This window comes from Oncorhynchus masou, chromosome 26, assembly GCF_036934945.1.
Source record: "Oncorhynchus masou masou isolate Uvic2021 chromosome 26, UVic_Omas_1.1, whole genome shotgun sequence".
Classification (NCBI taxonomy): domain Eukaryota; kingdom Metazoa; phylum Chordata; class Actinopteri; order Salmoniformes; family Salmonidae; genus Oncorhynchus; species Oncorhynchus masou.
Window position 1 is genome coordinate 3,017,636 of NC_088237.1, and position 72,089 is coordinate 3,089,724.

The 72,089-nt window shown below is 43.6% G+C and overlaps 2 protein-coding genes across 2 annotated transcripts; both read right to left on the reverse strand.

Annotated features, from left to right (window-relative positions):
• Positions 1 to 8,164: 8,164 nt before the first annotated feature.
• Positions 8,165 to 9,608, reverse strand: LOC135514652 (interleukin-1 receptor accessory protein-like 1). Its single transcript, XM_064938124.1, has one exon. The coding sequence runs from the start codon at positions 9,368 to 9,370 to the stop codon at positions 8,591 to 8,593; it is 780 nt and encodes a 259-aa protein (XP_064794196.1). The 5' UTR covers positions 9,371 to 9,608; the 3' UTR covers positions 8,165 to 8,590.
• A 4,736-nt stretch (positions 9,609 to 14,344) lies between these two features.
• Positions 14,345 to 59,766, reverse strand: LOC135514648 (interleukin-1 receptor accessory protein-like). The gene is given in 12 exon segments (XM_064938118.1): positions 14,345 to 14,614; positions 14,616 to 14,988; positions 15,475 to 15,618; positions 15,837 to 15,980; positions 22,060 to 22,208; positions 22,390 to 22,516; positions 29,526 to 29,597; positions 29,809 to 29,977; positions 31,242 to 31,437; positions 31,711 to 31,999; positions 56,839 to 56,933; positions 59,061 to 59,766. Coding segments are annotated over 12 exon segments (1,896 nt in total). The 5' UTR covers positions 59,063 to 59,766; the 3' UTR covers positions 14,345 to 14,478.
• Between the last annotated feature and the right edge of the window lie 12,323 nt (positions 59,767 to 72,089).

Here is a 72,089-nt window from a genome sequence, read left to right on the forward strand (position 1 = left end):
CTGTTCAGGCTCCATGGATTGATGAGGAATTTAAAAATTGTATGATTGAATTTGGGGCAAAATGAGTGGCTAATAAGTCTGGCTGCACATCTGACTGGCTTACTTACTGCAAAGTGAGAAATTATGTGAATAACTCAACAAAAAGAAGAAGGAACTGTATTATTAAGCCAAGAACAATGATTTAAAGAATGATGGAAGAACAACTTGAGCACTTTAAATTAAATTATGGGCAGAAAGACAAATTCAACTCTGTCTTTCATCGAATCAGATGGCTTATTCATCACAAAACCATTTGATTTTGCCAATTATTTTACTGAATACTTCATTGGCAAACGGGGCAAACTTAGGCAGGACATGCCAACAACGAACACTGACAATTGTATTCATGCATAAAGAAAAATGAAATAAAAGCATTGCAGTCTGAATTTTGTAAAGTTTTCTATTTATTTATTTAATCAGGCAAGTCAGTTAAGAACAAATTCTTATTTACAATGACGGCCTACAAAAAGCCAAAAGGCCTCCTGCAGGGACGGGGTTTTGGGATTAAAAAATAAAAATAAATACAATATAAATATAGGACAAAACACAAATCACAACAAGCGAGACAACTCTGCATAAAGAGAGACATAAGACAACATAACAAGCAGCAACACATGACAACACAACATGGTAGCAGCACAAAACATGGTACAAACATTATTGGGCACAGACAACAGCACAAAGGGCAAGAAGGTAGAGACAACAATACATCACACAAATCAGCCACAACGGGGTCAGTAAGAGTGTCCATGATTGAGTTTTTGAATGAAGAGATTGAGATAAAACTGTCCAGTTTGAGTGTTTGTTGCAGCTCATTCCAGTCGCTAGCTGCAGCAAACTGAAAAGAGGAGCGACCCAGGGATGTGTGTACTTTGGGAGCCTTTAACAGAATGTTACTGGCAGAATGGGTGTTTTATGTGGAGGATGAGGGCTGCAGTAGATTTCTCAGATAGGGGAGAGTGAGGCCTAAGATGGTTTTATGAATAAGCATCAAATCAAATCGAATCAAATTTGATTTGTCACATACACATGGTTAGCAGATGTTAATGCGCGTGAAGCGAAATGCTTGTGCTTCTAGTTCCGACAATGCAGTAATAACCAACAAGTAATCTAACTAACATTTCCAAAACTACTGTCTTATACACACAAGTGTAAGGGGATAAAGAATATGTACATAAAGATATATGAATGAGTGATGGTACAGAGCAGCATAGGCAAGATACAGTAGATGGTATCGAGTACAGTATATACATATGAGATGAGTATGTAAACAAAGTGGCATAGTTAAAGTGGCTAGTGATACATGTATTACATAAAGATGCAGTAGATGATATAGAGTACAGTATATACGTATACATATGAGATGAATAATGTAGGGTATGTAAACATTATATTAGGTAGCATTGTTTAAAGTGGCTAGTGATGTATTTTACATCATTTCCTATCAATTCCCATTAATAAAGTGGCTGGAGTTGAGTCAGTGTGTTGGCAGCAGCCACTCAATTGTAGTAGTGGCTGTTTAACAGTCTGATGGCCTTGAGATAGAAGCTGTTTTTCAGTCTCTCGGTCCCAGCTTTGATGCACCTGTACTGACCTCGCCTTCTGGATGATAGCGGGGTGAACAGGCAGTGGCTCGGGTGGTTGTTGTCCTTGATGATCTTTATTGCCTTCCTGTAACATCGGGTGGTGTAGGTGTCCTGGAGGGCAGGTAGTTTGCCCCCGGTGATGCGTTGTGCAGACCTCACTACCCTCTGGAGAGCCTTACGGTTGTGGGTGGAGCAGTTGCCGTACCAGGCGGTGATACAGCCCGCCAGGATGCTCTCGATTGTGCATCTTTAGAAGTTTGTGAGTGCTTTTGGTGACAAGCCGTATTTCTTCAGCCTCCTGAGGTTGAAGAGGCAATGCTGCGCCTTCTTCATGATGTTGTCTGTGTGGGTGGACCAATTCAGTTTGTCTGTGATGTGTATGCCGAGGAACTTAAAGCTTACTACCCTCTCCACTACTGTTCCATCGATGTGGATAGGGGGGTGTTCCCTCTGCTGTTTCCTGAAGTCCACAATCATCCCCTTAGTTTTGTTGACGTTGAGTGTGAGGTTATTTTCCTGACACCACACTCCGAGGGCCCTCACCTCCTCCCTGTAGGCCGTCTCGTCGTTGTTGGTAATCAAGCCTACCACTGTTGTGTCATCCGCAAACTTGATGATTGAGTTGGAGGCGTGTGTGGCCACGCAGTCGTGGGTGAACAGGGAGTACAGGAGAGGGCTCAGAACGCACCCTTGTGGGGCCCCAGTGTTGAGGATCAGCGGGGTGGAGATGTTGTTGCCTACACTCACCAACTGGGGGCGGCCTGTCAGGAAGTCCAGTACCCAGTTGCACAGGGCGGGGTCGAGACCCAGGGTCTCGAGCTTGATGACGAGCTTGGAGGGTACTATGGTGTTAAATGCCGAGCTGTAGTCGATTAACAACATTCTCACATAGGTATTCCTCTTGTCCAGATGGGTTAGGGCAGTGTGCAGTGTGGTTGAGATTGCATCGTCTGTGGACCTATTTGGGCGGTAAGCAAATTGGAGTGGGTCTAGGGTGTCAGGTAGGGTGGAGGTGATATGGTCCTTGACTAGTCTCTCAAAGCACTTCATGATGACGGAAGTGAGTGCTACGGGGCGGTAGTCGTTTAGCTCAGTTACCTTAGCTTTCTTGGGAACAGGAACAATGGTGGCCCAGCCAGCTGGTCTGCGCATGCTCTGAGGGCGCGGCTGGGGATGCCGTCTGGGCCTGCAGCCTTGCGAGGGTTAACACGTTTAAATGTTTTACTCACCTCGGCTGCAGTGAAGGAGAGTCCGCATGTTTTCCTTGCAGGCCTTGTCAGTGGCACTGTATTGTCCTCAAAGCGGGCAAAAAAGTTATTTAGTCTGCCTGGGAGCAAGACATCCTGGTCCGTGACTGGGCTGGTTTTCTTATTGTAATCCGTGATTGACTGTAGACCCTGCCACATACCTCTTGTGTCTGAGCCGTTGAATTGAGATTCTACTTTGTCTCTATACTGACGCTTAGCTTGTTTGATTGCCTTGTGGAGGGAATAGCAACACTGTTTATATTCGGTCACGTTTCCGGTCACCTTGCCCTGATTAAAAGCAGTGGTGCCATCAATCCACAGTTTCTGGTTTGGGAATGTTTTAATCGTTGCTATGGGAACGACATCATCAATGCACGTTCTAATGAACTCGCACACCGAATCAGCGTATTCGTCAATGTTGGTGTCTGACGCAATACGAAACATATCCCAGTCCACGTGATGGAAGCAGTCTTGGAGTGTGGAATCAGATTGGTCGGACTAGCGTTGGACAGACCTCAGCGTGGGAGCTTTTTGTTTTAGTTTCTGTCTGTAGGCAGAGATCAACAAAATGGAGTCGTGGTCAGCTTTTCCGAAAGGAGGGTGGGGCAGGGCCTTATATGCGTTGCGGAAGTTAGAATAGCAATGATCCAATGTTTTGCCAGCCCTGGTTGCGCAATCGATATGCTGATACAATTTAAGGAGTCTTGTTTTCAGATTAGCCTTGTTAAAATCCCCAGCTACAATGAATGCAGCCTCAGGATGTATGGATTCCAGTTTGCAAAGAGTCAAATAAAGTTCGTTCAGAGCCATCGATGTGTCTGCTTGGGGGGGAATATATACGGCTGTGATTATAATCGAAGAGATTTCTCTTGGTAGATAATGCGGTCGACATTTGATTGTGAGGAATTCTAAATCAGGTGAACAGAAGGATTTGAGTTCCTGTATGTTTTTGTGATCACACCACGTCTCGTTAGCCATAAGGCATACGCCCCCGCCACTCTTCTTACCAGAAATATCTTTGTTTCTGTCGGCGCGATGCGTGGAGAAACCAGCTGGCTGCACCGACTCCGATAGCGTCTCTCCGGTGAGCCATGTTTCCGTGAAGCAAAGAACGTTACAGTCTCTGATGTCCCTCTGGAATGCTACCCTTGCTCGGATTTCATCAACCTTGTTGTCAAGAGACTGGACATTGGCGAGAAGTATACAAGGGAGTGGTGCACGATGTGCCCGTCTCCGGAGTCTGACCAGAAGACCGCTTTGTTTCCCTCTTTTACGAAGTCGTTTTTTTGGGGCGCCGGCTAGGATCCATTCCATTGTCCTAGGTGAAAGTCAGAACACAGGATCCGCTTCGCGAAAGTCATATTCTTGGTCGTACTGATGGTGAGTTGACGCTGCTCTTATATTCAGTAGTTCTTCTCAACTGTATGTAATGAAACCTAAGATGACCTGGGGTATTTTACCTTTATTTTACCTTTATTTTACCTTTATTTTACTAGGCAAGTCAGTTAAGAACAGATTCTTATTTTCAATGACAGCCTAGGAACAGTGGGTTAACTGCCTGTTCAGAGGCAGAACGACAGATTTTGTACCTTGTCAGCTCGGGGATTTGAACTTGCAACCTTTCGGTTACTAGTCCAATGCTCTAACCACTAGGCTACACTGCCGCCCTATTAATGTAAGAAATAACACGTAAAAAAAAAAAAACAGCATAGTTTCCTAGGAACGCGAAGCGAGGCGGCCATCTCTGTCGGCGCCGGAAGTAGATTATGCCAGTGGGTCTTGCGACAGGTATACAGAGATGACCCGTTTACAGAGGAGGATAGAGTGCAGTGATGTGTCATATAAAGAGCATTGGTGACAAATCTGATGGCCAAATGGTAAAGAACATCTAGCCGTTCGAGAGCACCTTTACCTGCCGATCTATGAATTATGTCTCCATAATCTAGCATGGGTAGGATGGTCATCTGAATCAGGGTTAAGTTTGGCAGCTGGGGAGAAAAAGGAGCAATTACGATAGAGGAAACCAAGTCTAGATTTAACTTTAGCCTGCAGACGAGTGTCAGAGCCAGTGTAATACGATTCGATCATTGTCCTGTATTGACACTTTGCCTGTTTGATGATTCATCAGAGGGCATAGCGGGATTTAGTAATTTGAGATGTTTTGGCAAAGTTTGCAGGTAACGTTTGAGATATTTTGTAGTCACGTTGCGCAAGTTGGAACCTATGTTTTTCTGGATCAAACGCACCAAATAAATGGACATTTTAGATATATATTGACCGAATTAATCGAACAAAAGGACCATTTGTGATGTTTATGGGACATGTTGGAGTGCCAACAAAAGAAGCTCGTAAAGATAAGGCATGAATTATATTTTTATTTCTGAGTTTTGTGTCGCGCCTGCAGGGTTGAAATATGCTTTCTCTCTTTGTTTACGGAGGTGCTATCCTAAGATAATAGCATTTTTTGCTTTCGCCGAAAAGCCTTTTTGAAATCTGACATGTTGGCTGGATTCACAACAAGTGTAGCTTTAATTTGGGTGGGGGTTTATTCGATTGCCTATGAATTCTAAGAATGCAGCCCACCTTCCGGACCCTTTTTCTCTGCCTTTTCTTCACGCAAATGAGCCTGTCCCCGGGAAAGCAGTATGTCATTGACGTCGGGATCGTCGGACTCCTTGAAGGAAAAAAAGGACTCTGCCAGTTTGTGGTGAGTAATCACAGTTCTGATGTCCAGAAGTTATTTTCAGTCAGACAGTAGCAGCAAAATTATGTACAAAATAAGTTAAAAAATAAGTTACAAACAACACAAAGAAAAAAAAAATTGGTTAGGGACACGTAAAACGTGAGCCTTCTTCTCCGGCGCCATCTTTACTCAGTGATTTGTTTGTGTCAATGTACAGTCATGGCCAAACGTTTTGAGAATGACACAAATATTCATTTCCACAAGGTTTGCTGCTCCAGTGTCTTTAGATATTTTTGTCAGATGTTACTATGGAATAATGAAGTATAATTACAAGCATTTCATAAGTGTCTAAGGATTTTATTGACAATTACATGACGTTGATGCAAAGACTCAATATTTGCAGTGCTGACCCTTCTTTTTCAAGACCTCTGCATGCCCTGGCATGCTGTCAATTAACTTCTGGGCCACATCCTGACTGATGGCAGCCCATTCTTGCATAATCAATGCTTGGAGTATGTCAGAATTTATTTTGTTTTTTGTCCACCTGCCTCTTGAGGATTGACCACAAATTCTCAATGGGATTAAGGTCTGGGAGGTTTCCTGGCTATTGACCCAAAATATCAATTTTTGTTCCCCGAGCCACTTAGTTATGACTTTTGCCTTATGGCAAGGTGCTCCATCATGCTGGAAAAGGCATTGTTCGTCACCAAACTGTTCCTGGATGGTGAGGAGAAGTTGCTCTTGGAGGATGTGTTACCATTCTTTATTCATGGCTGTGTTCTTAGGCAAAATTGTGAGTGAGCCCACTCCCTTGGCTGAGAAGCCACCCCAAACATGAATGGTCTCAGGATGCTTTACTGTTGGCATGACACAGGACTGGTAGAGCTCACCTTGTCTTCTCCGGACAAGCTTTTTTCCAGATGCCCCAAACAATCGGAAAGGGAATTAATCAGAGAAAATGATGAGCAGTTCAAATCCCTGTACCTTTTGCAGAATATCAGTCTGTCCTTGATGTTTTTCCTGGAGAGAAGTGGCTTTTTTGCTGCCCTTCTTGACACCAGGTTATCCTCCAAAAGTCTTTGCCTCACTGTGCGTGCAGATGCACTCACACCTGCCTGCTGCCATTCCTGAGCATGCTCTGTACTGGTGGTGTCCCGATCCCACAACTGAATCACCTTTAGGAGACGGTCCTGGCGCTTGCTGGACTTTCTTGGCCACATGAAGCCTTCTTCACAACAATTGAACCGCTTCTTGATGAGTTCTTGATGATCCGATAAATGGTTGATTTAGGTGCAATCTTACTGGCAGCAATATCCTTGCCTGTGAAGCCATTTGTGCGCAAAGCAATGCTGTTTCCTTGCAGGTAACCATAGTTGACAGGAGAAGAACAATGATTCCAAGCAACACCCTCCTTTTGAAGCTTCCAGTCTGTTATTCAAACTCAAACAGCATGACAGAGGGATCTCCAGCCTTGTCATCACCAACACTCACACCTGTGTTAACGAGAGAATCACTAACATGATATCAGCTGGTCCTTTTTGTGGCAGGGCTGAAATGCAGGGGAAATGTTTTTGGGGGATTCAGTTCATTTGCATGGCAAAGAGGGACTTTGCAATTAATTGCAATTCATCTGATCACTCTTCATAACATTCTGGAGTATATGCAAATTGCCATCATACAAACTGAGGCAGCAGACTGTGAAAAAGTATATTTGTGTCATTCTCAAAACTTTTGGTCAGGACTGTATACTTCTAAACCAATTTACTCCCACTCAATCTGAGCAGTGATTATGTAAATGTCTGCCTTGCTCATGCTCTAATTGGATCTAAGGTTGATCAAATCAATTTCCAGGTTTCTTAAAAAATGAATATTTTTCCCAGCGAGACCTGTTGAAATAATATGTGTAGTGGCTAAAGAGGTACTGTCTCCTGCACTATTCAGGTGCAAGCTTAAACAATTCCCTTCAATGTGTGTGTAATTTGCCTCAATGGAAGGAAATTAGCACCTTCACTGAAAGCAGCCATTGAGAAAACAGCACGATATTCTCTCTCTCCCTCCCGTTTTCTACTCTCTTTTTCTGCACTTCAGCATTATGAATGTGCAGTACAGTATGTCATCATTGAACTTGCCTCACTCTGTGATCCATATGTAAAAAGGGTACAGCTTTTGATAATAGAACCCTCATTCAATACAACACATTAATATCATAAGGAAATACACTGTAATAACATTGCAACAAGGTTATATTTCCTGTAGAAATAATTCTATCGAGTTTTATTGAATTGCATATTCACTGAGACGGAAAATTGTTGAGTGGCACATCAGAACACAGTCTTAAAAAACTTGCATTGATAAAGTTGTATGGATTTCTGAACCAAATTTGAGTACCATTTGTCATGGGCTTAAAGGACCACCAAAGAAGGAAAATGGACACTAGATAGAGTATATTATGATAATCCAGAAACACTCAGCACCGGTAGTTAGACAGGTAGTTAGTATCTGTCAGTCAGTTCCAACAATCTCCAATCTTTTATGGTCCTCATTGTCCCAGAAGCCTGTCTGACTGGTTGCTAATCACCCACCCCCTCCCCCCAACAAAGTCACACACAGATAAACAGATGGGTCGACAAACCAACCCAGGCCAGTGTATGGTGAACGGGTGACGTCTTCAATAGGTCAGTGAAGAACCAAATGAGATACAGAACAGACAATCAGTCACTAACACTGGAGTTTTATATTTAATGTCAAATGTTTGTCATTACATACCCATAAAATGTACTTTCCACATTTCTCCACTTAAGAAACAAAGTTGTCTCTGCTATTCTAATCCGATATGTCCTTAGCCTTTTGCAATTTGTAAGCCAAGTTTATTGCAGTTGCCCCTGTCTTCAGACAGTGTTCTACAGTGCACAGCCATGCCTGATATTTCTGCTTTTATTGTTATCTACTGTAGGTCACACACACAGTTGTCAAAGTTCTGTGGTTGGCTAGGCGAAGGATGTGATTGTTCTGCTGGAGGTTCAGTACTCTTCGGGTCAAATCCTGCTTGGGTTTTTGTGCTGCTTGGATGAAGTTCTGGTTTCGGTCTCTGTACTGATTTGATGAAGTCCTGGTTGGGCTTTTGTGCTGCTTGAATGAAGTCCTAGTTGGGTCTCTGTGCTGCTTGGATGAAGTCTTGGTTGGGTCTCAGGTCTGTTACTGTTTGCTGTGGCTTGATGTGTATGCTGGGTCTTCACAGCCGCCCTACCCAAGACGCCGTGGGGTTCTCTCACACACACTCCACAGTTCTTACCGTGGCCCGCCTTCTGCATCTCCCTGCTGCGTGCCTCCTGTATCCTCTGTATCCTCCACTTGCGCCCCCTGCCTCTGACACTATTGCCTACAGTACTCTTGCCATCCCTCTGTCTCTGTGGCTCGGCGGCATTCTGCGGCTGGCACTGCTGGCCCAAAGAAGTGGCCAGGTCGGAGTGGGACGAGGTGCTGTCGATGAGCCTCCTCCCCAGGGCCAGCGGTCTCACAGGCAGGGCCAGGCGCAGGCGCTTCCAGAAGCGAGAGGTGGACGACTCCGACTGGCGTCCCCTCCAGGTGATGGTGGCAGTACTGTGGCGTAGCTGCTTGGCCTCAGTGCAAGAGGCCAGTAGTCTCGGGAGGGGGCTGTAAAGGACGGTGATGATGTGGGCATGGCAGGTGAGCTGGCTGTAGAGGCCCAGGCGACACTCCAGCAGGCCGACACTCTTCTCTGTCAGGTAGGTGGGGCTCAGGACCACCAGGAGTCGGCGGCTTGACTGCATACACCTGAGGACAGCCTCCGACATATCTAGGGGAGAGAAACTCACCTTAGGAACCTACCAGGATGGCACAATGACACTATGAGCAACATTCAATAAAACCGCATTGCGGTATTTAAAGATACACTATGTTGGATTGAATACGCAAATGTAAACATGTCTTATCTCATTAAATCACACAAATACTTAATTTTAGGGAAACAAACATACAGTGGGTAGAACAAGTATTTGATACACTGCCGATTTTGCAGGTTTTCCTACTTACAAAGCATGTAGAGGTCTGTACATTTTTATCATAAGTACACTTCAACTGTGAGAGACGGAATCTAAAAAAAATCCAGAAAATCACATTGTATGATTTAAGTAATTCATTTGCATTGTATTGCATGACATAAGTATTTGATCACCTACCAACCAGTAAGAATTCCGGCTCTCACAGACCTGTTAGCTTTTCTTTAAGAAGCTCTCCTGTTCTTCACTCATTGCCTGTATTAACTGCACCTGTTTGAACTCATTACCTGTATAAAATACACCTGTCCACACGCTCAATCAAACAGACTCCAACCTCTCCACAATGGCCAAGAACAGAGAACTGTGTAAGGACATCAGGGATAAAATTGTAGACCTGCACACGGCTGGGATGGGCTACAGGACAATAGGCAAGCAGCTTGGTGAGAAGGCAACAACTGTTGGCGCAATTATTAGAAAATGGAAGAAGTTCAAGATGACGGTCAATCACCCTCGGTTTGGGGCTCCATGCAAGATCTCACCTTGTGGGGCATCAATGATCATGAGGAAGGTGAGGTATCAGCCCAGAACTACACGGCAGGACCTGATCAATGACCTGAAGAGAGCTGGGACCCAGTCTCAAAGAAAACCATTAGTCACACACTACGCTGTCATGGATTAAAATCCTGCAGAGCACGCAAGGTCCCCCTGCTCAAGCCAGCGCATGTCCAGGCCCATCTGAAGTTTGCGAATGACCATCTGGATGATCCAGAGGAGGAATGGGAGAAGGTCATGTGGTCTGATGAGACAAAAATAGAGCTTTTTGGTCTAAACTCCACTCGCCGTGTTTGGAGGAAGAAGAAGGATGAGTACAAGCCCAAGAACATCATCCCAACTGTGAAGCATGGAGGTGGAAACATCATTCTTTGGGGATGCTTTTCTGCAAAGGGGACAGGATATCTGCACCGTATTGAGGGGAGAATGGTTGGGGCCATGTATCGCGAGATCTTGGCCAATAACTTCCTTCCCTCAGTAAGAGCATTGAAGATGGGTCATGGGCTGGGTCTTCCAGCATGACAACGACCCAAAACACACAGCAAGGGTAACTAAGGAGTGGCTCCGTAAGAAGCATCTCAAGGTCCTGGAGTGGCCTCGCCAGTCTCCAGACCTTAACCCAATAGAAAATCTTTGGAGGGAGCTGAAAGTCCGTATTGCCCAGCGACAGCCCCGAAACCTGAAGGATCTGGAGAAGGTTTGTATGGAGGAGTGGGCCAAAATCCCTGCTGCAGTGTGTGCAAACCTGGTCAAGAACTACAGGATCTCTGTAATTGCAAACAAAGGTTTCTGTACCAAATATTAAGTTCTGCTTTTCTGATGTATCAAATACTTATATCATGCAATAAAATGCAAATGAATTACTTAAAAATCATACAATGTGATTTTCTGGATTTTTGTTTTTTCCGTCTCTCACAGTTAAAGTGTACCTATGATAAAAATTACAGACCTCTACATGCTTTGTAAGTTCGGAAAACCTGCAAAATTGGTAGTGTATCAAATACTTGTTCTCCCCACTGTATATGATTTTGCTTGTGGATATGGGGAGGAGAGGTAGAGGTAGGCTCCTGACTCTCCTCCTCTCCTCCCCACTGCTACTATTTCTGTCTATTTAGGGGATACATTTTGGCTGAAGAGCACCCCTACAGGCACAAATTCTGTTTTGCAAAAGCTGTTTTGCTATCAGACTGTAATATGTTCCGGGATTCTTCCTATGGCATTGAGGTGTACACCACATCACATCAGGCTTCATCAATAAATGCATCGATGATGTCGTCCCCACAGTAACCATACGTACATACCCCAACCAAAAGCCATGGATTACAGGCAACACCTGCACTGAGCTAAAGGCTAGAGCTGCCGCTTTCAAGGAGCGGAACTCTAACCCGGAAGCTTATAAGTAATTCCATTATGCCCTCCGACGAACCATCAAACAGGCAAAGTGTCAATACAGAACTAAGAATCATATTACACCGTCTCTGACGCTCGTCTGATGTGGCAGGGCTTGCAAATCATTACAGACTACAAAGGGAAGCACAGTTGAGAGCTGCCCAGGGACATGAGCCAACCTTATGCCTTGAATCTATTCTTAACTACATTATGCCTTGAATCTATTCTACCGTGCCCAGAAACCTGCTCCTTTTAGTTCTTATGGCCTTTAGCCGTACTCTTATCCTACTCCTCCTCTGTTCCTCTGGTGATGTAGAGGTTAATCCAGGCCCTGCAGTGCCTAGTTCCACTCCCATTCCCCAGGCTCTCTCATTTGTTGACTTCTGTAACTGTAAAAGCCTTACATGCATGTTAACATTAGAAGTCCCCCCCTAAGTTTGTTTTATTCACTGCCTTCGCACACTTTGCCAACCCGGATGTCCTAGCCGTGTCTGAATCCTGGCTTAGGAAGACCAACAAAAACCCTGAAATTTCCATTCCTAACTATAACATTGTCCGAGAAGATAGAACTGCCAAAGGTGGTGGAGTTGCAATCTACTGCAGAGACAGCCTGCGGTGTTCTGTCTTACTATCCAGGTCTGTGCCCAAAGAATTTGAGCTTCTACTATTAAAAATGCACCTTTCCAGAAACAAGTCTCTCACCGTTGCCGCTTGCTATAGACCACCTTCTTCCCCCAGCTGTGCCCTGGACACCATACGTGAATTGATTGACCCTCATCTATCTTCAGAGCTCATGCTGCTAGGTGACCAAAACTGGGACATGCTTAACACCTCGGCCATCCTACAATCTAAGCTTGATGCCCTCAATCTCACACAAATTATCAATGAACATATCAGGAACAACCCCAAATCCGTAAACACAGGCACCCTCATAGATATCATCCTAACCAACCTGCACTCCAAATTCACTTCTGCTGTCTTCAACCAGGATCTCAGCGATCTCTGCCTCATTGCCTGCTTCCGTAATGGGTCTGCGGTCAAACGACCACCCCTCATCACTGTAAAATGCTCCCTAAAACACTTCAGCCAGCAGGCCTTTCTAATCGACCTGGCCCGGGTATCCTGGAAGGATAATGACCTCATTCTGTCAGCAGAGGATGCCTGGTTATTCTTTAAAAGTGCTTTCCTCACCATCTTAAAACTAGTTATGCATTAGGGGGCGCTATTAAAACATTTTCTACATATTTCTATCTATCACTCCAGTGTTTAATTGCTATACTGTAATTATTTCGCCACTATGGCCTATTTATTGCCTTACCTCCCTTATCCTACCTCATTTGCACACACTGTATATAGACTTTTTCTATTGTATTTACTGCGTTTGTTGTTTGTTTATTTCATGTGTAACTTCCTGTTGTTGTTTGTGTCACACTGCTTTACTTTATCTTGGCCAGTTCTCAGTTGTAAATGAGAAAGAATAAAAGTTTTGCGATGATACAACATTGGTAGGCCTGATCACCGACAACGACGAGACAGCTTGTAGGGAGGAGGTCAGAGACCTGGCCATGTGGTGCCAGGACAACAACCTCTCCCTCAACGTGATCAAGACAAAGGAGATGATTGTAGACTACAGGAAAAGGAGGACTGAACACACCCCCATCCTCAGCAACAGGGTTGTAGTGGAGTAGGTTCAGAGCTTCAAGTTCCTTGGTGTCCACATCACCAACAAACTGACATGGTCCAAGCACACCAAGATAGTCGTGAAGAGGGTGTGACAAAACCTATTCCCCCTCAGGAGACTGAAAAGATTTGGCATGGGTCCTCAGATCCTCAAAAGGTTCTACAGCTGCACCATCGAGAGCATCCTGACTGGTTGCATCACTGCCTAGTATGGCTCGGCCTCCAACTGCAAGGCACTACAGAGGATACTGCGTACGGCCCAGTACATCACTTCCTGTCATACAGGACCTCTATACCAGGCAGTTTCAGAGGAAGGCCCTAAAAATTGTCAAAGACTCCAGCCACCCTTGTCATAGACCGTTCTCTCGGCTACCGCAAGGCAAGTCGAGGTCCAAGAGGATTCTAACAACTTCTACCCCCAAGCAATAAGACTCCTGAACATCTAATCAAATGGCTACCCAGACTATTTGCATTGCCCCTCCCCCCTCCTTTTACACCACTGCTACTCTCTGTTATTTTCTATGCATAGTCACTTTTATAACGCTACCTACATATACTTATTACCTCAATTACTTCAACGAACTGGTGCCCCTGCACATTGACTCTGTACCGGTACCCACTGTATATAGTCTCACTATTATTATTTTACTGCTGCTCTTTAACTACTTGTTACTTTTATTTCTTATACTTATTTTTTAAACTGCATTGTTGGTTAAGGGCTTGTAAGTAAGCATTTCCACTGTAAGGTCTACACCAGTTGTGTTCGGCGCATGTGACTAATCAAATTTGATTTGATATTCTGCGGTCAAATAAAATTACAGAATAGTTTTGATGTACTTTAAAGGAATGTAGTGTGAAAACTTACTAATCACCAACAAGTGGACTCCCCTCAAAACTGTGCACATTAATCACACTGATTAAAGACACTAATTAAACATTGCTATGGCATGTTCGACTGAATTTCAGCCTGTATATTTTCCATTATCAAAAACAATGACGTATTCACATACTCATAGCTATCAGATATTACCTTCCAGAAATATATTTCAACCAGCAACTCCAAACACACAGTCATGTGAAAGATAATGCATAATATGACAAACATTAATGAAAATGTGATTAAATTAAATTACATGGATGAAATGGATATTGAGATATGAAAAAAAATGCATTTATTCGGATAACAAACATTTACATAATATGGAAGTATACAAAATGAGACAATGTGAGACTCTTTCAAATAAGCATTTAACAAAATGCAAAACACATTGATGAATGGTTTCTCACTCACAAAAAGGAAACAAAATGACAGTGTAATAATGGTGTGTGGGCGTGCGTATGTCACATATAATGCTATATGCTATGTCATTCTGTATTCTAAGTGTGAGTTGCGTCTCCACAATGTTATTATGCTCGCTGTGTGTCTATAGCTATATTCTGCAGTGGTATAGCGTTACTATCTTGGCTCTGTAGCTTGTCTTTAATCCTTCTGACAGGTAGCTCCACTCGGAGTCGCTTCCAGAACGTAGAGGACAGATCGCTGGATTTGTCCCCTTGCCATCGGACCAACACCAGGGCTACTCTCGCTCGCCTCAGCTCGCGCACCCAGCCGCCCCGCCTCATTGGCTTATACTGGACCAGAATGACCCGCAGATGTCCACCCCACGCCATGCTGTCAAGCCCTGCCTTGAGCTCCAGTAGGGCCTGGGTCCCCTGGAGGCCGTATCCTGGGCTGAGCACCACCAGGACGCGGCGACTGCGGCCCACAAAGGTCAGCGTCTCGTCAGTGATGGCTGGGAAGGGGATCACACCATTCTCACTCAGTAACACAGCGCTTCCGAGGGGGTCAGACTGAGCAAGGCTCTATGCAGATTCACTAATCTTGATCACGTAATGAGGAGTCATTTGGGATGCAAGATTATTTGTAGATCAGTGATTCAGCACAGCGCCTTCATTCAGGCCAATCCTCTGAATCCTCTAATGGTAATATCATGTGTCATTGTTAGGGCCAGGGGAGGTTTGCTGACCATGTGACATGACCAGGGAAAATACCAGGCCCTGGTTGTAGGCTTTTAGAGAGTTTTTCCTGGTCAGGTTGTAGTCAGGAAACTCTCCGGTCTGTAATCATCTCCCTCACAATTCCTACACATTTCTACCCACTGGTTCATTCTTACACACGGTTCCCGTTTCTCTCATACACTCCTCATCCCGCTGTTCCATACTGATATCAGGGCCTGAAGATAGACCATACTATTCTGTCTAAGCTAGACCATACTCACTCCCTCCAGGAAGGCTGTCCCTGTCGAAGATGCAGACGGAATAGCCCAGCTCATTCTCCAGGACCCTGCGGAGTGTCAAGAGGACAAATTGCTCTTCCTCGCTATTCCTCGCGTACGAGATGTAGATGTCATACTCCTTGTCGTCTGAATGATGGAGGAAGCAGAAACACAGTAAGAAGTAAAAAAATGTATTTCAGAGATGTCATTATTAGGGTCAGGAGTTTCCTGACCACATTAGTTTTTCCAGGGCAGGTTTAATATGTTGGAGCTACACTTTCTTGGCCAGGTCAAGTGGTCAGGAAAAACGAATGGCCCTAGCTGGTTATTCTTAGTAAGGTCTGTCTGTACAGTAGGTGTCCCACCTGTACAGCGTTCGTCGGTTCCAAACCAGGAGCGATAGAGCAGCAGCAGCTCCAGCCAGAAGATGTGGTAGACCACGAACAGCACCAGCATCAAGAACAGAGTCACGCCCAGGCCACAGCCCAGCTCCACGGATGGCAGGTATACTGAAAATTAAATTAGAGAATTGGGTGCCTCGGGCTGGCCTAGTTGGTAACACCATCACCTACAGCATATACTTTACCACTATTCAAGGCAACATTTTCGCAGTGCAAAAGAATTGTGCAAAGTGCAAAAAATAGCATAAACCAAATGTTTTATTTAACTTGCTGTATACTTAGGCAGGTGATTCCCATTGAGGCCAAAGTTGCAGTATGATTTAACACGAATTTTGTAAACTGAGCAATACATCTATAGTTTCCTCTTTATAAAGCACATTGTTGAAGAAAAAGTTTAAAATGCAATCACACTGATTACAATGAGGTTTATTGTAATTTTAGCACTTTGCACAATTATTTTGCATTACGAAAATGTTGCCCTCAGTCTGTGGTAGCCTTAAATCAAATTCAAACCCTCCTACCTGTATGTCTCATCCTGCTCTCCCTCACTGTTACGCCTGCTTATCCCCCCAAAAAATAATAAAATAGGAAAGGCCTGTGTGATGTAGCCAACTCTTCTAGCCTACAGAATTGGTGTGACCTACACTCACTGGAAATACTATTGATAATGATAATATACTGTACTTTGTTTTTTCATTCTTTAGAGCCTAAGAGGTTGGGGGAAAGGGGGGGTGCTATGCTGACATATGGAATTGTTTTAAGATGGTCATACTATGGATTATTTAGCTTGTTTGTCTTTATTTTAAAAAATAAATTTAAAAAATCTACACAAAACTACCTTCATAATTCCATATTACAGGTACGGGTTACCTTCAGACTGTCACGTTCTGACCTTAGTTCCTTTGTTTTTGTCTTTGTTTTAGTTGGTCAGGGCATGAGTTGGGGTGGGCAGTCTGTTTGTTTTTTCGACCTAGTATGGTTCTCAATCAGAGGCAGCTGTCAATTGTTGTCCCTGATTGAGAATCATAGTTAGGTAGCCTGGGTTTCACTTTTGTTTAGGCGACACCGTACTGTTTCGGTTTTGTATATTTCACGTTTATTATTTTGTTCCAGTGTTCAGTTGTGTTTTTGAATAAATCTATATGGACACTTACCACGCTGCGTTTTGGTCCGATCCTTACTCCTCCTCAGACGAAGAGGAGGAAATCCGTTACACAGACGAGTCCCATGACACAATCTCAGCTTTCCACAGTGCAGTCCCATTCATTTGTAGCCCAAATGGTTGGGACGCAACTAAACAGAAGTTGGAAAATAGATGGTGCCGACTACCAACTTCAGATATCTGTAGCTTTAACTGTTGGATTTTAATGGGATTTTTTAAATTATGTAACTTAGATTGATGCACCGGTGCTAGGGGGTTAAGCACCTTTCACAGGAGTCATTGCAGCCCAATGTGCTTCACAAGTTATTGCTTGAAATAATAAAACATAGTCGTACACTAAAGAATGTAGCATGTAAAAATAAAACAAGATAAGCAAGATATAAAACAATGGTAGAAAAATAATACTAATAAAGGAAAAAAGAGAATGTATCAATGTAAAAGCGTTAAAACAGAATAAAAAGGCAAACTTGTTAAAAAAAAATCTAAATAATAAGAATATAGTTTTTTTAAAGAATGTACACTAAACAGTCCAAACCTCTGCTACTTATCCTCTGCAGAGATCAATTTTTTATTCTATCATGGAAATGATCGGTGGTGGAAATTCAAATAATGAGGAGAGGCAAAGCCAGTAATCAATCAACGTATTACTTTTATTAAAAACGTATTATAATAAGGAGGCTGGTCGCACCACCCATGCAGGTGAAATGGAGTGAGAGCCCCCTGTACAAAAAGTACAGGAGCATTTATATAGTCAAACTACCCCATGCAAGTGTGAGGGGAGACAACTGGGTGAAAAGTTTGCCTCAGTCTGTCGCAACTGAGTGAGAACAATAGGGGCCAGAATGACAGGAAGTCACTCCATACATAATTCCTCTAAAAACCTCTCAAAGGTTCCCCCAAGTTGGGTAAGCAAGTGCCTTTGACTATCGGCCCAGATGATGTATGGTCGTACTGGTCACACACACACAAAACATGAAACTTTCGTCCAGAAACAGGCTCCAAACAGAACAATAGCTTTATCATTGCTGTGCAGGATATAACCTTAACTCAGTCTCCAGTTAACTTAAGAGGAAACAGTTAGTTTATTGGCTGAGTGCCCAGACATCATGGGGTCATTCTACACACACAGAACAGTTAGAACAGGCCTCTATTAACTTCTTGGTGACAGGGGGCAGTATTTTCAGGTCCGGATTAAATGCATGCCAAATGTCAACTGCCTGCTACTCATCCCCAGAAGATAAGATATGCATATTATTAATAGATTTGGATAGAAAACACTCTGAAGTTTCTAACACTGTTTGAATCATGTCTGTGAGTATAACATAACTTATTTAGCAGGCGAAACCCTGAGGACAAACGGGCACATCAGAGACTGTAACGTTCTTTGCTTCACGGAAACATGGCTCACTGGAGAGATGCTATCGGAGTCGGTGCAGCCAGCTGGTTTCTCCACGCATCGCGCCGACAGAAACAAACATCTTTCTGGTAAGAAGAGGGGCGGGGGCGTATGCCATATGGCTAACGAGACGTGGTGTGATCACAGAAACATACAGGAACTCAAATCCTTCTGTTCACCTGATTTAGAATTCCTCACAATCAAATGTCGACCCCATTATCTACCAAGAGAAATCTCTTCGATTATAATCACAGCCGTATATATTCCCCCCCAAGCAGACACATCGATGGCTCTGAACAAACTTTATTTGACTCTTTGCAAACTGGAATCCATACATCCTGAGGCTGCATTCATTGTGGCTGGGGATTTTAACAAGGCTAATCTGAAAACAAGACTCCCTAAAATGTATCAGCATATCGATTGCGCCACCAGGGCTGGCAAAACCTTGGATCATTGTTATTCTAACTTCCGCGATGCATATAAGGCCCTGGCCCGCCCTCCTTTCGGAAAAGCTGACCACGACTCCATTTTGTTGATCCCTGACAACAGACAGAAACTAAAGCAAGACGCTCCAATGCTGAGGTCTGTCCAACGCTGGTCCGACCAATCTGATTCCACACTCCAAGACTGCTTCCAACACATGGACTGGGATATGTATCGTATTGCGTCAGACAACAACATTGACGAATACGCTGATTCAGTGTGCGAGTTCATTAGAACGTGCGTTGAAGATGTCGTTCCCATAGCAACGATTAAAACATTCCCAAACCAGAAACCGTGGATTGATAGCAGCATTCGCGTGACACTGAAAGCGCGAACCACTGCTTTTAATCAGGGCAAGGTGACTGGAAACATGACCGAATACAAACAGTGCAGCTATTCCCTCCGCAAGGCAATCAAACAAGCTAAGCGTAAGTATAGAGACAAAGTAGAATCTCAATTCAACGGCTCAGACACAAGAGGTATGTGGCAGGGTCTACAGTCAATCACGGATTACAAAAAGAAAACCAGCCCAGTCACGGACCAGGATGTCTTGCTCCCAGGCAGACTAAATAACTTTTTTGCCCGCTTTGAGGACAATACAGTGCCATTGACAAGGCCTGCAAGGAAAACATGCGGACTCTCCTTCACTGCAGCCGAGGTGAGTAAAACATTTAAATGTGTTAACCCTTGCAAGGCTGCAGGCCCAGATGGCATCCCCAGCCGCGCCCTCAGAGCATGCGCAGACCAGCTGGCTGGTGTGTTTACGGACATATTCAATCAATCCCTATTCCAGTCTGCTGTTCCCACATGCTTCAAGAGGGCCACCATTGTTCCTGTTCCCAAGAAAGCTAAGGTAACTGAGCTAAACGACTACCGCCCCGTAGCACTCACTTCCGTCATCATGAAGTGCTTTGAGAGACTAGTCAAGGACCATATCACCTCCACCCTACCTGACACCCTAGACCCACTCCAATTTGCTTACCGCCCAAATAGGTCCACAGACGATGCAATCTCAACCACACTGCACACTGCCCTAACCCATCTGGACAAGAGGAATACCTATGTGAGAATGTTGTTCATCGACTACAGCTTGGCATTTAGTTTTAAGTTCCTCGGCATACACATCACAGACAAACTGAATTGGTCCACCCACACAGACAGCATCGTGAAGAAGGCGCAGCAGTGCCTCTTCAACCTCAGGAGGCTGAAGAAATTCGGCTTGTCACCAAAAGCACTCACAAACTTCTAAAGATGCACAATCGAGAGCATCCTAGCGGGCTGTATTACCGCCTGGTACGGCAACTGCTCCACCTACAACCGTAAGGCTCTCCAGAGGGTAGTGAGATCTGCACAACGCATCACCGGGGGCAAACTACCTGCCCTCCAGGACACCTACACCACCCAATGTTACAGGAAGGCCATAAAGATCATCAAGGACAACAACCACCCGAGCCACTGCCTGTTCACCCCGCTACCATCCAGAAGGCGAGGTCAGTACAGGTGCATCAAAGCTTGGACCGAGAGACTGAAAAACAGCTTCTATCTCAAGGCCATCAGACTGTTAAACAGCAACCACTAACATTGAGTGGCTGCTGCCAACACACTGACTCAACTCCAACCACTTTATGAATGGGAATTGATGGGAAATGATGTCAAATATATCACTAGCCACTATCACTAATGTTTACATACCCTACATTATTCATCTCATATGTATACGTATATACTGTACTCTATATCACCTACTGCATCTTTATGTAATACATGTATCACTAGCCACTTTAACTATGCCACTTTGTTTACATACTCATCTCATATGTATATACTGTACTCGATATCATCTACTGTATCTTGCCTATGCTGCTCTGTACCATCACTCATTCATATATCTTTATGTACATATTCTTTATCCCCTTACACTTGTGTGTATAAGACAGTAGTTTTGGAATTGTTAGTTAGATAACTTGTTGGTTATTACTGCATTGTTGGAACTAGAAGCACAAGCATTTCGCTACACTCGCATTAACATCTGTGACAAATAAAATTAGATTTAATTTGATTTGACAAACCATTCCGAATCATTGGGAATCCAGATTTCTAAGGGACCTTCGTGCAGTTCCTACTGCTTCCTGGATGTCACCAGTCTTTAGAAATTGTTTGAGATTTTTCCTTTGTGTAATGATGAAGTACGGCCATATTGAACGAGGGTAACTTGAAATGTACTGTTAGATAGAGGCGCATGACCAGAAAGCTAGCTACAGTTTGTTTTCCTCCTGTATTGAACACAGATCATCACGTCTTCAATTTTATCGATTATTTCTGTTAAAAAATACCTAAAGTTGTATTACAAAAGTAGTTTGAAATGTTTTGGCAAAGTTTACAGGTAACTTTTGAGATATTTTGTAGTCACGTTGCGCAAGTTGGAACCGGTGTTTTTCTGGATCAAACGTGCCAAATAAATGGACATTTTGGATATATATCGACGGAATTAATCGAACAAAAGGACCATTTGTGATGTTTATGGGACATATTGGAGTGCCAACAAAAGAAGCTTGTCAAAGGTAAGACATGAATTATATTTTTATTTCTGCGTTTTGTCTCGCGCCTGCAGGGTTGAAATATGCTTCTCTCTCTTTGTTTACGGAGGTGCTATCCTCAGATAATAGCATAGTTTGCTTTTGCCGAAAAGCCTTTTTGAAATCTGACATGCTGGCTGGATTCACAACAAGTGTAGCTTTAATTTGCATGTGTGATTTAATGAAAGTTTGATTTTTATAGTAATTTTTTTGAATTTGGCGCTCTGCATTTTCCCTGGGTTTTGGCCAGGGATTCTAGCGTCCCACATATCCCAGAGAGGTTAAGGCGAGCGCACACACTTTTCTATCTATATGAGTTTGTTAAAGAAACTAACTTAAGCCCAAAGCCTAGGCTTAAAGATGTATATTTTAGTACAAAAGCATTAGTAAGGTTTAACAGAAAATGTCCTCACAGATCACACAACAGTCCACAAGATCAACCACAGAGCATTAGCTACACACCACTTTCCCATAGTGACTAATACAAATTCAGCACATTTCCACACAAATTATCAACAAATGTCATATTGTGTCATGCTATGCTCTGTCGTGTTTTAAATCATTCCTCACCCTCCTCTTCTAGCACTGCCCTGCGGGTGGCTACATCTTGGCCGTTGCGTCCGGAGCAGTTGTATTCTCTGGTCAGGTCCTCTGAGCTGAAGTCCTGGATGCGGAGCACATTCTCAACTGTCCAGTCCCCAAAATAATCAAACACCACCCTGTAGGATAGAGAGATGTGGGGAGGAGAGAGGAGATGAAGGGAAGGAAAAAATTGGACAGACGTAACAGAAGAATGAGAGGAGAGGATAGAAACCAACAAAAATAACAGTATAAAAGAATAGAGATGAAAAGATAAAGTAACAGAAGAGACAAGAAAAGACAGAAGAGGATGAGACTTACCTAGAAGTGAATGAGATGCGGGGATCAGCTAGCTGATCTACAGTCTTCCCATCGATGGTCCACCAGGTCTCCCTGGGTCCTTCCAGGTAGGGCAATGACACCCTGCATGTGAGATTCACCTCTGACCCTGCAACAGTCACCACGGCGATCAATACTGCTGCATTACCATGGGAACAATGTCTACAGTGCTACTGTGTCACCATGACAATATCACCCAATCTCATCAACTCACAAAAAAATGCAAGTAACATTCTGTGAAATGATATTGATTGTACCCGATTGCCAGGAATCAAATTAATGTGGAACTGTCACTTTGGTCTGCACCCTATGATGGGAAATATTATTATTGGCACAACCAAAAAACAGCTAAACTGGTACAACACTCTACACTAACTGGTGCAACAAATATAACCTACAACAAAACACACTGGGAAATATGTTAAATGAGGCCCAGAAGTCACAATACCATGCACCTACAATTGGTCAATAGGTTGGAAATGTACTGTATTCTATGTGGTGATATTATTCTAACATTTGAAATACAGATATTCTTTCCTCACATCTGACAATTTTCACACAATGCAGTGTAATATTTTGTCAAACGTTTACATTGCATGTTGAGTTGTTAAGTCGAGCCTTTCTGTTAGAAAACAAATCAAAGTATGCGGCTTTCTGTTATCACATATGCTGCATCTCCCCAAACGCACTCGATGATCATTGCCCATCTCAACTTTCAAGTTTGTGACAGCCAACACATAAGATAAGTTTATAAAACTTAGTTACAGTAACCACTAAGTTCTAAAACTGATCTCAAGTCAGTTATTAAAATGTTGGATATTGTCACCGTGACAATATCACAGCTACAGCCATGACTACAACGTTGTCACATTAAACATTTGAATAAAATTAAAAAGGAATAGCCAAAACTCTGTCAATGTTGAGTATGATTATTTTTTCTATATATTGAGAAAACTCTGTCACAACCATTTGCTTAGTATTAATTCTAATTCGATGATCACAACAGCAAAAAGTGGGAAGTGATGGTCTGATCTTCAACTGAATTGTATGACTTGTTATGGGGAAAGGATTGAATCTGAGTTGAATAAGTTTAACTTGATTTATCGTAATATGCACTGAGTGTACAAATCATTAGGAACACCTTTTGCCCTCAGAACAGCCCAAATTTGTCAGGGCATTGACTCTACAAGGTGTTGAAAGCGTTCCACAGGGATGCTGGCCCATGTTGACTCCAATGCTTCCTACAGTTGTGTCAAGTGGGCTGGATGTCCTTTGGACTGTTGAGCGTGAAAAACTGCACAGCATTACAGTTCTTGACGCAAACCGGTGCACCTGGCACCTGGATTCACCTGGTCAGTCTGTCGTGTGTGTGTGTGTGTGTGTGTGTGTGTGTGTGTGTGTGTGTGTGTGTGTGTGTGTGTGTGTGTGTGTGTGTGTGTGTACATACACTCACACACACACACACACACACATACACTCACACACACACACACATACACTCACACACACACACACACACACACACACACACACACACACACACACACACACACACACACACACACACACACACGCACGCACGCACGCACGCTACCGTTCAAAAGTTTGGAGTCACTTAGAAATGTCCTTGTTTTTGAAAGAAAAGCACATTTGTAAATGTGTATATATACACTGCTCAAAAAAATAAAGGGAACACTTAAACAACACAATGTAACTCCAAGTCAATCACACGTCTGTCAAATCAAACTGTCCACTTAGGAAGCAACACGGATTGACAATATATTTCACATGCTGTTGTGCAAATGGAATAGACAACAGGTGGAAATTATAGGCAATTAGCAAGACACCCCCAATAAAGGAGTGGTTCTGCAGGTAGTGACCACAGACCACTTCTCAGTTCCTATGCTTCCTGGATAATGTTTTGGTCACTTTTGAATGCTTGCGGTGCTTTCACTCTAGTGGTAGCATGAGACGGAGTCTACAACCCACACAAGTGGCTCAGGTAGTGCAGCTCATCCAGGATGGCACATCAATGCGAGCTGTGGCAAGAAGGTTTGCTGTGTCTGTCAGTGTAGTGTCCAGAGCATGGATGCGCTACCAGGAGACAGGCCAGTACATCAGGAGATGTGGAGGAGGCTGTAGGAGGGCAACAACCCAGCAGCAGGACCGCTACCTCCTCCTTTGTGCAAGGAGGAGCAGGAGGAGCACTGCCAGAGCCCTGCAAAAATAACCTCCAGCAGGCCACAAATGTGCATGTGTCTGCTCAAACGGTCAGAAACAGACTCCATGAGGGTGATATGAGGGCCCGACGTCCACAGGTGGAGGTTGGCTTTACAGCCCAACACCGTGCAGGCCGTTTGGCATTTGCCAGAGAACACCAAGATTGGCAAATTCGCCACTGGCGCCCTGTGCTCTTGACAGATGTGACAGAGTCTGGAGACGCCATGGAGAACGTTCTGCTGCCTGCAACATCCTCCAGCATTACCGGTTTGGTGGTGGGTCAGTCATGGTGTGGGGTGGCATTTCTTTGGGGGGCCGCACAGCCCCCCATGTGCTCGCCAGAGGTAGTCTGACTGCCATTAGGTACCGAGATGAGATCCTCAGACCCCTTGTGAGACCATATGCTGGTGCGGTTGGCCCTGGGTTCCTCCTAATGCAAGACAATGCTAGACCTCATGTGGCTGGAGTGTGTCAGCAGTTCCTTCAAGAGGAAGGCATTAATGCTATGGACTGGCCCGCCCGTTCCCCAGACCTGAATCCAATTGAGCACATCTGGGACATCATGTCTCGCTCCATCCACCAACGCCACGTTGCACTACAGACTGTCCAGGAGTTGGCGGATGCTTTAGTCCAAGTCTGGGAGGAGATCCCTCAGGAGACCATCCGCCACCTCATCAGGAGAATGTCCAGGCGTTGTAGGGAGATCATACAGGCATGTGGAGGCTACACACATTACTGAGCCTCATTTTGACTTGTTTTAAGGACATTACAGTAGTGTGGTTTTCCACTTTAATTTTCAGTGTGACTCCAAATCCAGACCTCCATGGGTTGATAAATTTGATTTCCATTGATAATTTTTGTCAGCACATTCAACTATGTAAAGAAAAAAGTATTTAGTAAGAATATTTCATTCATTCAGATCTAGGATGTGTTATTTTAGTGTTCCCTTTTTTTGAGCAGTGTATATATTGTGTTTGTTTTTTAACTTTATTTAACTAGGCAAGTCAGTTAAGAACAAATTATTATTTTCAGTGACGGCCTAGGAACAGTGGGTTAACTGCCTGTTCAGGGACAGAACGACAGATTTGTACCTTGTCAGCTCGGGGTTTGAACTTGCAACCTACCGGTTACTAGTCCAACGCTCTAACCACTAGGCTACGCTGCCACCCGAATATATATATATATTTAGTCAGCCACCAATTGTGCAAGTTCTCCTACTTAAAAAGATGAGATAGGCCTGTAATTTTCATCATAGGTACACTTCAACTATGACAGACAAAATGAGAAAAAAAATCCGGAAAATCACATTGTAGGATTTTTAATGAATTTATTTGCAAATTATGGTGGAAAATAAGTATTTGGTCAATAACAAAAGTTTATCTCAATACTTTGTCATTGCCAACAAAGGGTATATAACAGAGGTCAAAGGTTTTCTGTAAGTCTTCACAAGGTTTTCACACACTGTTGCTGGTATTTTGGCCCATTCCTCCATGCAGATCTCCTCTAGAGCAGTGATGTTTTGGGGCTGTTGCTGGGCAACACAGACTTTCAACTCCCTCCAAAGATTTTTTATGGGTTGAGATCTGGAGACTGGCTAAGCCACTCCAGGACCTTGAAATGCTTTTTGCGAAGCCACTCCTTCGTTGCCAGGGCGGTGTGTTTGGGATCATTGTCATGCTGAAAGACCCAGCCACGTTTCATCTTCAATGCCCTAGCTGATGGAAGGAGGTTTTCACTCAAAATCTCACAATACATGGCCCCATTCATTCTTTCCTTTACACAGATCAGTCGTCCTGGTCCCTTTGCAGAAAAACAGCCCCAAAGAATGATGTTTCCACCTCCATTCTTCACAGTCGATATGGTGTTCTTTGGATGCAACTCAGCATTCTTTGTCCTCCAAACACAACGAGTTGAGTTTTTAGCAAAAAGTTCTATTTTGGTTTCATCTGACCATATGACATTCTCCCAATCTTCTTCTGGATCATCCAAATGCTATCTAGCAAACTTCAGACAGGCCTGGACATGTACTGGCTTAAGCAGGGGGACAAGTCTGGCACTGCAGGATTTGAGTCCCTGGTGGTGTAGTGTGTTACTGATGGTAGGCTTTGTTACTTTGTTCCCAGCTCTCTGCAGGTCATTCACTAGGTCCCCCCGTGTGGTTCTGGGATTTTCTTGTGATCATTTTGACCCCACGGGGTGAGATCCTGCGTGGAGCCCCAGATCGAGGGACATTATCAGTGGTCTTGTATGTCTTCCATTTCCTAATAATTGCTCCCACAATTGATTTCTTCAAACCAAGCTGCTTACCTATTGCAGATTCAGTCTTCCCAGCCTGGTGCAAGTCTACATTTTTTTTCTGGTGTCCTTTAACAGCTCTTTGGTCTTGGCCATAGTGAAGTTTGGAGTGTGACTGTTTGAGGTTGTGGACAGGTGTCTTTTATACTGATAACAAGTTCAAACAGGTGCCATTATAGGTAACAAGTGGAGGACAGAGGAGCCTCTTAAAGAAGAAGTTACAGGTCTGTGAGAGCCAGAAATCTTGCTTGTTTGTAGGTGACCAAATACTTATTTTCCACCATAATTTGCTAATAAATTTATTACAAATCCTACAATGTGATTTTCAGGAAAAATAAATTCTCATTTTGTCTGTCGTAGTTGAAGTGTATCTATGATGAAAATTACAGGCCTCTCTCATCTTTTTAAGTGGGAGAACTTGCACAATTGTTGGCTGACTAAATACTTTTTTTGCCCCATTCTATATATATATATATATAAGGTTGAAGTCAGAAGTTTACATACACCTTAGCCAAATACATTTAAACTCAGTTTTTCACAATTTCTGACATTTAATCCTAGTAAAAATTCCCTGTCTTAGGTCACCACTTTATTTTAAGAATGTGAAATGTCAGAATAATTTTAGAGAGAATGAATTATTTCAGCATTTCTTTCTTTCATCACATTCCCAGTGGGTTAGAAGTTTACATACACTTAATTAGTATTTGGTATTTAACTGGTTTAACTTGGGTCAAACGTTTCAGGTAGCCTTCTATAAGCTTCCCACAATAACTTGGGTGAAGTTTGGCCCATTCCTCCTGACAGAGCTGGTGTAATTGAGTCAGGTGTGTAGGCCTCCTTGCTCGCACATGCTTTTTCAGTTCTGCCCACACATTTTCTATAGGATTGAGGTCAGGGCTTTGTGATGGCCACTCCAATACCTTGACATTCTTGTCCTTAAGCCATTTTGCCACAACTTTGGAAGTATGCTTGGGGTCATTGTCCATTTGGAAGACCCATTTGCGACCAAGCTTTAACTTCCTGACTGATGTCTTGAGATGTTGCTTCAATATATCCACAGAATTTTCCTGCCTCATGATGCCATCTATTTTGTGAAGTGCACCAGTCCCTTGTGCAGAATAGCACCCCCACAGCATGATGCTGCCACCCCTGTGCTTCATGGTTGGGATGGTGTTCTTCGGCTTGCAAGCTTCCCCCTTTATCCTCCAAACATAACGATGGTCATTATGGCCAAACAGTTCTATTTTTGTTTCATCAGACCAGAGGACATTTCTCCAAAAAGTATGATCTTTGTCCCCATGTGCAGTTGCAAACCGTAGTCTGGCTTTTATATGGCGGTTTTGGAGCAGTGGCTTCTTCCTTGCTGAGCGGCCTTTCAGGTTATGTCGATATAGGACTAATTTTACTGTGGATATAGATACTTTTGTACCTGTATCCTCCAGCATCTTCACAAGGTCCTTTGTTGTTGTTCTGGGATTGATTTGCACTTTTCGCACCAAAGTAAGTTAATCTCTAGGAGACAGCATGCGTCTCCTTCCTGAGAGGTATGATGGCTGCGTGGTCTCTTGGTGTTTATAATTGCGTACTATTGTTTGTACAGATGAACGTGGTACTTTCAGGCGTTTGGAAATTGCTTCCAAGGATGAAACAGACTTGTGGAAGTCTACAATTTTTTTTCAGAGGTCTTGGCTGATTTCTTTTGATTTTCTCATGATGTCAAGCAAAGAGGCACTGAGTTTGAAGGTAGGCCTTGAAATACATCCACAGGTTATGTCAATTTGCCTATCAGAAGCGTCTAAAGCCATGACATAATTTTCTGGAATTTTCCAATTTGTTTAAAGGCACAGTCAACTAAGTGAATGTAAACTTCTGACCCACTGGAATTGTGATACAGTGAATTAGAAGTGAAATTATCTGTCAACAATTGTTGGAAAATTTACTTGTGTCATGCACAAAGTACATGTCCTAACCGACTTGTCAAAACTATAGTTTAACAAGATATTTGTGGAGTGGTTGAAAAATTTGTTTTAAATGACACCAACCTAAGTGTATGAAAACTTCTGACTTCAACTGTATATATATGTATATATATGCTTTTCAGTATTTCCACATCATTAGCTTGTACACCATTTCTATCACACATGCTTTGTCATTGTACTGCTGTCAATTCTCCTTTTATCTCTTCGTGTGTCAAGTTGGCTGGATGTCCTTTGGGTGTTGGACCATTATTGATACACACGGGAAACTGTTGAGAGTGAAAAACACAGCAGTATTGCAGTTCTTGACACAAACCGGTGCGCCTGGCACCTAGTACCATAACGCATTCAAAGGCACTTAAAACTTTTGTCTTGCTCATTCACCCTCTGAATGGCATACATACACAATCCAATTGTCTCAATGATTAAACATCTTTCTTTAACCTGTCTCCTCCCCTTCATCTAGACTGATTGAAGTGACATCAATAAGGGATCATAGCCTTCACCTGGATTCACCTGCTCAGTCTATGTCATGGAAAGAGCAGTGTTCCTAATGTTTTGTACACTGTGTATATCTTGATCAATATATTGATATGCTGATGTATCTCATAGTCCATCTCTACCTACCTTGTTTGACAGGATATAATTGCTCCTTGGCAGGGTTGAGTATATTTGGCTGTTTGGGTAAACCACTGGGAGCTGAGAGAAACACAAAGCAGAAATTACGCTTATTGAAAGTTTGACATTATCATATTGCAATATCAGATATTTATCCATAAAACCTTAACTATAGGAAATATTCAAAAACATATCACTGAATTGCTTTCATGGTCTCAAACATTAACAAAAGGATGTACAGTGCAACGTTCATAGTTACAACACTTTCAGATAGTTGTGAAAAAGGCCTTACACACTGCGGTTACATTGACCACTCTGGTGAATTTGATGACTCTTCCTTTGGTCTCATAAGTGACGACACAGTGGTACAGTCCTTGGTGTCGCTCCAACATTACATGGATGACCAGCTTGTCTCCTTTTAACACACGATCGATGTTGAAGATCCCGAACACATTGCACCCCTGCTCAAGGGGTAGAGCACAGTAGATCACAGGAGGTTGGTGTCACCTTAATTGGGGATGACGGGCTCGTGGTAGTGGCTAGAGTGGAGTTAGTGAAATGGTATCAAACACATGGTTTCCATATGTTTCTGCCATTCCATGTGCTCTGTTCTGGCCATTATTATGAGCCGTCCTCCTCTCAGCCGCCTCCACTGTAGTAGATAATCTTTAGTAGAAGAGAGGAACCAAAGAGGTCCATTGACCTTTTGGGCATCTAGTGTATGTCCTGCCATGCTTTGTTAGAGGTTATATTTGTGAGACCAACTCCTTGCCCTTGTGGTTAGAGTTTCCGCCCTGCTTGGGACTCAGCATTAAGGAGATGGGTTGGGAGTAAGTCCCTGCGATAGACTGGCATCCTGGCGTATTGTAACGTGTTGAGTTCCACTTTTACAGTAATTTTATTGTCAACTTTTTTATAGTTGATTACTCTACAGAACATTCCATCGTGTGTTTCTACACTGGGTACAAATTGACAATCAACATAAAACAAAGACAATGAAATTGTTTATGCAACATGTGGATGATGATTGGTTGAAACCGCATTCTACACGGATTTAATACAACTGTGATGGCCAAAACATAAGATATGTTCAGCAAATTCAAATGTTTTACCTTAGAAGGTTCTAAAACTTAACGAAAAACTGTGATGAAACCAGTTAAACTTTATAAATCAGTCTTGAAATGGCACAACATGTGCTTCAATTTTGAAAATAAAGGAACTTACTGTAAATGTACTATTTAGGTATCTTAGCTGAATATTTGTTGTTCATTTTACAGCTAACAAATGCAGTAATTTGCTAGACCAGAATGCCTTGAGGTCTGCAGTAACATATTGTAAACTGATATAGCAGCACATTACTGTATGATTTACTGTAGAAAGAAAAATACAGCAATCTGTTACAGTGTTTAAACTTCTTGAAAATACTAATATTAATATACCAAAACACTAACAACTCTCAAAACTGATAGGTAGATGTAATTGTGGTGCCAGGCCCAAATTATAACCAAAAACATGTTTACAACCTAGTATACAATCTGACAACAATGGGGTATACTGATGATCGCACTGCTTTTTAATAAGGAATCTATTTTTTAAATTGTATCAAGTAATACACTTTCTTAGCTGCTATTTATATTATGTACAGCATCCAAGTAACAGTACTAGCCATTCTCCCATATGGTAAATTAAATTAATTGTACACAGACAGACCGAGGGTCATCTTACATGGTACCAGGTGACAGAGTGGCTGGTGTTAGGCAGCTTGATGTGCTCCAGGTCAGGGCAGGTTAGGGTCCTGCCCTCCTGTATGGGCACGATGACTGGGGTGGGAGGTACAGCAGCCATCACCTCACAGTTGGGGTCTTGTCCACTTGGCAACACCTCTAGACGCATGGCAATCTTGGCACACGATGTCCTGTTTCTGAGAGGGGAAAGCACACACACACACACACACACACACACACACACACACACACACCATGTTAAATCAGACAAACTGTGACTTTGTCATTTAAAACAAAACAAAAAGATACTGTAGGTCAGGAGGTTTTGGCTCAGGATATGACGCACTTTCTGACCGTCTGGCAGATAATGATGATGGGTTCAAAAGATTAAAAGAATGACACATTTTTTATACAAACATCTGCTCATAGACAGGTTTTCATGGCACTACTGAGCCCAGTCTCCATCCTACCTCAGCATGCAGATGTACTGGCCTGCGTCCTGCGTGGTGGTGGGCTGCAGCCACAGCCTCTCCCTCTCCTTGCTGAACCTCTGGTCGGGGTGGTGGAAGTCAATGGGTTGTTCCAGGTCCTGACCTGCAGCCACGTGGTACCACACCAGGTTGAGGCCTGCTGCCTGGGCCGAGCTATAGTTGTAGACAGTGGGGTGGGAGAAGAGAGGGCAGAGAAGCCAGCATGCCTCCCCCTCCATCACCCTCACGGCTCCATCGTCTGACTCGCCCCAGTCATGGCACTGGATCACTGAGAGGGATAGAGGGATTACTCTAGACAGACAAAACCACACTTCTCTCTCTCTCTCTCTCTCTCTCTCTCTCCCTCTCTCTCCTCTCTCTCTCTTACATTGTACCCCACTTCACATGTTGTATTTAGGAACATTGGGCTTGGAGAAGTGGAATAGGGAGAAGGAGTGAGATGTGGGGCACTCTGCTGATATTGGGGGGCCTGTACTACTGTAGTCCTCATCATATGTTTCTGTAAAGGGGTGGAGGTAGGGGGGCTATGCTGGGCTGCACGACAGTTTGACGGTAATTCCCCTGTCAGATTCACACAGAGTATTAATCTGACTATTAAAAAAAACACCTGCAAGTTTCCGTTTGCAGAGGTCTATACGCACCTTCTTAAACGATACTAACGGGAGAAGACATGCACCTGCGAGCTAAAATAAGCTTGTCCCACAAGAATAAACCAGTGATTTAGCTGATATTACATTGATATCAGATGCTCCAACAGATCCATGGAAGATGCCATTTTCATATTCATATTCACACGGCTGTAACACATCTGGACAAGAGGAACATCTATGTGAGATCTCATCTCTTCATTGACTACAGTTTAGCATTCAACACTATTGTTTCCTCCAAGTTTGACACCAAGCTCAGAGTCCTAGGTCTGGACCACACCCTCTGCAACTGGATCCTTGACATCATGAAGGGCAGACCACAGGCTGTGAGGATTGGCAACACCTCCTCCACACTGACACTTAACACAGAGGTCCCCCAAGGTTGTGTAATCAGCCCTCTGCTATACTTCCTGTTCACCCACAACTGTGTGTCTTTGCACGACACAAACTCCATCATCAAGTTTGCTGACGACACCAGGGTTGTAAGCCTGATAACCAACAACGACGAGGCAGCCTATAGAGTTCCTGGTCTCCGGTAGCCTCTGGAACTGCCGATCTGCGGCCAACAAGGCAGAGTTCATCTCAGCCTATGCCCCCCTCCAGTCCCTCGACTTCCTGGCACTGACGGAAACATGGATCACCACAGATAACACTGCTACTCCTACTGCTCTCTCTTCGTCCGCCCACGTGTTCTCGCACACCCCGAGAGCTTCTGGTCAGCGGGGTGGTGGCACCGGGATCCTCATCTCTCCCAAGTGGTCATTCTCTCTCTCTCCCCTTACCCATCTATCTATCGCCTCCTTTGAATTCCATGCTGTCACAGTTACCAGCCCTTTCAAGCTTAACATCCTTATCATTTATCGCCCTCCAGGTTCCCTCGGAGAGTTCATCAATGAGCTTGATGCCTTGATAAGCTCCTTTCCTGAGGACGGCTCACCTCTCACAGTCCTGGGCGACTTTAACCTCCCCACGTCTACCTTTGACTCATTCCTCTCTGCCTCCTTCTTTCCACTCCTCTCCTCTTTTGACCTCACCCTCTCACCTTCCCCCCTACTCACAAGGCAGGCAATACGCTCGACCTCATCTTTACTAGATGCTGTTCTTCCACTAACCTCATTGCAACTCCCCTCCAAGTCTCCGACCACTACCTTGTATCCTTTTCCCTCTCGCTCTCATCCAACACTTCCCACACTGCCCCTACTCGGATGGTATCGCGCCGTCCCAACCTTCGCTCTCTCTCCCCCGCTACTCTCTCCTCTTCCATCCTATCATCTCTTCCCTCTGCTCATACCTTCTCCAACCTTTCTCCTGATTCTGCCTCCTCAACCCTCCTCTCTTCCCTTTCTGCATCCTTTGACTCTCTATGTCCCCTATCCTCCAGGCCGGCTCGGTCCTCCCCTCCCGCTCCGTGGCTCGATGACTCATTGCGAGCTCACAGAACAGAGCTCCGGGCAGCCGAGCGGAAATGGAGGAAAACTCGCCTCCCTGCGGACCTGGCATCCTTTCACTCCCTCCTCTCTACATTTTCCTCCTCTGTCTCTGCTGCTAAAGCCACTTTCTACCACTCTAAATTCCAAGCATCTGCCTCTAACCCTAGGAAGCTCTTTGCCACCTTCTCCTCCCTCCTGAATCCTCCTCCCCCTCCCCCCCTCCTCCCTCTCTGCAGATGACTTCGTCAACCATTTTGAAAAGAAGGTCGACGACATCCGATCCTCGTTTGCTAAGTCAAATGACACCGCTGGTTCTGCTCACACTGCCCTACCCTGTGCTCTGACCTCTTTCTCCCCTCTCTCTCCAGATGAAATCTCGCTTCTTGTGACGGCCGGCCGCCCAACAACCTGCCCGCTTGACCCTATCCCCTCCTCTCTTCTCCAGACCATTTCCGGGGACCTTCTCCCTTACCTCACCTCGCTCATCAACTCATCCCTGACCGCTGGCTACGTCCCTTCCGTCTTCAAGAGAGCGAGAGTTGCACCCCTTCTGAAAAAACCTACACTCGATCCCTCCGATGTCAACAACTACAGACCAGTATCCCTTCTTTCTTTTCTCTCCAAAACTCTTGAACGTGCCGTCCTTGGCCAGCTCTCCCGCTATCTCTCTCAGAATAACCTTCTTGATCCAAATCAGTCAGGTTTCAAGACTAGTCATTCAACTGAGACTGCTCTTCTCTGTATCACGGAGGCGCTCCGCACTGCTAAAGCTAACTCTCTCTCCTCTGCTCTCATCCTTCTAGACCTATCGGCTGCCTTCGATACTGTGAACCATCAGATCCTCCTCTCCACCCTCTCCGAGTTGGGCATCTCCGGCGCGGCCCACGCTTGGATTGCGTCCTACCTGACAGGTCGCTCCTACCAGGTGGCGTGGCGAGAATCTGTCTCCTCGCCACGCGCTCTCACCACTGGTGTCCCCCAGGGCTCTGTTCTAGGCCCTCTCCTATTCTCGCTATACACCAAGTCACTTGGCTCTGTCATAACCTCACATGGTCTCTCCTATCATTGCTATGCAGACGACACACAATTAATCTTCTCCTTTCCCCCTTCTGATGACCAGGTGGCGAATCGCATCTCTGCATGTCTGGCAGACATATCAGTGTGGATGACGGATCACCACCTCAAGCTGAACCTCGGCAAGACGGAGCTGCTCTTCCTCCCGGGGAAGGACTGCCCGTTCCATGATCTCGCCATCACGGTTGACAACTCCATTGTGTCCTCCTCCCAGAGCGCTAAGAACCTTGGCGTGATCCTGGACAACACCCTGTCGTTCTCAACCAACATCATGGCGGTGGCCCGTTCCTGTAGGTTCATGCTCTACAACATCCGCAGAGTACGACCCTGCCTCACACAGGAAGCGGCGCAGGTCCTAATCCAGGCACTTGTCATCTCCCGTCTGGATTACTGCAACTCGCTGTTGGCTGGGCTCCCTGCCTGTGCCATTAAACCCCTACAACTCATCCAGAACGCCGCAGCCCGTCTGGTGTTCAACCTTCCCAAGTTCTCTCACGTCACCCCGCTCCTCCGCTCTCTCCACTGGCTTCCAGTTGAAGCTCGCATCCGCTACAAGACCATGGTGCTTGCCTACGGAGCTGTGAGGGGAACGGCACCGCAGTACCTCCAGGCTCTGATCAGGCCCTACACCCAAGCAAGGGCACTGCGTTCATCCACCTCTGGCCTGCTCGCCTCCCTACCATTGAGGAAGTACAGTTCCCGCTCAGCCCAGTCAAAACTGTTCGCTGCTCTGGCCCCCCAATGGTGGAACAAACTCCCTCACGACGCCAGGACAGCGGAGTCAATCACCACCTTCCGGAGACACCTGAAACCCCACCTCTTCAAGGAATACCTAGGATAGGATAAGTAATCCTTCTCACCACCCCCCCTTAATGATTTAGATGCACTATTGTAAAGTGGCTGCTCCACTGGATGTCAGAAGGTGAATTCACCAATTTGTAAGTCGCTCTGGATAAGAGCGTCTGCTAAATGACTTAAATGTAAATGTAAATAGAGAGGAGGTAAGTGAACTGGCATTGTAGAGAGGAGGTAAGTGAACTGGCATTGTGGTGCCAGGACAACAACCTCTCCCTTAAGCCAGTATTGTTAATTGAGGAGGATCCAAATGGACTGCAGTAGAGAGTCAGCAGTTTTATGTTCCTTGGCGTCCACATCACCGAGGACTTGTCATGGACCAACAACACCACTCTTGTCAAGAGGGCACACATCTCTACTTCCTAAGGCTGCTGAAGAAATTCAGAACGCCACCCCAGGTCCTCTCCAAAAACTACTGTGGACTGCAATAGAGATTGCATCATCTGTGGATCTGTTGGGGCGGTATGCAAATTTGAGTGGGTCTAGGGTTTCTGGGAAAATTGTGTTGATGTGAGCCATGACCAGCCTTTCAAAGCACTTCATGGCTACAGGAGTGCTACGGGTCGGAAGATATTTAGGCAGGTTACCTTAGTGTTCTTGGGCACAGGGACAGGTTGAAAATGTCAGTGAAGACACTTGCCAGTTGGTCAGCGCATGCTTGGAGTACAAGTCCTGGCAACTGTCAGGCCCTGTGGCATTGTGAATGTTGACCTGTTTAAAGGTCTTACTCACATCATCTACAGAGAGCGTAATCACACAGTTGTCCAGACCAGCTGATGCTGTGATGCATGCTTCAGTGTTGCTTGCCTTCAAGAGCAAACATAGAAGTTATTTAGCTCATCTGGTAGGCTGGTGTCACAGGGCAACTTGCGGGTGTGCTTCCCTTTAATCCGCACCTTAACACACACACACATATGGAGACCTTATGGTGACTGTGACACTTATGGTGACCATATTAATGCCACACCGGCGGTCACAAGTCATGATGGCAGTCAAATTCCGTGTGACCAAACTGCCTGGTACTCAGCACTCTATTGTCCCTCTAATCACTCTGAGCAATGGAAATGTGATCGAAAATCTAATCAAACGCTTCATGAGATCCCATAAGCTCATGTTGCGTAACATTTCTATAGGCTATGCAATTGTGCGAGAAAACAGAGATTTTATGGATTCTATTAGAAAGAGGAGGATCCCATCAGCTTTCTATAGGCTAGATGTACTACTTATCAATTCTCAAATTCTCATAATATTAAGCACATTGCTTCGCTTTACAACAGGAGTATAGCCTACCTGGCTGGCATGAAAATGAACCACGGGAAAAGCGTCCTCCATTTGCTATTTAAGTGCATAGATTACGTATTTTTTATCCTGCCCCTGTTCCAAGACAGGTGCATGATAATGGTCCATTCTAAATCAAAACAAATTTCACACATATTATATAAAAGACAATATTAAATTAACATTAGTCTGATGGGTGACAATATTATTTATCACTTGTGGATTATGTTTTATCCCTCGTGAATAATGCCCAGCTTGTGCAGTAAGGCAAGGAACAGCGCAAGCCTTTTTTGTGTGAATTTTTCAAATCATAGTCGCACACTGTAACGGTTTTCTGTAGGCGAAGGAGAGTCGGACCAAAATGCAGCGTGTAGATTGCGATCCATGTTTAATAAAAACGTAAAACACGAATCAATACAAATACTACAAAACAAAAAGAACGTAACGAAAACCGAAACAGCCTATAGTAGTGTAAACTAACAGAGACAGGAACAAGGACACTAAGGACAATCACCCACGAAACACACAAAGAATATGGCTACCTAAATATGGTTCCCAATCAGAGACAACGATAATCACCTGACTCTGATTGAGAACCGCCTCAGGCAGCCAATGACTATGCTATACACCCCACACAACCCCAAGACGAAACACACCACAAATAAACCCATGTCACACCCTGGCCTGACCCAATAAATGAAGATAAACATAATAAATATAGACCAGGGCGTGACACACACCTCATGTAGCCTAGCCCATACGTTTTGATATGGGTTGTATCACAACTAAAGTGACCAAATAATTCCTGAAATCTAAGCACATTAATCCGCTTTATAACTGGTGTAGAGCCTAACAGGTATACATAGGCTGCACGTGAGTTTCACAATTGGGGAAGATCATTTTCACCATAAAAATGCAGATTTTTAATAAAGCATTACATGCATAATCGCATTTGTCTTCACTTTGGAGAACAGTGTTTTCCCGCTAATTGATTGCATTTTGGAACATGTTTTTTTTCTTGCACAGTGTCACGTTCTGACCGTTATTTCCTTTGTTTTGTTATTATTTAGTATGGTCAGGGCGTGAGTTGAGGTGGGAAGTCTATGTTTATTTTTCTATGATTTGGGTATTTCTATGTTTCGGCCTAGTATGGTTCTCAATCAGAGGCAGGTGTCATTAGTTGTCTCTGATTGAGAATCATACTTAGGTAGCCTGGGTTTCACTGTGTGATTGTGGGTGATTGTTCCTGTCTCTGTACCAGATAGGGCTGTTTTAGGTTTTCACGTTTCTTGTTTTTGTTAGTCTGTTCATGTATAGTTTTCTTCATTAAACAACCATGAATAGAAACCATGCTGCATGTTGGTCCGCCTCTCCTTCAAGTCAAGAAAACCGTTACAGAATCACCCACCACAACAGGACCAAGCGGCGTGGTGACAGGCAGCGGCAGCAGGAGCAGCGAAAGGAGGAATGGACATGGGAAGACTTTTTGGATGGCAAGGGTTGTTACACTTGGGAGGAAATACTGGCTGGAAGAGATCGCCTCCCATGGGAACAGGTGGAGGCACTTAGGAGAGCAGAGGCAACCGGAGAAAGGAGCCGGCGATATGAGGGAACACGGTTGGCAAGGAAGCCCGGGAGTCAGCCCCAAAAATGTATTGGGGGGAGCTCACAGGGAGTATGGCGACGCCAGGTAGGAGACCTACACCAACTTCCTGTGCTTACCGGGGGGCTAGAGAGGCTAGAGCTCCGCGTATCGGCCGGGCTAGAGTGAGCATCGAGCCAAATGCCATGAAGCCGGCTCTACGCATCTGGTCCCCAGTGCGTCTCCTTGGGCTGGCTTATATGGCACCAGCCTTGCGCGCGGTGTCCCCGGTTCGCCTGCATAGTCCAGTGCGGGCTATTCCACCTCGCCGCACTGGCAGGGCGACCAGGAGCATTCAACCGGGTAAGGTTGGGCAGGCTCGGTGCTCAAGAGCTCCAGTGCGCCTGCACGATCCGGTCTATCCAGTACCACCTCCACACACCAGCCCTCCGGTGGCAGCTCCCTGCACCAGGCTTCCTGTGCGTGTCCTCGGCCCAGTACCACCAGTGCCAGCACCACGCATCAGGCCTACAGTGCGCTTCGCCTGTCCAGCGCTGCCGGAGCCTTCCTCCTCTACAGCGCTGCCGGAGTCTCCCGCCTGTTCGGCGCTGCCAGAGCCTTCCTCTCCAGCGTTGCCGGAGCTTCCCGTCTGCCCAGCGCCATCTGAGCTACCCGTCTGCCCCCGCCAGTGCCGCCAGTCTGCAAGGGGCCGCCAGTGCCGCCAGTCTGCAAGGTGCCAGCACCACGCATCAGGCCTACAGTGCGCTTCGCCTGTCCAGCGCTGCCGGAGCCTTCCTCCTCTACAGCGCTGCCGGAGTCTCCCGCCTGTTCGGCGCTGCCAGAGCCTTCCTCTCCAGCGTTGCCGGAGCTTCCCGTCTGCCCAGCGCCATCTGAGCTACCCGTCTGCCCCCGCCAGTGCCGCCAGTCTGCAAGGGGCCGCCAGTGCCGCCAGTCTGCAAGGGGCCGCCAGTGCCGCCAGTCTGCAAGGGGCCGCCAGTGCCGCCAGTCTGCAAGGGGCCGCCAGTGCCGCCAGTCTGCAAGGGGCCGCCAGTCAGCCCAGAGCTTCCGCCCCTCAGCCCAGAGCTTCCGTCCCTCAGCCCAGAGCTTCCGCCCCTCAGCCCAGAGCTTCCGCCCCTCAGCCCAGAGCTTCCGCCCCTCAGCCCAGAGCTTCCGCCCCTCAGCCCAGAGCTTCCGCCCCTCAGCCCAGAGCTTCCGCCCCTCAGCCCAGAGCTTCCGCCCCTCTGTACAGAGCTTCCGCCCCTCTGTCCAGTGGGGTCATTTAGTAGGGTCACCGTGGTTAGGAGGCCACGGAAGCGGACAAGAAGGCGGACTAAGACGTTGGTGAAGTGGGGTCCGCGTCCTGCGCCAGAGCCGCCACCGCGGACAGACGCCCACCCAGACCCTCCCCTATAGGGAGTCCAGAGTCCGCACCTTTGGGGGGGTACTGTCACGTTCTGACCGTTATTTCCTTTGTTTTGTTATTATTTAGTATGGTCAGGGCGTGAGTTGGGGTGGGCAGTCTGTTTTTCTATGAATTGGGTATTTCTATGTTTCGGCCTAGTATGGTTCTCAATCAGAGGCAGGTGTCATTAGTTGTCTCTGATTGAGAATCATACTTAGGTAGCCTGGGTTTCACTGTGTGTTTGTGGGTGATTGTTCCTGTCTCTGTTTGCACCAGATAGGGCTGTTTTAGGTTTTCACGTTTCTTGTTTTTGTTAGTCTGTTCATGTATAGTTTTTTTCATTAAAAGAACCATGAATAGAAACCACGCTGCATTTTGGTCCGCCTCTCCTTCAAGTCAAGAAAACCGTTACACACAGGACAAGTTGACCAGTAGCATAGGTCAACTTTTGTACTATGGGGGATAGTCAACTCAGCAAAAAATGAAACGGCCCTTTTTCAGGACCCTGTCTTTCAAAGATCATTCGTAGAAATCAAAATAACTTCACCGATATTCATTGTAAAGGGTTTAAACAATGTTGCCCATGCTTGTTCAATGAACCATAAACAATTAATGAACATGCACCTGTGCAACGGTCGTTAAGACACTAACAGTTTACAGATGGTAGGCAATTAAGGTCACAGTTATGAAAACTGAGGACACTAAAGAGGCCTTTCTACTGACTCTGAAAAATAAAGATGCCCAGGGTCCCTGCTCATGTGTGAAAATGTCTTAGGCATGCTACAAGGAGGCATGAGGACTGCAGATGTGGCCAGGGAAATAAATTGCAATTACGCACGATAAGACGCCTAAGACAGCGCTACAAGGAGACAGGACGGACAGCTGATCGTCCTCACAGTGGCAGACCACATGTAACAACACCTGCACAGGATCAGTACATCCGAACATCACACCTGCGGGACAGGTACAGGATGGCAGCAACAATTGCCCGAGTTACACCAGGAATGCACAATCCCTCCATCAGTGCTCAGACTGTCCTCAATAGGCTGAGAGGCTGGACTGAGGGCTTGTAGGCCTGTTGTAATGTAGGTCTTCACCAGACATCACCGGCAAAAATGTCACCTATGGGCACAAACCCACCATTGCTGGACCAGACAGGACTGGCAAAAAGTGCTCTTCACTGACGAGTCACGGTTTTGTCTTACATGGCGTGATGGTCGGATTCGCGTTTATCGTCGAAGGAATGAGCGTTACACCGAGGCCTGTACTCTGGAGTGGGATCGACTTGAAGGTGGAGGGTCCGTCATGGTCTGGGGCAGTGTGTCACAGCATCATCGGACTGAGCTTGTTGTCATTGCAGGCAATCTCAATGCTGTGCGTTACAGGTAAGACATCCTCCTCCCTCATGTGCTACCCTTCCTGCAGGCCCAACCTAACATGACCCTCCAGTATGACAATGCCACCAGCCATACTGATCGTTCTGTGCGTGATTTTCTGCAAAACAGGAATGTCAATGTTTTGCCATTGCCAGTGAAGCGCCCGGATCTCAATCCCATTGAGAACATCTGGGACCTGTTGGATCGGAGGGGGAGGGCTAGGGCCATTCCCCCCAGAAATGTCTGGGAACTTGCAGGTGCCTTGGTGGAAGACTGGGGTAACATCTCACAGCAAGAAATGGCAAATCTGGTGCAGTCCATGAGGTGGAGATGCAGCTGGTGGCCACACCAGATACTGACTGTTACTTTTGATTTTGACCCCCCCTTTGTTCAGGGACACATTATTAAATTTCTGTTAGTCACATGTCTGTGGAACCTGTTCAGTTTATTTACATTTACATTTAAGTCATTTAGCAGACGCTCTTATCCAGAGCGACTTACAAATTGGTGAATTCACCTTCTGACATCCAGTGGAACAGCCACTTTACAATAGTTTATGTCTCAGTTGTTGAATCTTATGTTCATACATATATTTACACATGTTAAGTTTGCTGAAAATAAATGCAGTTGACAGTGAGAGGATGTTTTTTGCTGAGTTTAGATAGACATAGGCTAGTGCTTTTGCTGTTCGTTAGGCCTAGTCATCTTGTTGGCTGAGGAAAAGTAGGCTATATGTGGACAGTTCTAACATCTTCAATATGCACCTCGGAATTTGTTAAGAGGGACGCACACAGTTTCTTCCCTGATGTGTCTGTCTTCATTCACTTGTAGCCTATTTCTTAGCTAAAATGCTAAGGGCATTGGCTACATCTTAGAGAGCCATGTGAGTGAGAGGTGCTTTAGAGCACGGCAGCTGGAAGAAGGGAATTATAATTATTATATTCAGCCCAAGGGCACAGCGGCCACTTTGGCTGCAAAAAAAGATGGATTTTTTAAAGGGGACATTATGGTCACACAAGGGGGACTCCGCTGGGAAATTCGAGGCCTGGTGAGAATATTATCAAGTGCTGGTCAAATTGGGAATGAGAGACTGATGAAGTGTGTGCAGCTTGAGACTTTAAAAAAATCATCATTAAGAGTCCATCACTCAGCCTTAGAATGTGTTAAAAATCAAATACATAGCCCAACGTTTGTTTCACAACTGAAGTTTAATAAAGAACTATAAATTAAGCATATAGGAGGACCAGTTTCTTTGTTAAATGCTTAACACAGAATAGCAGCATGTGCACATTTCCTTTGAAATCGTTTGGAGAAAATATCCTTTCTATTTTATTAAGCTATGTTCAATTGTATTCTTCATACTGTGAAATAATAAACATAATGTCATGGAATTCTAAGCAAATCTTGTCTGCTAAATTAACTAGTTTAGCCCACAGCCATATCAGGGCCTAACATAAGGACAAATCAGAGTATGCTATTCTGTTATTCTGAAATAGACTACATTTTCTTCATATCATGTTTTTGTTAGACCCGTCTACAGTAAATAATGGATTTAGTGTGATGGTGTAGCAGTAGTGTGCCGTGGTTCTGGGGCCTGGGCATTCAGTGAAGTCCTACACAGTCCCACCCGAATTAATCCACCTCTTATTACCATCATTATGATGCCATGGCTCTAGACACTATACATTTAGACAGAAACGCAGTATAACCAGGCGTTGCGTCACCTTGAAATTTACATTTTTATTCAGAGAATTGCAGGGGAAGAGTACAATACCTTTTCATTGTGCAGCTTCGTTGCCCTGCGCGCTTGTTCGTTGAGCTGTAGATCCACTCGGGTGTCCCCAAAAGTTTTCAAAAGCACCATTGCTTGTAAGTGCCCAGCCGTACTTTGGTGTCTCGTTGCTGCCTTGGTTAGACAACTCAGGTTTGCAAAGCCAGTGTGGCTCCAAACACCAAATCGATCACTTGCAAATAATAGGCATTCCCAGCAGTACAGTTTGCAGTGCTTCTCGGAGCCTGTGAGTCATTGATAGCGCCCATAATTGAAAGTGGCGAACGAACCCCTTTCCCGCCTGTGACAGGCTTTGTAGCGTCGGCGTCTACCTCTCCTGACAATGTATAACTTTTCTTGAAAAGAGAATGGCGTTGTAATTATATCCTCGACCAAATCGATATCTTCTCCTTCCGCCATTGTGGGTTGAAAAAACAGCTTAGTAGTACGCAAATTAATTTGTTTATCAATTTCAGTTTCCTAGTTCTGAGACCTGCCCATATAGGACCTGCCTCTCAATATTGGTAATCCAATCAAAAGACGTGCACGCACTACGCCTGCTAGCTGGCTCCTGTGTAACACTGGAGCCAGCCAGCAGGCGTACAATAGCCAACTCTAAAGCTGATTGGTTGACACTAAATTTTAATTTCCATTCACTTTAAGCTACAAGCGCCCGCACTGTTGATTCTGAAGGCCTGAGGGCAGATTTTAGACCCCTGGCAACACATGATGGCTGAATATGATTGGATAAAATATCTAACATAAAGACCAGCCCTCCAAATCTCAACCTGGGGCTGGAAGCAGTGCAACCAAGAGGAACGCTATGAAATGAAGAGTGTAACTCTTACTCTGGGGAATAATTTAATACATATTTGTGGGAAAATATATATTTTTTTAAATTATATTCTGATAATGTTTAGGCCAGCAGAGAAGGCCTTGCTGGCCCTGACGGCCCACCACTGTGGTGTAGGCCATATTAAATTGATGTATTAGACTTTTTAAAATGTAGATATCCAAAGGTCTGCATCATTGGCTTGTGGAAGCCAGGAGATGCGAAACATGTTTATGTTAATTAACGGTCAATTACTGTGAGACCGGCAGTTATTTGCTTGACAATCACCGGCTGACAAAATCTCATGACTGCCACAGCCCTACACACCCATACAGACATACACACATCCACACACCCCCAAACACATGCATATACATTCGTGCTAGAAACATATCACAACTGCTGCTACCAGACTCTTACTGTTATTGCTAAATACTGCACAATTTAAACTCTTGCCTATGAATCCCCCCTTCCCCAAAACACGTGTAAATATTGGACTATATCAATTTAGCCTTCCTGCATTATACTATTCTGCTGAGCCATTTACTTTATGTTCGTATTCTAATCTTTTATTATTTCTTGTTGTTGTTGCATTGTCGAGAAGGAACCTGCAAGTTAGCATTTCATTGGACGGTGTACAATACAGGTCAAAAGTTTTAAAACACCTACTCATTTAAGGGTGTTTATTTTTTGTTACTATTTTCTACCATGTAGAATAGAAGTGAAGACATCAAAACTATGAAATAACACATATGGAGTCATGTAGTAAACAAAAAAGTGTTAAACAAATCTAAATATATTTTATATTTTACACTTTGTCTTGATGACAGCTTTAAACACTCTTGGCATTATCTCCAACAACTTCATGAGGTAGTCACCTGGAATGTATTTAAATTAACAGGTGTTTTGTTCAACGTTAATTTGTGGAATTTCTTTCCTTTTTAATGCATTTCAGCCAATGTTGTGACAAGCTGCCATCAAGGCAAAGAGTGGCTATTTGAAGAATCTCAAATATAAAATATATCTGTTAAACCCTTTTTTGGTTAATACATGATTCCATATGTGATATTTCGTAGTTTTGATGTCTTCACTATTATTCCACAATGTAGAAAATAGTCAAAAAATTAAGAAAAACTTTGAATGAGTAGGTGTTCTAAAACTTTTGACCAGTAGTGTATACCATGTGTATCCCGTACATACCACTAAAAAAACTTGAAACTTGACAGCGGCAACGTTTGTTGTTGTCTTGATTCTCTATTCCCACCCCAATGAAATAACGACTTATCAGGAGCATTGAATACTGTAAGGCTGATAAATGTAAAATACTTATTATAAAAACCCTATACTTCATTCAAATGTTTCATCTTAAAATGAAGGGGAGGATTTTAAAGCCTTGAGACAATTAAGACATGGACTGTGCATGTGTGCCATTCAGAGGGTGAATGGGCAAGACAAAATATTTAAGTGCCTTTGAATGGGGTATGGTAATAGATGCACTGGTTTGAGTGTGTCAAGAACTGCAATGCTGCTGGGTTTTTCACACTCAACAGTTTCTCATGTGTATCAAGAATGGTCCACCTACCAAAGAACATCCAGCAAACTTGGCACATGGAGTCAACATGGACCTGGACCAGTATCCCTGTGCATGGAACAAGAGAGATGTGCTTTTTGTGCCCCTAAACCTCATATTTAGAAACATAGAAAACATGTTTTTTCCCCATTTAGTTTAATTTGATTAAAAAACAAACATAGCCGCCCCTCCTTTAAATAAAGGCTGTTTTGTTTATCCTGCCCAAGGCATTCACCAAGTAGTCAAGATTAAAATATAAATGTTTGGGATCAGCAAAAATCCCTTTTTATCTGTACATTATTTTAGCCAGCTCCTGTTATTTTGTATGAGCATAAAAACCCTCACATAGGCTATATGTCCATATGCCCATCATGAAACGAGAGATGAGCTTATGCCCTATTTAGAAACATTGAAGTTGCTTCTTTTCAGTTTCATGTGATTAAAAAATAAGCCCTCAGTAGGCTACCCTCACACTAAACCTAGGCCTACTGTAACAAAAGCTGTTTCAACCAAGACTAAAGTAGTAGTGAAGCTGTAGTGAGGCTGTAGTGAAGCAAGTTGAGAGCTTCAAGTTCCTTGGTGTCCACATCAACAACAAACTAGAATGGTACAAACACATCAAGACAGTCGTGAAGAGGGCACGACAAAGCCTATTCCCCCTCAAGAAACTAAAAAGATTTGGCATTGGTCCTGAGATCCTCAAAAGGTTCTACAGCTGCAACATCGAGAGCATCACTGCCTGGAACGGCAATTACTCGGCCTCTGACCGCAAGGCACTGCAGAAGGTACATTACTGACACCAGGCGGTGTTAGAGAAAGGTCCTAAAAATTGTTAAAGACCCCAGCCACCCCAGTCATAGACTTTTCTCTCTACTACCACATGGCAAGCGGTACCGGAGTGCCAAGTCTAGGACAAAAAGGCTTCTCAACAGTTTTACCCCCAAGCCATAAGACTCCTGAACAGGTAATCAAATGGCTACCCGGAAAATTTGCATTGTGTGCCCCCTCCCAACCCCCCCTAACCCTATTTTTACGCTGCTGCTACTCTTTGTTTATCATATATGCAGTCACTTTAACTATATATTCATGTACAAACTACCTCAATTGGGCCGACCAACCAGTGCTCCCGCACGTTGGCTAACCGGGTTATCTGCATTGTGTCCCACCCACCACCCGCCCTCCTCCTCTCTGTTCATCATATATGCATAGTCACTTTAAACATATCTACATGTACATGCTACCTCAATCAGCCTGACTAATTGGTGTCTGTATGTAGCCTCGCTACTGTATATAGCCCGTCTTTTTACTGTTTTATTTCCTTACCTACCTATTGTTCACCTAATACCTTTTTTGCACAATTGGTTAGAGCCTGAAAGTAAGCATTTAACTGTAAGGTTTACCTACACCTGTTGTATTCGGCACAAGTGACAAATAAACTTTGAATTGTTTTGAACAGCAATGTGTCGGGTGTATTTCTTATCCTATGCATCAATTAGCCATGGAGCCTATACATAACAAAATTCTAAAATAATGGTCTGCTCGTGAGGCTTTTGACATCATGCTTTTACATTATTCACAATTCACATACAGTACCTTCAGAAAGTATTCACACCCCTTGACATTTTCTACATTTTGTTGTCTTAAAAGTGCGATTAAAACTGCTGTAATTGTAATTTTTTGGTCAGCGATCTACACAAAACACTTTAATGTCAAAAGTGGAATAAATATTAAAAAAATAAATAAAAACCCCTGAGTTAATACATGTTAGAATAACCTTTGGCAGCGATTACAGCTATATTTGTTCCAAGGCAGCAGCTACTCTTCCTGGGTCCAGCAAAATCAAGGCAGTTTATACCATTTTAAAAACATTTCAATACATTCACAGATGTGCCCTCAGGCCCCTACTTCACCACATATCTACAGTACAAAATTCCTATGTACGTGAGTGTATAGTGCGTATGTTATCGTGTGTGTGTATGCGTGTGTCTGTGGCTGTTTGTGCTGCTTCACAGTCCCCGCTGTTCCATAAGCTGTATTTTTATCAGTTTTTTTAAACTAAATTTCTCTCTTACACTTTGAGCCATGAGAGATTGACATGCATGTCATTAATGTTAGCTCTCCGTGTACTTTTAAGGTCCAGCCAACTGCAATTTTCCCAAGTCCCACTTTTGGCACCTGACCACACGACTGAACAGAAGTTCTGTTGCGACAAAACCAGGGCCTGTAGGACCTGACTTGTTGATAGTGTTGTTAAGAAGGCAGAGCAGCGCTTTATTATGGATGGACTTCTCTCCATCCTAGCTATTGTTGTATCAGTTTACAATCCACGGTTACCCAAAGCAGTTTAGTCACCCCAACTTGCTCAATTTCCACATTATTCTTTACGAGATGTAGTTGAGGTTTAGGGTTTAGTGAATGATTTGTCCCAAATACAATGCTTTTAGTTTCGCAAATATTTAGGACTAATTTATTCCTTTCTACCCATTCTGAAACAAATGTTTTGCAGTCATTTCCATTGCTGTAGTAGCTGACATGTATAGTGTTGAATCATCTGCATACATAGACACACAGGCCTTGCTCAACGATGTCGTTAGTAAAAATTGAAAAAAGCAAGGGGTCTAAACAGCTACCCTGGGGAATTCCTGCTTCTACCTGGATTATGTTTGAGAGGCTTCCATTAAAGAACACCCTCTGTGTTCTGTTAGACAAGTAACTCTTTATCCACATTATAGCAAGGGGTGTAAAGCCATAACACGTGTTTTCCCAGCAGCAGACTATGATCGATAATGTCAAAAGCTGCACTGAAGTCTAACAAGACCCTATAATAATTTTGTCATCAATTTCTCTCAGCCAATCATCAGTCATTTGTGGAATTGCCATGCTTGTTGAGTGTCCTTCCCTATATGCATGCTGAAAGTGTTGTGAAATAGCATTGTATCTGGTCAAACAATTTTTTTCCAGAAGTATACTAAGGGTTGGTAACAGGCTGATTGGTTGGCTATTTGAGCCAGTAAGCGGGGCTTTACTATTCTTGGGTGGCGGAAATACTTTAGCTTCCCTCCAGACCAGAGCGCACACACTTTCTAGTAGGCTTAAATTGAATATGTCAAATAGGAGTAGCAATATAATCCGCTATTGTCCTCATAATTTTCCATCCAAATTGTCAGACCCTGGTGGCTTGTCATTGTTGATAGACAACAGTAATTTCTTCAACCCTTCCACACTGACATTGCGGAACTAAAAAGTACAATTCTCGTCTTTCATAATTTTGTCAGATACACTTGGATGTGTAGTGTCAGCATTTGTTGCTGGCATGTCATCCCTAAATTTGTTAATCTTGCCAATGAAAAAGTAATTGACCCTTCTTTTGTGTCCATCTCATGTTAATTAATTCTGTGTTCCCGGTCCAAAATGACCTCCCCATTATTGACCTGAGCTCATACAACTTGTTTTTTAGTTTTAAAAAAAGCATAATGTATGGACAATTTTGACTATAACAAATACTCATATGAAACATATTGTACTATTTGTCACAGACTACCTTGTGTCAAAGTTTAACAAGGACTCTCTCCTCCTCACCAGTGTCATGATCAAAGATATGATCAAGAACCTCACATAGAGTATATCGTTTGATCATTGTGCTGTCACAGAATGAATTGTGAGCAAGGCCTCAAACAAAACATTATCTACCAGAGATGCGAGAAAAGGTCTATAAACCGTTGAAGTCGAAAGTTTACATACACCTTAGCCAAATACATTAAACTCAGTTTTTCACAATTCCTGACATTTAATCCAAGACAAATTCCCTGTCTTAGGTCAGTTAGGATCACCACTTTATTTTAAGAATGTGAAATGTCAGAATAATAGTAGAGAGAATGATTTCTTTCAGCTTTAATTTCTTTCATCACATTCCCATTGGGTCAGAAGTTTACATACAGTCAATTAGTATTTGATAGCATTGCCTTTAAATTGTTTAACTTGGGTCAACTGTTTCAGGTAGCCTTCCACAAGCTTCCCACAATAAGTTGGATGAATTTTGGCCCATTCCTCCTGACAGAGATTGTGTAACTGAGTCAGGTTTGTAGGCCTCCTTGCTCGCACGCGCTTTTTCAGTTCTACCCACAAATGTTCTATAGGATTGAGGTCAGGGCTTTGTGATGGCCACTCCAATGCCTTGACATTCTTGTCCTTAAGCCATTTTGCCACTACTTTGGAAGTATGCTTGGGGTCAATGTCCATTTGGTAGACCCATTTGCAACCAAGCTTTAACCTCCTGACTGATGTCTTGAGATGTTGCTTCAATATATCCACATGTGTCCTTTACATTTAACATTTACATTTAAGTCATTTAGCAGACGCTCTTATCCAGAGCGACTTACAAATTGGTGAATTCACCTTCTGACATCAGTGGAACAGCCACTTTACAATAGTGCATCTAAATCATTTAAGGGGGGGTGTGAGAAGGATTACTTTATCCTATCCTAGGTATTCCTTGAAGAGGTGGGGTTTCAGGTGTCTCCGGAAGGTGGTGATTGCCTCCGCTGTCCTGGCGTCGTGAGGGAGTTTGTTCCACCATTGGGGGGCCAGAGCAGCGAACAGTTTTGACTGGGCTGAGCGGGAACTGTACTTCCTCAGTGGTAGGGAGGCGAGCAGGCCAGAGGTGGATGAACGCAGTGCCCTTGTTTGGGTGTAGGGCCTGATCAGAGCCTTTCTCATGATGCCATCTATTTTGTGAAGTGCACCAGTCCCTCCTGCAGCAAAGCACCCCCACAACATGATGCTGCCACCCCCGTGCTTCACGGTTGGGATGATTTTCTTTGGCTTGCAAGCCTCCCCCTTTTTCCAGCAAACATAACGATGGTCATTATGGCCAAACAGTTCTATTTTTGTTTCATCAGACCAGAGGACATTTCTCCAAAAAGCACGATCTTTGTCCCCATGTGCAGATTCAAACCATAGACTGGCTGTTATATGGCGGTTTTGGAGCAGTGGCTTCTTCCTTGCTGTGCGGCCTTTCAGATTATGTCAGTATAGGACTCGTTTTACTGTGGATATAGATATTTTGTACCTCCTTCCTGAGGGCTATGAAGGCTGCGTGGTCACATGGTGTTTATACTTGCATACTATTGTTTGTACAGATGAACATGGTACCTTCAGGCGTTTGGAAATTGCTCCCAAGGATGAACCAGACTTGTGGAAATCTAAAAAAAAATTGCTGAGGGTCTTGGCTGATTTCTTTTGATTCTCCCATGATGTCAAGGAAAGAGGCACTGAGTTTGAAGGTAGGCCTTGAAATACATCCATAGGTACACCTCCAATTGACTCAAATTATGTCAGTTAGCCTATCAGATGCTTCTAAAGCCATGACATCAGTTTCTGGAATTTTCCAAGCTGTTTAAAACCTTTTTGGGATAGGGGGCAGCATTTTCACTTTTGGATAAATAGCGTGCCCAGCCTGAACTGCCTCCTACCCTGTCCCAGATGCTAATATATGCATATTATTATATATAGTATTGGATATAAAACAATGAAGTTTCTAAAACTGTTTGAATGATGTCTGGGAGTATAACAGAACTCATATGGCAGGCAAAAACCTGAGAAAGATTCCAAACAGGAAGTGAGAAATCGATTTTCAAAAGTGCCTATTGAAATCCTAGTGAGATATGAATGAGGAAGCACTTCCTGCGGCTTCCACTAGATGTCACCGTCTTTTGAAACTGGTTTGAGGATTCTTCTATAAAGGAGGGGCTCATAATAGCTCTGAGTGAGTGGTCTGGCAGAGAGCCTCGGTCTCATGAAGCGCGCTCCCGACAGAGTTTGCTCTCGTTCCAATGCTTTTCTTCAGACAATGAAATTCTCCGGTTGGAACCTTATTGATGATTTATGTTAAAAACATGCTAAAGATTGATTGCATACATCATTGGACTTTTTTCTATGGACTGTAAAGGAACTTTGAGTTTTTGTCTGGCGGAAGTGTTTGCGCCTCATGAAGATTACTGGGCTGAACACGCTAACAACAAGTGGCTAAATGATGGGCTTTACGAAAGTTTATGGAACAAATCAGTCATTTATTGTCAAACTGGGATTCCTGGGAGTGCCTTCTGATGAAGACCAAAGGTAAGTGAATATTTATAGTGTTTTTTTCTAGCTTCTGTTGACGCCAAAATGGCGGATATTCCTCTGGCTGTTTTGGGTTGTGAGCGCCGTTCTCAGATGATGCTTTTCCGTAAAGTTTTTTTGAAATCTGACGCAGCGGTTGAATAGAGGATAAGTCTATCTTTAATTCTGTGAATAACACTTGCATCTTTTATCAATGTTTATTATGAGTATTTCTGCAAAATCACCGGATGTTTTGGAATCAGAACATTACTGCACGTAATGCGGCAATGTAAACTGAGATTTTTGGATATAAATATGCACATTATCTGAGGACCTGCATATTCACACTTTAAATGGAGCTTGTTTCTCAATATAAGTACCTGGGTGTCTGGATTGATGACAAGTTATCCTTCGTAACACATATAACAAATATGACTAAGAAGCTAAGATCCAAGGTTGTTTTTTATATCTAAATAAATCATGCCTTAGTATTAAAAATAGGAGAAAGATTGTTCAAGCAACGCTTATCCCTATATTGGATTTTGGTGACATTGTTTACATGCATGCAGCAACCTCTGTTTTAAAACCCTTGGACACAGTCTACCATTCAGCAATACGTTTTATCACAGGGGACAATTTTAGGACTCATCATTGTAGTCTGTATAAGAGAGCTGCATTCTCTTTTATTTATTTAAAAAGCAACCTGACAGAAACTCTCTCCATATGTAACTTAATTAATTAAGATAAGAATAATAAGTTACCAAACCTGTTCACAAGAATGGATAACACTAGAAAACCCTTCAGTCGCCACAGATTTAGGAACATCCATGTTTAGTTTTTTTGCCCCTACCAATACCACAGTCAGTCCAGCAACACTCAGTAAGAGGATTAGTAACCTCACAAGTTAAATTGCTATTGATAATAGCAACATAGGAGTCACTCAGAGTGCAACACGGAGAAGGGAATCTCCATTGCACTCTTCCAATGGTTAACTCACGCCACTAATAAATAGAACCCTCCGTTCAGGAGTAAAGTTATTAGAAGTCATGAACCACGATCACACCACGTACGACTGGTCTAATACTTAAAGAGTACTTCCGTCATGAGGTTAGCTCCTCCGTGGATAACATAGCTATGAAGTAGACTTCTTCATACCTACCGCCACTACAATAGTGGAAGACAGTGACTGGTAGTAAAACCACTACAGACTCCCTCGACATCAATTCTAACTGACCTCCAGGCATTGACCTGGAAATTACCTGACTACATCAGACTAATTCTGAACAAGTTGTAATCTGCCAGGATACTTGGTTTCCTTCCCTTGACACGTGCGTTTATGCTTATGCAAGCGCACGTGTACAACGGAACATCCAATTAGGATTTATGCTAGGATCACTTAAGGGTCCGAGCAAAATACCAGCCTTAGTAAAGTTGAACATTTTATTTTGAGGCCTTTAAGTCCACAGCACTCACCAGTTTTCTTCTCAGAAGTCCATAGGTCATCCCTGTAGACTGCCCAAAACTAGTGCTTTACAGCTGTAGACTTATCAAGTAGTTATGAACTTAGGATAGTAACCTAAGCAACACCCCGAAAATTAGGAAAGCCCTAGATATGACATTAGACAATGCCATGATAGGGTCATTTTGCCAAGACCATGGACGTAGATAGAATACAGTCCAATTAGATGATTAAGGTGGCATAACTATATTTTGTTTTGTTTGTTTTTCATTCATTTTGTTTCATTTTCTTCGGCATGTAGAAAGTGAGAGCCATAAACAACTTCCACATACAACCATCAGTTAGTGCCTCAACGCCCCTCATTTGGGAGGAAATGTAATGATATATTTCATGAGTGTGTGTGCGTTGTTAACATCTGCCTAAGTTACTGCCCAGATCTTCCAGTCTGGACGACCAGACGACGGGTCCGGAACGGCGATCCCAATCCGGGCCATGGAGCGGACTTCTTCATTTGCAGACACCCTACCCAGGTCAACCACCAGAGGGGGAACTGCAACGGCGATCCCAATCTGGACATCCGCTGCCGAGCCATGGAGTGGACTTCTTCAAGTGCAGATACACTACCCGGGTCGACCACACCAGAGGGGGGACTGCAACAGCGATCACCAACTGGACATCTGCTGTCCAGCCATGGAGCGGACTTCATTCCCAGAATCCCTACCTGGGTCGACCACCAGATGGTGACCACAACGATCGTCCACAACCAGGACAACCCACAGTAATTTTTATGTTGGTTTGCAACATGCAGGTTAATCGCAAGATTGAACCTAACATGGGGGACTGTCATGTCGTTGGCCTGGGGGTATGTTTATGACAGTCATAAATACCTCTCCCCTCTTTTTCCTCTCTCTACCCTACTGATGTGACATTTGAAAATCCTTTGGTTAACATAGAGATTCTGGGAACATCAGAAGGTGGGGGGAAATTAACTATATTCTGATAATCCGACCAATTGAACATATGCGGTGCTTAATGAATATGCAGTACTTAATGAATATGATGGCAGTTCTGTTGTCATCTGAGACATTCTCATCAATGATAGGATGACATAAAGTCTGCACATTGTAGTTATCGGATTCACATGGAATTGTTGTTCAATTTAAATGTTTGAATATAAAATTATTGGTGAAGAGATTAAATGTAATTTTATCTTCTGAATGAGAGATTTGGGTTTTCATAAGGTTAGGGCTCTGCTCAATCAGTGGCCCGCTCCTGTGAAGAGACATGGGTTATATAACTTTTCAAACACACCCTTCTCGCTCCACTATATAAAGACTTGACGAAAATGTAACCTCCTGTTCCGAGAATGTGAGGGGACGACGGTCCATACGTTAAAAGGACTAACATGTCAACTACAGAACTAAGCCAACCTCAGCGTGAGCTTTGGTTGCGAATGGTATGAACTTTGAACTCTTATTCACTACAGAAGTGACACCTCCTAGCCGTTGAGTTAGCAACAGCAGATGCAAACTTGGACAAGGAAAGAACAGACAGAGTATCCAGTCTTCCACACAACGACGTTACTACAACGTATCCAATTTACCACCAGAGACATTCTTCAAAAGACAAAGGACTCGTTTGGGCAACACAGCCTTCCATCTACCACCAACCTACCGAAGAGCAGCTCAGAGTAAATATTTATTGCATTTTCATTTTCCAAATGAGTGGTAATTTAGAATGCATCAGATACTGTATTTACGATAGAGACATCACTTCTCCCTTTGTTCCTCAGTCTTCCCGCTCTTTCACTCAAACCCAGACCCTTTTCTTTGTGTAACCAGCTGTCATATCTGTTCCGCCCACTAGGGACGTATTCCTTCATGATATAATTTGTAATCAAAGGTATGATTCATTCTGTGGATATGTAACTGTGTGATTAGTTAGGTATTTAGTAAATAAACAATTAAACTTTTGTTAGCCAGGGTTCGTGAAGATTTTTTTCAACTTTCAGATGAGACTGAAATAAGGTGATGATTAATATTGACTGCTATTGATGTAAAATATTACTAGGTCTTTAAGAGTTTATTCTGAAGATAAAAGCTCTATAAATATTCGTTCGTGGTGCCCCGACTTTCTAGTTAATTACATTTACATGATTCGCTCAATCAGGTAATATTAATTACAGAGAAAGGATTTTATAGAATAGCATGTCATATCACTTAATCTGGCATAGCCAAAGACACGACAATGTGTATGTTTTAATATTCTGTTTTTATTGTAATGTGTACAGGGCTCTCTTTTAAAATATATTTTTAATCTCAATGTGAGTCCCTGTTTAAATGAAGGTTAAATAAAATAAATTAAAACATTTTTTTTTTAATTGTCTAAATTATTATTTTGGCCAAAACACTTGCAAACTCAAGTGCTCACTATCGAACACAACAGTGAGTGGACACTCAATAAAAGGCTTAGAGGCCAAGTGTTCGGTTTGAGATTCAGCCAGAGAATGTGCTCATTCAACCAGAAACAGAACGGGCCTGTGAACCTATTCTCGAATTCCCAATGTCAAGTCAACCTCAAGCTAGTCCTGCATCGAGTTGGATACCCATGGTTCCTCCGAGGTGAATCAGCTGGCGGATGGAATGAAAACATTATTTCAATCCGTGAGTCTGACACATTGCCAAGATCACTTTTCCTGGATAGCCTAGCTCACGCGAAAATGGCTATCGTAGAAAACCGGATAAATAAAAAGAAAAGGATATTATGATAAGGGAAACAGGTGCTGCGCGAGTGAAATCCCCAGTTTGGAAGGTCAACAAAGAGGAAGATGGATACACAGCCTACACAAAGTGCAAGCAGATAGGCCTATTTGTTTTCCATAATTCAGTTAATTATTACATTAATTCAGACATATGCAGGCCATACAAAGTGTAAACCGGTGCGGGTAGTAATTTGAGTAGCCTACAAAATAAATGCAGCGTATTTTTGCAGCCTATATTTGATTCTGGGAATAGTTTAAGTTGTAATTAGGCCTAAACTATTCTATTATCTAAACCATATTGAATGTAAAGATATTGTTTTGTTAGGTTGGCTATAGGCTTTCATTAGGTAAGAAGGCTAATTAAAATCAGAATCATTTGCACACTCAGAATTGTACTTGGTAAAAAGGCAATTTTTGTGATTTGAGTGGCGCATCACATTGTGAAAATAAAAATATATAGTTCTTAATTCATGACATGGTTTCCTTTTATCCAAATGTTGAATAGACATTAATTCATGCAGGGAAGGGGAATAGTAATAATAGCCTAATAGTATTCATTATAATAAAACCTACTACTGTGAAGTCACAAATACAATTAATTAAAATGATGTCATATGGCAGGTAAAGGACCGGCTCTCGAAAACAATCCTATGCGGGTGGGTCGGGTTGCGGAGAACAATCTGCCCTGATGGGTGGGGTTCCGAACTGATGTGGCCGGCATGAGGTGGGTGCGGCTCCAAAAAACTGACCTGTGCAGGACTCTACCCCCTACACACATAATTGTGGGATAGTTTAGGAAGGACTGGATAGGTGGAATAAATATGGTGTGAACTCCATTTAGCAAAGTGGAGCTATTCATATCCAATATTTTATAATCTACATGAATTGCCTACGGAGGGTACTAGGGTTCATATTCGGAGTGTAGCATAATACTGACCAATCAAAACCTTCTTGTCGGAACTATCACTCACCTGAGTGGACACTGGATGGAGTGGTGGCTGCAGTAGTCCCACCTACTCCCACCATGGCAACTGAGATAGATAGGAGAGCTGTGATGAAGAGAGCCCTGGGGAGGGTGAGGGAAATCATTACCATATGTCTGCCTCAATCTCTACAATAACTCAGCTATTAATTATAGAAATATTGATTTTACACTGAGTCAGTTCTGTCAAACTTTGGAGGGGGTTGAGGGAAAGAGACAAAATGATGGGACAGGGTCATAGTAAAGGCAGACGAGGGAGAGAGAGAGGAGTTGACGGGAAAGAGAGAGAGAGACATGGAAGGAGACAGAAAGAGACACAGAGATGCAGGGAAGGAGACAAGATCAGGATTGAGAAAGGAAGAAATAAGTGGAGGGAAGGAGAGAGTAAAGAGAGAAGAGGCGCAAAGGAGAGAAGAGGGATATCAAATTATGGTGATCTGCCATGCATGAAAGGACTGAGGTAGGTAATGACATGTGGTGGCTCCCCGGAAGCACATATGGGTGCCTCCACCTCCACATTGATCAGCGCTTTTTACTGCAACAGCACAGAGGGAGATGAACAAGAGGCTGCCTTCTGCCCAAAGTCTCTGTGCCACACTATCACTGACTTGAGGCACTAAAGAGAAATAGGCATGTCCTTGGCTTGGTCTGCCTATCCAGATACATTGGCACTGAACAGAGATGCTGAATTAAATACACATTGAGACACTTTGGGCGTAATTCAATCAAACCCACTTTGTAGTATTTAGAGCATAGCTCTTGATTCCCATTGTGACATAAAATCACAGATTTTTCTATACTCTTAAAAAGCTAAATGTCCTATCTAGAACCTAAAAGTGTTCATTGACTGTCCCCATAGGAAAAACCTTTTTGGTTTCCAGGAAGAACCCCTTTGGGTTACATGTTCAACTCTTTCCATAGATGGTTCTACCTGAAACCCAAAAGGATTCTACCAGGAACCAAAAAGGGTTCTCCTCTGGGGACAGCCGAAGTACCCTTTTGCAACCTTTTTTCTAAAAGAGTACAGTAAATTGTATAAAAACAACCAGGTCGACTACCCACACACTGTATAGATACAGTTGTTAGAATAAAACGTGTGCATGCATGAGCATTAGTTTGTAGTTAAAGAAACTGTGGAGGTGGTTTTGATTGAATTCCAGAGAGACACAGTGGCACGTGGAAGAGGAATTTTAGAAACACAGATAAAGATGAGAGGTCTCTATGACCATGGCACAAAACATGGTCAAATATAAACACAGATACACTGAATGTAACATTATTTTTATTTTTTAAGAACATTAAACTCACAGACGTGTAATCTGAAAACAGATGTTAATCTTATTACTAGATTACATATTGGTTTTCTTACCCATGTAAGCAGTCTATGGACAAGGTACGGAAACCAATATATAGGCCTAATTGTGAAATTTGTGTGAACCATTACTTTCAACTTTGAACTGTCCCTTTATACTCACTTCAGTTAATTCTCAAAAGCAACATATGCTGACTTGTGTAAAATAATGTTAGGTTACTTCATTTGATGTACAATACAATTTTGGACACAACATCATTTTAATTTTAGGCTAGGCTACTTAGGCTAATTTAACGCACAACCACTCTCTTCTGCTTATCTGAGTTTCACAAATGACTACTTTAGTATCCAATTTTCTGCAAACATTGCCAATGCTGCCTGAATTGGCCTAGAATTTATCATAATCATTCAACCATGGGATCGAAAGGGATAGGTTTTCTAATGAGTCACGAAATTACTTAAAAGGGGACATTCTAGGCTAATTCAGTTTGCATACATTAATTGATTCTGCTTCCACAAAAGAGCACTCATTATGTGTTTGAAAGAAAATCTAATTATCCGCTATGATCGATATCACGCTCTTCCTGAGTCCTTTGGCAAACTCGGAAAACAACGAGACATGCGCCAATGTTTAAGCAGGTCCGATCGGAATCTGATGGAGAAGAGGACGGTCTTTCTGTCAAAACTGACAAACTGTATGAAAATGCATAAATTAAAATGATTACAATAGATGTGCAGAGATTTCTCTGCTTGCAGTGTATGGGAAAATCATTATTACTTGAATTGTTTGGATTATAGGCTAAATGTGGATCAAAAGCAAGTTATAGGCTGCATGCAACTAGTACTGCAACAGTGCACAATGCGTAATAAACGAATGAATAGGTTGAGGTGATACTTACATCTCCACAAGTCCACCGGTTCACTCTGTAGCGCTGAAGACGGCAACGGGAACGCTGACACCCCGGGCAGGGCAGAGTGGCTGTCGCAGGGTGAGGAGACTGTCTGACTCAGCTGCAGCCGGCTAACTTACGATCAGAGAGGAACACGGCGGCCGTGCCAGTACCGGGTTTGTTTTACAGTACCATTCACCACTGGACCATAAATCATATGACAAACGACAACCACACGGTCTTGGGAATCCTTCCAATCAAAGCGACACAGTCGAGCACCCTCGAGATGCGGCTCAGTAGTAGGCTAGAGTATATTACACATAAAACGTAGCCTACCTGTCCCTATGACGAATGACTGCCAGCCGTCGTAAACTACTTAGAGGTTCTGTGATATGCAAATCTCAGTGAGCCCCCGTTCGATGTCCCAGGTGCCACTTTAATTTACTTTAAATGACACTCCTCGCATTTTTGTTGCTGGATTTAGGAATAGATAAAGGCTCAAAGTTAATATTTCAATAAGCTATTGGATAACTCAGACACCATTCTTTCTTATAGATTCCAACATAAACTGCGTTATTGGTTTATAGTTACAGGCTAAGTGCTACGACAACATATTTACATTTAAGGAAATAAATAATTCAATCATTTTCGATTTTTCTTAGTGCTCTGCTTATTGCCATGAAGAAGGAAGTGAATCTTGTACCGTAAAGTTCAACTCCTCCCTCCACGGAAAACCCAAGTTGCGAAATCTCCAATATAGGCGTTTTTTCGTGTATTGAGCAGTGGCTGCAGTCTATGGGTATTTCTCAATTGTAGTTGCGGTTTCAGCCTTGTATCAGCAGGTAGGATTCAATCTGCTACGGTTTTTACTCAAATGTATTCACAATAGATGAGTCTAAGTTAATACATTGCATTTAATGGGGGGAAGATCTGCCTCAAACTATTAATGTTTAGAGAAATCTGTCATGGATAGGGATGTGTATTTTACCTTTTGACTGTACATGCATGATTAGAACAAGGGTGGCTGAAAGTGGAAAAAAACATGTGCACATTTATATTTATGCCAACAGTGAGCAACAATGACTAATTTATCATAACCATTACAGATAACAAATCCTAATTGTTAAATTGATTCATAAATATTCAGTCAATAAAATAACGTTGTTATTCCGTCCTTAATGAGATCCCAAAACAACAACTGATCTGACATAATTGTTCTTTAAGTACCCATGGACCATTCCAACTGTTGTTTCATTATCCAATATTGGATGTCACAGCACTACAAATTCTCTCTGTTATAACCAATGGGATTTTTAACTTCCATTTCTGCAGAGTGGGAGAGAGAGAATTTCTACATGTATTTATGACCATCATAAAATGGCCAACTTTACCCCTCTCCTCTTCTGCGGGAGAGAGGGGGCGCTGTAGAACAGACCCACTGTAACCTGATCCTTCAGATCTTCACAGGAGTCGTGACAATCCCACTCTGGTGGATTTAACTTGGAAGGATCCTGCAAGTTGCAACCCACCATAAAAATGAACCTTGGATGTCCGTCCTGGTTTGTGGATCAGCATAGCAGTACTCCCCCTGGCGGTTTACCCTGGTAGGCTTTCTTACAGCTGCAAACCATCACAAGAATGGCCAGGGGATGTCCTGGTTGGTGATTGCCGTTGTGGTCCCCCTCTGGTGGTTTACCCTGGTAGGCCTTATGCCAATGGAGCAGTCCACCACCAGGATGGGCAGCGGATGTCGGATTGGGATCGTTGTTACGGACACGTCGTCTGGTCGTCCAGGCTGGTGGACCTAGGCAGTAACCTAGGCAGGTGTTAACAACAACACACACACACTCACAGAATACATAATTCAATTTCTTCCCAAATGAGCAGCGTTGTGGCACTAAGTGATGGTTGTATGAGGCACTTGTTTATGACTCTATCACTTCCTAAGTGTCAAAGGAAATTAAACTAAAAATAATTAAAGCAAACAAAAGATACACAAACTATAGTTATCACACCTTACTCATCTAATTGGACTGTATTCTATATACGTCCACGGTCTTGACAAAATGACCCAATCATGGTATTGTCTAATGTCATATCTAGGGTGTTCCTAATTCGCGGTGTGTTGCTTAGGGCACTATCCTAAGTTGATAACTGCATGATAAGTCTACAGCTCTAATGCACCAGCTTTGGCCAGTCTACAGGGATGATCTATTGACCTCTGTGGAGAAACTGGTGAGTACTGTAGCTGTAGAGTCAAAGGCCTCAGAGTACATTTTCAACTTTACTAAGGCTGTTATTTTGCTTGGACCCTTAAGTGATCCTAGAATAAATCCTCATTAAACGTTCCGTTGTACGTGAGCGTTTATGCATACATAAGCGCACATGCCAAGGGAAAGAACATCAAGTATCCTGGTAGGCTGCAACCTGTTCAGAATGAGTCTGACGTCCTCAGATAACTTCCAGGTCAATGCCTAGAGGTAAGTATTGATGTTGACCTCAAGACATATGTTAAGGGGACCTGCAGTAGTTTTACTACACGTCAATGTGTCTTACACCATTGTAGCGGTGATGGGTATGAAGGAGTCTATTTCATAGCTATGTTATCCACGGAGGAACTAACCTCATGAAGGAAGTACTCTATAAGCACTGAACCAGTCATACGCAGTGCGATCATGGTTCATGACTTCTAATAACTTTCCTCCTGAATGGAAGGTTCTATTTGTTAGTGACAAGTGTGTTAACCATCAGAAGAGTGTTCTGGAGATTGCCATTTTTTGGGGAGTTTTATGACCAGTGTGGTACACCTCAGTAATATCTTAGATGGGTTCTAAGGTTATCCCCATCGAGGGGCCTGTCCACTCCTCTCTGTTCTCATGGGGAAGTTTACAACTAGATTTGTTTTCGGCTCTGGCAGCCTCATACAGTGTTGTACGTAGCCTCGACCCCCCCCCCCCACCGGCCTCATCATGGGTCTGGGTTAGTATTCCCCCCCTTTGTGTCTCGGGACCCCCCCCCCCCCCACACACACACACTCAAATTTTTGTCACTTAAGTTCTCCACGTAGTGGGACTACTAGAGAACATTGGTCTACGTTTTTGTCGTCCTTAATAGAGACCATTGTTGTGTGGTAGAAAAAGTTGTTGTGTGTCATCTCTCAACGCTCCAATAACTGATAATGCACCCTCTAACTGGAGTGAGTGCTCCTGGTCAAACTTCAAAACCGAGATGTCAGGGCTCTTAGCGTTACATACTTTTGATGCCTCTAAAGCTGTGCTTGCAAGTTCTCTGAGTTGTAAGATATGCAAGCCAACGTGGGCTGTAAGGCCCAAGTAGGTAATGAAGGTTGGATACATGTCCGACAGCAACACTTGTTTGAATGGTAACAGCTCTTCCATTCCTGTTTCAGTGAGTAGATCAGAGTAAGCTGAATGAAGCATATGATAGTAAGCTTGTGGGTGTTCATTCAGAGCTTGTCTGACAGTGTTAGCCAGCGAGCTGTCGTGTTTGCAAGTCACAGAACCACTGAATTCCAATTTCAAAGCTGTGGCAAGTGTAGTGTAGTCGTTTTGCACGTGTTGCTGTTGTAGACGAATGAACCTTGTCATGTGTCTATTCAACGTTCGCTTCAACAAGTAAAGCCTGTCAGAACCCGTAGCGTTCGGGTGGCCATCCAAGGCGTCCTTTATGTCTGCTCGGAACGTCTCAGTATTGTTTGGCTGATCTGGAACTGGGTCGAAGGTGCGGAAGGATTTGGCTATTTTGTCAAAGCGTTCCGTGCCAAGCAGGTGGAGAGGGTTGCCTTCATCCTGTGGGGAAATTGGGGCTGAAAGGCCAAGAGGAGAAACAAAGCTTTGACTTTGTTAGCAAAAAGGCGGCAACCCTGAGGGAGGCAAAGTCTGAAACCTTCTTTCGTCCTCACTCACTTGAGTACCGAGCTTCGGTTGCTTGGTTGGGTAGACACGCTGTAGTGTGTGACCGTTCTGGAATTGCTCCAGATGGTACCTAAGGGTGATATTCTGCTGTATAGCAGAGTCCTGTTGGGCGCTTAGAGTACTGATTTTAGACACATTAGTGTCGCACCTGCTCCATTCGGCCTCATACTTATCTGTCATGGTTTGCAGGTAGAGGTTTTGAGTACAGAGTGAGATATTAATGAGGTTTCCTCCGCTTGCTTAGAAATCAATATTTCCATCTTCATCACCTGAGTTCTCTCACCATTCATTTGGTCAGCGACTTCAATAAGTTCTGCTGATTTGTCATCCAAATCAGTCATTGTGTTCATTAACTGATCGTCATCGGTTTGCAGCATTTGGACTACAACTTTATTGCTTTGAGTAACATTCATAAAAACTGCATGCATGTTATCAAATTGTGCACTCTTGTTTGTAGATAACTCGACAGATTTATCTAGTTTGGTGTGGGCTAAATCGTATGTAGTTTTGGCTACATCGAGTAGTTCCTTTTAGAAAACAATGTTGTTGAAGAGTTTGTGCTCATTCATCATCATAATTATTTGCAATGACTTTTAATTGTTCAGTTTTCAAACGCAGTTCCTCAGCTAGCATAATGTTTTCATTTCCTGCTTTTGTCATTAGTTGCTCGGTTCTCTCCACCTATCCCTTCATATCAGCCTTGTCTTGCATGTGCTTCTGCTGAGCACTGCGGTACTGGACCGATGCCAATTTCTGATGGTGATAAATAAAGGGTAAAGTGGAGAGAACCTTTAAATGCCGGCGCCCGATGGTTGATTTGGAGAGCGTTTTTCAGAATTTCTGCAGTTTTTCCCCTAATGGCATAGGTAGGGTTTGTATCGCTGCTGAGGTCAGTGATCAACCCTTCTATGGGTGAGGGTTCACTTATTAGCAGTGGACTGGGAACCACCCCTTCTGATATCTTGCACATTATTTTTTTTTTATGTTTTGAGTCGGTGGAAGCTGCAAAGACTATTTTTATCTATTAAAGAAGTTAATAAAGCATCAATACTGGATCAGCAATGTGGGAGGAACGTGAATTAATTTGCATAAGTAAATTTCAATGATTCATCAATGTTAATGATAAATCCACCTGTATAGGTTATATGGGAGTTCAACTTTAATTAACCTGAAAGCAGTGCTGCATGATCTAGGTTAACGTAGGCAATATTAGATTGTCATATACAGTGGTTCCTCCTTCAAAAGTTGCGAACTTCCACTGAGATACTTAGAGGTACCCAGCGTCATGGCTTCATTGCTCCAGACCACCACAAGGGGAGTTAGAGCGCTCATTATGCATTTGGGTCCCAAGATTTTTATATGACCAATGACGTCCAATGACGAATTTGACCGAGTCACCCGTCCCTGGCTGAAGATGGCTGACAAAACATTATAGTGGAACCAAATGTAAGTAGTTATAACATCATAACGAGTCAAGCAACAAATATACAATTGAGTGGAATATGTTAGTTAATGTAGAGGCAAACGTTTGTGCATATTTTTTGTCATAAAGTTCATTTACGAAAATCGCTATTTATGTTTTAGGGACTCCTGAGAAAACCAGCAAACCAGGCTGTCATCTTGTGAAACAATGTATGTAAAGAATCTAGCTAGCTGAAGCATTTAGAGGGCTATGTGTCTCACCACTTGGTTATTGCAAGGCTGAGCCCCAGTGATATCATGAGTTGGCAACAACAGATAGTCCAGTAAAAATGGCTGTGTTTAACTGGTGTAAATCTGAACATTAGCAGCTGACATCTTAAGGGTTTTTAATTAATGCACGTGAGACAGGTTCCATGTAAAACAAGACAGGCATAGATGGAGAACACAGAACAGTTTAATTACCTCTGGTTATGGACACTTTTGCCAGCAATAAAGCTTCCATGGCCTGTTCCTCGGACAGTAAACATCTGGAAATATCTATATTTTTGACCCCTTGATCAGCTCACTCTCTGACAGAAAAAGCAAATAGCTTATTTTTTCTAGATATTGAAACAATAACTGAGATATGACTGTTCAGTCTGAAGCAGCAGATGTCATTTCAGGATGCGTCAATACAGCACAGAAAGCTTAACACCAGACTGGTATTATGGTTGTTCATTAGGTGATGGGAAATATGCAATGAATATGTTACCTGCACCATCTACACACTGCAAAGACTCCCTAACAATTTGTGACAGACATATTGTGTTCTTTCATCCTTCTGTAAAAAAAGCTAACCATCACACTGTCATGAAATATTAAATTTTATTAAAGCGTATGTATTCGTATCACGCTGCGCCTTGGTCTCCTCCTTACGACGAATGTGACAACGATTCAGGGTCAGCTCATAACATTCATAACATATTACATACATAGATACCGTAGAATGATAAATCATGCAATTGTTATTCTCAAGCTAACCAAAAGCATTCAGCTACGAACACCCGTTCTCGCTATTTTAAGTTTAATTAATCTAACTTTCTTTCATGGCAACTCATAAGCAGACCATGTCATATTTGTTTCATAGTCGATATATTATCATGTAATGTAATGAAATATGATAATATATCGACTATGAAACAAATATGACATGGTCTGCTTATGAGTTGCCATGAAAGAAAGTTAGATTAATTAAACTTAAAATAGCGAGAACGGGTGTTCGTAGCTGAATGCTTTTGGTTAGCTTGAGAATAACAATTGCATGATTTATCATTCTACGGTATCTATGTATGTAATATGTTATGAATGTTATGAGCTGACCCTGAATCGTTGTCACATTCGTCGTAAGGAGGAGACCAAGGCGCAGCGTGATACGAATACATACGCTTTAATAAACTAAGAAACACTAAACAAACATACAAAATAACAAAACAAACGTGACGCTATATAAACCGAATGCTGTCACAGGCAACTACACATAGACAATAACCAATGAAATACCCAAGGAATATGGCTACCTAAATATGGTCCCCAATCAGAGACAACGATAAACAGCTGCCTCTGATTGAGAACCAATCTAGTCAACCATAGACATAAAAACACCTAGACTGGAATATCCCATAAACGTACAAAAACCCTAGACAGGTCAAAAACACATATATCACCCTCTTCACACCTTGACCAAACCAAAATAATAAAGAAAACAAAGATAACTAAGATCAGGGTGTGACAGTACCCCCCCCCCCCCCCCCCCCCCCAAAGGTGCTGACTCCCAGCCGCAAACCTAAACATATATGGGAGGGTCTGGGTGGGCATCTAACTTTGGTGGCGGGCTGGCTCCGGACGCCGCCCCCCTTCTTTACATTGAACCCTCCGCCCTTGTAGCACTGACCTCTGGATCTTCGCTGGAGGCTCATTACTACGGATCATCGCTGGAGACCCCGGGCTGGGGACTGTCACTGGAGATTCCGGACTGTGGCCCGTCGTTTGAGGTTCCGGACTGTGGCCCAGCATTTAAGGTTCCAGACTGTGGCCCGTCGTTGGAGGTTCCGGTCTGTGAACTGTCGACGGAAGCTCTGGACTGGGTACTGTCGCCGGACGCTCTGGACTGGCGAGGTGCACTGTAGGCCTGGTGCATGGAGCCGGCACTGGTGGTACCGGGCTGGGGACACGCACCTCAGGGCGAGTGCGAGGAGCAGGAACAGGGGGTACTGGACCCTGGAGGTGCACATGAGGCCTGGTGCGTGGTGCCATCGGGCTGGGGACCGTCGCTGGAGACGCCGGCCTGGGGACCGTCGCTGGAGATTCCAGACTGTGGCCCGTCGTTTGAGGTTCCGGACTGTGGCCCGTCGTTGGAGGTTCCGGACTGTGGCCCGTCGTTGGAGGTTCCGGACTGTGGCCCGTCGTTGGAGGTTCCGGACTGTGGCCCGTCGTTGGAGGTTCCGGACTGTGGCCCATCGTTGGAGGTTCCGGTCTGTGAACTGTCGCCGGAAGCTCTGGACTGGGTACTGTCGCCGGACGCTCTGGACTGGGTACTGTCGCCGGACGCTCTGGACTGGGTACTGTTGCTGGACACTCTGGACTGGCGAGGCGCACTGTAGGCCTGGTGCATGGAGCCGGCACTGGTGGTACCGGGCTGGGGATACGCACCTCAGGGAGAGTGCGGGGAGGAGGCACAGGACGTACTGGACTGTGGAGGAGTACTGGAGGTCTGGAGTGTGGAGATAACACAACCCGTCCTGGCTGGATGTTTATTTTCGCCCTTCAAATGCAGGGCACTGGCACAGGACGCACTGGGCTGTGCACACTCACCGGAGACACAGTACGCAGAGCCGGCACTGGATATCCTGGTCCAAGGAGGTATACTGGAGACCAGGAGCGCTGAGCCGGCACCCTCCTTCCTGGCTGGATGCCCAGTCTAGCCCGGCCAATGCGAGGAGCTGGTATAGAATGCACCGGGCTAGAATAGCGCACTGGAGACACCGTGCGCATCTCTGCATAACAGTTACACGCTCCCCACGGTAAGTACGAGGAGTTGGCTCAGGTCTCCTACCTGACTCAGCCAATCTCCTCGTGTGCCCCCCAAAAAATCTTGGGGCTGCCTCTCGGGCTTCCGTGCTAGTCGTGTACCCACATATCGTCGCCGTTTCTCCCGTTCCATATCCACCTGCCTCCATGGTAGGCGATCCTCTCCTGCCACTCTCTCCTCCCACGTCCAGGATCCTTTACCGTCCAGTATTTCGTCCCATGTCCATGCTGTCTGCTCCATCATACTCTGCTCCTCCTTTTCACGAACTTCAGAACTCATATGACAGGCAAAAACCTGAGAAAAAATCCAACCCGGAAGTGGGAAATCTGAGGTTTGTATTTTTTCAACTTATTGCCTATCGAATATACAGTGTCTATGGGGTCATATTGCACTTCCTAATGCTTCCATTTGATGTCAACAGTCTTTAGAACCTTGTTTGATGCTTCTACTGTGAAGGAGGGGGGAATGGGAGCTGAACGAGTCAGGGCTCTGGCAGAGTGCCATGAGCTGATCAAGCGTGCTCACGTGAGAGTGACCTGCGTTCCACTGCAATTCTACAGACAAAGGAATTCTCCGGTTTAAACATTATTGAAGATTTATGATAAAAACATTCTAAAGATTGATTCTATACTTCGTTTGACATGTTTCTACGAACTGTAATATGACTTTTCATCTGAACTTTCGCCTGGACTTGCCCGCGCCTCGTGAGTTCGGATTGTGTACTAAACGTGCAAACAAAAATTTGGTATTTGGACATAAATGATGGACATTATCGAACAAAACAAACATTTATTGTGGAACTGAGATTCCCGGGAGTGCATTCTGATGAAGATAATCAAAGGTAAGTGAATTTTTATAATGCTATTTTGACTTCTGTTGACTCCACAACATGGCGGATATCTGTATGGCTTGTTTTTGTGTCTGAGTGCTGTACTCAGAATATTGCATGATGTGCTTTTTCCGTAAAGTTTAAAAAAAATCTGACACAGCGGTTGCATTAAGGAGAAGTGTATCTATAATTCCATGCATAATAGTTGTATCTTTTATCAATGTTTATTATGACTATTTCTGTAAATTGATGTGGCTCTGCAAAATCACCGGATGTTTTGGAACTACTGAAAATAACTTGCCAATGTAAACTGAGGTTTTTGGATATAAATATGAACTTTATCGAACAAAACATACATGTATTGTGTAACATGAAGTCCTATGAGTGTCATCTGATGAAGATCATGAAAGGTTAGTGATTAATTTTATCTCTATTTCTGCTTTATGTGACTTCTCTCTTTGGCTGGAAAAATGTCTACGCTTTTCTGTGACTAGGCGGTGACCTAACATAATCGTTTGGTGTGCTTTCGCAGTAAAGCCTTTTTGAAATCGGACACTGTGGCTGGATTTACAACAAGTTTATCTTTAAAATGGTGTAAAATACTTGTTTGAGGAATTTGAATTATGGGATTTCTGTTGTTTTGAATTTGGCGGCATGCAATTTCACTGGCTGTTGGCAAGGTGGCACGCTACCGTCCCACATATCCCAGAGAAGTTAAGCTAATATAGCTACTAAAACTTCACTAATTGCCAGCCCATGTCTGGCTCAAGAAATGAATACTGACCGAGTCTACTCGCTCCTGAGGCGCAAGTGACAGAAATAGCACGTTTGGCCCAATGCTTTATTTCTCAGAATAGCTAAACTGACCGGCCCATATGTATGGTCTGGCTCATAGCATTCGGTAATCGACACTACACTGACTATGTCAGAGAAACAACACGGAGGCAACCTCTATGTATTGTTCAAATGGCAACACAAACACTCAGCAATTCCTGTCTACAACTCTCATAATATAATCTGGGTCCATAATGTAATCTGCTTTTCAATTTCATAGGCTGAATTCAACATGAAGACCTCATTCTATCTTACATTCCTCGCACGGGGGAATCAACATGTCGTTAATGTATTTTATAAAATCATTACATACCACGTTCAATTATTACGCAATTAAATTAATCATATAACAATTAATTATGTAGTAATCTGGGGCACCACGGGAAAAATAATTTAATGAGTTACTATAAAACAACTAAACTCTAAAGATTTCTCTTACATCAGTCACAGTGAATTCATTAATTCTTATTTACATTCTGTCTCATTCTTAATGTCGCAAAACACTTGGATATTTGTACAAATCCTAGAATAAATGATGAATCAGCGATATACAAATTGGCTTAATAATTTTTTAATAACTAACTAAATAATCACACAGAATTACATAAACACATAAACAGGATAGCTTACACATTAATTACTACACAATGCAATGAAAAGCCCCTAGTGGACTAACCTGATATGATGGCTTGTTACAAAAATGAAAATGGGGGGGCATGTAAGAGAGTAGAAGAAGAGACATACAGTTGAATAATACGCTCATCGTAAAAATTGATATTTAGCACCCCAGCATGCGCTCATTCGGATTTAGAAATGCAATGTACATATTTAGGATTGTATGTCTTTGTTGTCTCGCTGTTGAAATCGCCAGTCCGTCTGGGGAGAGTAGTTCGACAGTCTCTGGATTGTCCCCAGAGATCGCAATGTCTTTCGTAGTCGTAGCTTCTTGGTTTCGGAGTGTCTGTGAGAACAGATCTTCCAGAGGAAGTGTTTGTTAGATCTTTCAAAATATCACCCGGTGGTTCTCGGTTGAGTTTACTAGACTAAAGAACTTAAACAGCTGCAGACTGGATGTTCCTGTGTAGTCTTCTTCTTCTTCTTCGAGAGAGAGAGTTTCAGAGTTTCTAACCATTTCAACGTGCAGCCATGCTCCACGTTTTTCTGGTCTCATAGAGTCTGAACATTCGTGACATCCGGTTCAACACCCGTCCGCCTGCTTGGTCTAATGTAAATTTCGTTAGGAGGGGTTTTATGCACTCTGGCAAAAGGGGGCATTCCATGACGCCAACATAATGCTCACAAGGGTGTGGTCACTGACAGGGTAGAACTTTTATATGAAAAGCAATTCTCATTTAGAAGGCTAACATCATATTTCATCTTCTCACAAATAATTTAACATTTAATCCTATAAATTCCACAACATTATCCAATCTTGGATGTCACAGTACTCTCTGTTGTAACAAAGGGATTTATAACTTCCATTTCTGCAGAGTGGGAGAGAGAGAGATAGTTCCTGCAGGTATTTGCGACAGTCACAGAACAACCAACTTCACCCTTCTCCCCCTATGAGGGAGAGAGAGGGAGCCGTAGAGCAAACCCACCTTAACCTGATCCTTCAAATCTTCACAGAAAAGTCATGAAGGTGTGAAGGTGTAAACTTGGCAGTAAAAAAACAAAACAGTATTTTTGACCTCTCAGCTTCCCTATCAAATCTAAAAATGTCAAGCAGGCAAGCTAAGTAAATTAACAACAATGACAAATGGTTTGATGAAGAATGTAAAATCCTAAGAAGGAAATTGAGAAACCTATCCAACCAAAAACATAGAGACCCAGAAAACCTGAGTCTATGCCTTCACTATGGTGAATCACAAAAATAATACAGAAACAGCATGTCAGAAATCAGCTCAATGTAATTGAAGAATCCGTGGACTCTTAACCACTTCTGGGAAATCAGAAAAAAATGAAACAAACAACACAAAGAGTTATCTCTCGAAAATGGAGATGTATGGATAAACCACTTCTCCAAAATGTTTGGCCCTATTGTCACGGCTGCACACGCTTTCCCTCTGTGGTGCTCGAGGGTGCCAGGCTGCATTTCATTACGCAAAACTGTCACCATCATTACATGCATCAGCGCTCATTAAACTCATTCAACTCACCTGGACTCCTTCAGCTTGTTGATTGCCCGATCTATATCTGTCTGTTCCTCTGTTGGTTCCCCGTGTCAGCATTATTGTTGTTTATGTTTCCCCTGTCCAAGCACTGTCCGTATTCTGTTCCTTTCCTTTGGTTATTAAATGTTCACTCCCTGTACCTGCTTCTCATCTCCAGCGTCTGTCCTTACAGATTGCTGACACCCATATGTGAAGCAGAGAGTTTAATTATTTTTGGTGACGTCGGATCCGGGTGCTGTCGCCGATGGAACTGGGGGTGCCTTAGTTGGCTCATCGGGCTTCCACGCCTTCGCTGGCTTGAAAGGATTTCTTGTCTCGGTTGGCTCTGCAGGCTCCCATCCTATGTCATGCCTCCGCTAGCTCATCAGGCTCCTATGCCTCAGCCGGCTCGTTTTGTGTAAGTTTATCATAGCATAATGCTATGCTAGGCTCTGCTGGCAGCAGGCAACATTTTCACAAAAATAAGAAAAGCAACCAAATGAAATCATTTACCTTTGAAGAACTTCGGATGTTTTCACTCAGGAGACTCCCAGTTAGATAGCAAATGTTCCTTTTTTCCAAAAAGATTCTTTTTGTTGGCGAAATAGCTCCGTTTGTTCATCATGCTTGGCTGAGAAATCGACCGGAAACACCACTACAACACCAAACTTTTTAAAAAATTAGCTCCATAATATCGACAGAAACACGGGAAACGTTGTTTAGGATCAATGTTTAGGATCATGTTTTTAACATATATATTTGATAATATATCCGTCGAGGCAATTGGTTTCTCATAAG

Bases quoted from the DNA above. Each gene is read 5' to 3' on its own strand.
- LOC135514652 (XM_064938124.1), bottom strand. From the start codon at position 9,370: ATGTCGGAGGCTGTCCTCAGGTGTATGCAGTCAAGCCGCCGACTCCTG.